General features: G+C 37.9%; 1 pseudogene; it reads right to left on the bottom strand.

Moving 5' to 3' along the window:
• Nucleotides 1-35965: 35965 nt before the first annotated feature.
• Nucleotides 35966-37956, bottom strand: LOC102914423 (GRB2-associated-binding protein 2 pseudogene; annotated as a pseudogene).
• Nucleotides 37957-72089: the final 34133 nt, after the last annotated feature.

Below are 72089 nucleotides of genomic sequence, written 5' to 3' on the forward strand. Positions count from 1 at the left end.
AAATATGACTACTGTGCAAAAATTGCATGGTGGTTATGGGGCTAAGCAGCAAGTTTCTGAGTGTATTTGAGGCTTGATTCTCTGGAAGTTAATGCTTAGTATTGTAAACCTAATGCTTAGTATTGTAAATAATTCCTCATTATACCACAGCTACCCCTACCACCAGCAATGCTCAAGTAACATAGTGTGTGAAAGAGAGAGTGGAAAGATTGTAGTTGTGTTAAGATATAGAATAATACTTTGAAATTTTGCCTTTTGTATATGACACATCTCTTGCACTTATGTATTCAAAATAACAATGTGTAGCTACACAAGAATTTCATAAGATCAATTCAGTTAGAATTCCTGCATAGATGGTAGAGAGATCTCAAAAGGCCTGTCCTAGTTAAGTAGGACATGTTAACATGGCTGATGGGAGGAGAATACATTTTTAAGGGGTGAAGCTGCTTAGGTAGGTAGGTTGGTCTTGTTCTAGTGGATGTTGCAACTCTTATGTAAATATAGTCACCACTACATGGACCCACTTCATTATAACAAGAAATTAAAAAGAAGAGGATATGAAAATGGGAAATGAATATATAAGAGAATGTGGTCAGGGAGAAGTTGAAAAATATAAATAGGGAGGGGATGTGATCAAAATATATTGCAAACATATATGAATTTTTAAGGAAATTAATATAAATATAATGTAAAAGTTACTCACATTCCTTCTAAAAATACAGCTTGTGAGGCCTCAACCTTAGACAGAAACTATGGAATCCTGAGAGTAAGAGTCTTCCCCAGGGAAGATCACAGCAATTTGTTTGCCAATACCAAATGGTTGGCTTTGAAAACATATGTAAAAGTGAAAAATATGTGAAATATTCAGGTTAAATATAAAGATAGATACATATATATTTAAGAAAAATATACACATATATGTGTATGTATATATGTACATGTAACAACAATTAAAGAAAATGAGGCCATGGGGGGGGAAAAAAAACTTCCACAAATGAGTAGTCTTTATCCCTCATCAAAGAAACTTCTCTTTGAAGAAAAGACAGTAACAGAAAAACAACAATCAGCCAAAACACAAAGTCGTGGAGCTCAGTCCCAGTGAATACATCTACAAAACTCCTCCTGCAGCTAAGGCTCAGGGAACATTGTTGAAGAGGAGGTGAACAGATTGTGAAAGCCGGAGAGAGGGTCAGGGAGTTGTTGTGAGACTGTGTCTCCTACCAACGTTAGAAGCAACACACATAAAGTCTCAGTAATATGACTGCCCAAATGTGTGTTGAACAAGGATGACACTAATGAACATGGATGGGGAAAAGCCCATGAGTTCTCAACCCTACACAAAGATTTATAGGCAACAAAGGGAATCTGGGAAAGGAATCGGTGGCCTTCCCCAAACAAGAGTGCAATGATAGATTTTCAAGTGTGAGATGGTCAGCACTGAAAACACACATTGGAGTAACATTATAAAGACTGAGCAGGTTATATTTAGCATATATAAATATACATGTATTTATGTATGTAATAACACATTTTAAAAAAAGAGGCCATGAATTTGAAGGAGAATGGTAAGGAATATGTGGGATAGGGACTTGGAGGAAGGAAAGGGAAGGTAGATATATGCAAGTATATCATAATCTCAAAAATGCAAATAAAATCAACAGCAATAAGAAAAGAAAAAATACTGACTTTTTTAAAAGAAAGTATGAGAGAAAAAACACAGGTCACCGAGCTTTAGGGGCATATTTTGATTTTGATTTTGGATGCCTGATTCCCTCTTGGGCATGAATGCTAAGAGTATCTGCAGAAACCATCATGTGAGCAATTTCAGTCTAGGAAATGTTGCTCCTGTACATTCATTTGTCCAGATGTGGCATTGTTCATGCATAGTTGTAACTTTTCATTGTGTTTATTTTATAACATTGATATTTACTTTGTTTTCTAAAAATGTCACCATTTAATATATTTTAAGGCCAAAATGAATATATTTGGAATTTCAATTATTTAATATTGTTGAATTATATGCAACATATAAGTTTCTACTCTAAGACTAAAAGTTAGAATTCAGACCTTTAAAAACAATTTGAATAATATATATTTTTGTGCATTCTGATTTGCTCTATGTTGTTCTGTTGATTTATATTACAATTGTATATCTGACATTGTAAAAGATTGGCCATGAAATAAGAAATGAAAAAATAATTAGGTTTGCATACTTTCTACAGATAACATAAAATCCCTGGGGATATTGCCAGTGTTTGTTTTATTTGCTCAATGTTTGAGTTATTTGCATAATATATCTTGAGAATATGTAGACTTGGCAACAATCAAGTAATTTTATTATTTGTATATGATACTGTGATGTATGTTTGTCCTAACTTGAGTGTTTATGTTAATAAAATATTTTTTTCTAAAAAATAAAAACTTCCCAAATAAAAAAGGAAACCATTTAGTGAATGTCTATATGTAAACAAAAGGGATCCAAACTTTCCTGAAGGCTTTGGAATTAAGCCAAATTGTTAGTTAAACAATTGAGATGAATGCTCCCTTATCTTTTGTTTTATTATTGAAACAATAATATTTATAATTTTTATAGTTCAGACTGATTGCACTCTTACTGCATGCCATTTAAAGTTCATTTCATTTCATAAGATAGGTACTGCTGCTGTATGAGGATGAAGAAACGGGTTCTAGGAAACTGAGCTCCCAAGTTACACAGAATCTAAGGGTCAGGACATGCATATCTGTGAGTTTGTCTGTTTCTCAGATTTGGAAGTTGGGTCATCCACTAATAATTCACTTCACAACCACAAATAATCTCTAAATATTAAGAATTAAGAACAGCTTCTCAGATTTTAAATAAATGATGGAATCCATCATTTTCTCTTTCACTTGCTAACAAAGGATAAAATTAAAACAGACATTAGTTCCTTTAAAAATTCTTAACTTTTTTTTTTTTGGTAAATACATAATTCCTTTCTGAACACTTCATTTGTGTATTCACTGTTAGGACGGTGACAAAAATTGACCAACATCAGTAGACACAGACAAAGGGAAGAGACTGTTATCTGTCAGGCAGTGGTTCCCATCTAGAACAGGGAAGAGAGGCACTCCAGATGAGCTCAAAGCGATTTTCCTGGTTTGTCTCCCTATCTTCCTCGGAGTTCAAAGGCTGCAGAGTGCTGTTCTCAGGTCAGATTACCTGGGAAACTGATCTTGGGTCATCCTCTAAAAGTTTACTGCTTCTACCTATTTCTGGCCTCACAGAGAACAGCAATGGCTGCTGACTGCCACAACTGTGTGAGAACTGTAAAGATTGTATGGATATGATTGCAAGCAAAAGGATGCCTCCCTGTGCATGCATCTATTCACATTCATGTACACATCTATTAGAGTTATAAGCCTGGGAGCAGAATAGGAACGTTTCTAACATGTTATGGCATAAAAATTTTGGATACAAATCCATGCAAATAAAAAAAAGTAAATTAAGGCCATTTTTATGCATTTAAAATGATCACATCTTCAGAGGAATGTGAAATTACTTTTGATTCTGATATTAATTCTTTACTTAAGTGTTTTGAGTTTTGTTATATTTCAAACAAAATTCAGAAATTTTATTAATAACATTGAAAGCAGATAAAGTCTAGTTAGAGCACTGTGTTATTCTCAGTAAGAGGGTGTTATGTATAGAAAAAAAACCTAAAAAGTATCGTTTCATTTTTTATTACACATATGTATATATGTTTATTATGTGTGTGTGTGTGTGTGTGTGTGTGTGTGTGTGTGTGTGTGTGTATGGAAGTCAGGGGACAATTGCACAATTCAAATCTCTCCTTTCACTCTATGGATTCTGAGGATGAAACTCAGGCTTCCATGAGGTGTTTTAAGCTGGAGAAATTTCTCTGCACTTCTTTTTATTATTGAGACTTGTTCTATACCTGTGTTCTCTGGAAAGACAAAGGAAGAACAGAAAAGGTATAGGGAAAGTAGGAGGAGGGTGAGGAGGACATGGGCAATAAGAGAGGAGGGAGAAGAGTAAGACCGAGAGATAAAGGTGAAGGAAAGAAAGCGTAGAAGGAAGAGAGAGAGAGAGAAGGGGCGAGAAAAAAGGAAGGGAGGGAGACAAGACGGAGGTGAAGTTTATATTAAAAAGTAGAGTTAGAAAGGAATTAGTATCAGCAATTTTTGAGATCATAATGAAACTGTTCCCGATGACATGAATGAGCAGCACAGTGTAGGTAAAAGTAATCAGGAGAGAGACACAAAAGCCTATTGCTAAGGAATTAGGTGTCACAGAGGAAATATGGTGACTAATTAATAAGTCCTTTGTGTTGTCATGAAAATGTGGAGGTAAATATTACCAGAAAGTTTCAAATAAAAAAAAATTATAAAATAGTAGTCCAGCACTTGAGTGATGAAGAATTCACAAAAGTCATAATGAAAAATAAAGACTGGGAGCTAAGTGCTAAAGTTATGAATTCATTAAAAAGTCTACCTTTTTAATTTTTTGTATTTAAAAGTATGTATTCAGGCAAATGGGGAAAATTATTAACATAATTCTTAAATTTATTTTTACTAGTAGCTATTTTTGAGCAGCACTTACATTAAAAATACCATTGAGCATTCACTCAAAAGTTATTCAATTATGATTAAATGTGTTTTAATGTAGTCTTAACACCTTTGCTAATTGCTCTTCCAATGAGCTTTTTCCTCTAGTATAATAAAACACCATATGTGGAAAAATTTAGTCCATCCATTTTTATTACCATCTTTTAATAACCTTGGGCTTTTAAAACATCACCTACATTAAAATCACTTACCGCACTGTCAATCTCTGTGTTTCCTATTAACATCCTTCCTAATTTCCTATTCTGTTAACTACACTAATCCTTACTTGGGAATACCTTTAACTGATGATGCAACTTTATGTGATGTGTGAATCATCGCTCACCAGATGCATAAAATTGTTTCTACTAAAACAGCTATTTTCAAAGCCAGGCATGCTGGCACATGCCTTTAATTCCAGCACTCTAAGGGCAGAGAAAACAGGATTTCTGTAAGTTAAAGGTCAGCAAAAGCTTTGCAGAGAGACCGTTTCAAAAATGTCATTTTCAACAAAACGTTAAAAATTATAAAATTCTTTACAAGAAGTACTGTTGCTGTTTCAGTCGAAAAACTTGACACAAAAATTTAAAATGCTTCCAAACTAAAAAATAAAGGCATTTTTTTCACTTATATTCATTCAAGTTCTTCTTAAAATTTAATAATAATCAAAATCATGAGATTACTGTTTCAAAGTATTTTGAGGATTGTGTATTTAGTCCATGTTAAAGTGTGCTAGGCAGCTACATTCCTGCCTGCAAACTAATAAATAAATTAATTAATTAGGACATGGTAAAGACCCAGTCTAGGTCATTGTGACAAGCAGGTAAGTACTCTGCAAATTACCTGGCTCTTGGACCCATAAATATATTACAATGAACTGAAAATGTAACTAACACTTATAATCTGTACATTTTCTTGAAAAGTAGCATATAAATGTGCAAATATTAGTATATAGATGTAAGTTTTTATTCTTAAATAATACAAGATGGGTTATGTTGAGGAAATTTATTTTTCTTTTTTTTTTTTTCTTTTTCTTTTTTTTCTTTTTTTTTTTTTTTTTTTTTGGTTTTTCGAGACAGGGTTTCTCTGTGTAGCTTTGCGCCTTTCCTGGGACTCACTTGGTAGTCCAGGCTGGCCTCGAACTCACAGAGATCCACCTGGCTCTGCCTCCCGAGTGCTGGGATTAAAGGCGTGCGCCACCACCGCCAGGCTTATTTTTCTTTATATGTTCAAATAACTTAAGTTACTTTATGGGAATATGAACTTTCCATTAATAGTACCAAATTTAAAACATCAATAGGATTATGGCATAGAAGAAAATTTTCCAAAATTATGGTCATCATTTTTTATAATGACATAAAATTATGAGCAAAATGGTTTCCATCTGCTAATAAACTAAACAGGATGTGTGCACTATAAATATAAAGCTTTGAAATTAATTTCCAAAATATAGGCTTATTAGCCATTCTGTCATGCAGAAACTTTTTGCCAAGTTGTGAGTACATTATGAAAATCAGCCTCTGAGGTGTAAGGAACATGCAGGGAAGAAACATTTCTTTTGTCATTGGTTTGATGGTAAGAATGTGAATGAACTTTTAGGAAAGATTAAATCCAATGAAAATACACTTTAGTTAAGCAGAGCATAAATTCTATACAAAAATATAGAAGCCATTTCAGAAAACCACAACCAATCAAAATGCAGAGTTTTAGAGCCCAACCCAATGGATACATCTATAAACACTCCTGGAAGTAAGTCTCGGAGATCATTGCAGTAGAGGAAGCAGAAAGTCTGCTGTCAGATTATATCTCCTAGTAATGTCAGTATCCACACCCAGAGGTGTCACTAATATGACTGTCTAAACATGAGCCAATCAAGGATGACAGTTTCAGATATGCCAAAATGGAAAGGGAAGTCTACATGACCTCAACCATATACAAAGAATTACAGACAAAGAAGAAATGCTTTCCCAGAAAAAAGCAGAGCAATTGATTATTCAATACCAAATATTCAGCCATAAAAACATGCATAAGAGTAACATTATACAAACTGAGCTGGTTATATTTAGGAATTTACATGTATAAATGTACATATAATGTATATATGTACATATATGCATGTAATAACAAAATGAAAAAAAGGGGACATGGTTGTGAAAGAGAGCAAGTAGCATTTTATTGGAGGGTTTCCAGGGAAGAATCAGAAGGAGGAAATGATGTAATTATAATCTCAAAATATATAAAATAATTTAAATATGCAGATACATAGAATATATGGATATATTTAGAGTTGATACAAAGAACTGAAAAGTAAAATTAAAAGGCCCTTAATAAGTACATGTATATCAACATACCAACAATAACACCTATATATTGTATTTTTGTAAATTAACATTTTCTATTACATACCATGAACCAAAATAAAGTAACTTGTATTAGGAAATCAAGTAGTTTGTAAGATATTTTTAAAATGACATGTCCATAAATTTTGAAACTTCTGGCAATTGGTTTATTACAGATTTGAATATCCTATATGGAAAAAACTTATTTTAAGTATTTTAATATCAAAACAAAATCATATAGATCAGAGAAGTAGTTGCTAGATGAATTGTCTAGGGATTGTTGTTTGGAAGATATTTTAATTATCCATGAAATTTAGCAGTGCTTTCATTTTCAATGGAGTTAGGGTACCTTAATGGTATTTTCTATTAAGATTTAATTTAAAACTAATTAGTTTTCAATGATGTATTTAGTTTCTGGAAAAGTTCCAATAGCTATGACTTTGGATTGGAAAGACTAAGAATATAAAGATTTTGAAATGTGCCTGTTAATTGCTAGGTAATGTTTTGATAATAATATTGATTTTGGAGGTATTTGAATGAACTATCCTATACTCATCTGAATTTCTGGTAGCAGTCATATAGTCTATGATATATATGATATAATGTATAGGAAATTTAAACTAGGGCATGGTTCATTAATAAGACAACAAAACAAGAAATGATTCCTTTGAAAACGTGTTTGTGTTATTTGTCTCACTGCTGTGACAGATTTCCTGACAATGAGGGAAAGGAAGGGTTTATTCTGCTTCACACTTGTTATAGTTCAGCTTTGAAAAACATTGTCATAGTTTTACAGCCATAACAACTTTAGAAAAATTTCAGCACCCAGAAAGAAATCTGTGCTCATTAGTAACTGCTACACGTTTCTGCTACATGCCTCCCTCCACTTCCTAGCGGCCACTCTTGTATTTCCTTTGTCTATGGCTTATCTTGTTCAAGTCTCTTTATTTCATATTATTTTTGAAAGTTTATCTATGCAGTATTAGGTATCAGTGAGCCATTGCTTTTGAGACAGTCTTTGTACTTATCTCATGCTTCCTTAACCTCAGTCTTCTTGTACCTCACCTTCCTAGTGCTTGAATTGCAGGCTACTTATCTCACATTTTGAAGGTACAAAACATCGTGGCTGGAAAGTCATAGTGATGGGACTTCAAAGCAGCTGCTCAAACTGCATCTATACAGTTTGTATACAGTCAGTAGGCAGAAGGGTACACGTTTTCATTCTCAACATCCTTTTCCTTTTTATGTAGTCATGTAAACTGTGTTCCTAATTTGGATGAGCAATGTAAAAACATCACTTCCAAATGGGATGGCTCACAGTACTGTATTCTTCATGAGATGTGAGAATAAAACAAGACAATGACTATGAATAGCTGGTACAGTATACATTTCAGTATATTTGTTGCTTATAATGGTGCTGATATCTCTAAAAACAGGTCAATTAGCTAGATTTTATTTATCAAGTCAGGAAAAATGAAAAGTTTTGTAGATTGAATTAAAAGCCAAGTACAGCAAGGGTTCATAGCAAAGGATCAGGATAAGGATTGGTGTTTTGCAAATGACAGAAAGAGTAAAGAAAATTCTGGCCATGAATATCAAATCAGTTATCCTTAAGACAAGCCAGAGTAAACAGACATAATATGAAGGTATGTGGGATGTGAAGAACCCAACAAACATGAAGGGGGATCAACTTTCTAGCTTAGATTATAGATTCTTTCTAGACTAACCTGCCAGAGTTCTTATCAAATCTAGACCGTACAAGAGTGGATGGCCTGAGTTGGTCAAGCAAAAGAGGCATGTTAGAGATGAGCACCATATACATGATGGCCAGTGTAGTTTTCAGACCAAGCATTTTTCTTTTTATCCTGATATTTTCTCTTGATATGAGTAGATACATGGAACTTGGCCTTAATTTTTTATTTTAAAATTCCTTTTCATAGGGAAGGTGCATTTATGAAAATTTCACCTGTCAGTAGCAGTGAGGATGTTTCTATACATAATTCCCAAAGTATGAATGAACAGGTAGCTGGTAGTCAATTCAGTTTGAGAAACTAGTTCCTCTCATTATTGTGTTACCAAGTCTAAACATGTTGGCTCTACCATAGAAAGGCAATCTAAATGAGAATCTGACAAAGGCAACTGCCAATTAAAGAAGCTCAAAGGTAGTAAGATTCTGTGTAGAGGAAGACTTCCTGGGAACCCTAGTATGGATGATGGCCTCACGCAATGATAACCTACCCCAATGCAAGACAATGAGTACAGGCATGAATGCAACAAAGGTATGGTTTTCTTTTCCTTGTTTTCTCATTTCATTTTCTAATTGGTTGTTACTTCTGAAAGTTTCCACTGAAGCAGAAACAATCCAGGCTTAATCATGTCCTCTTTCAAAAAAAAAAAAAAAAAACTGGAGCTTGCCAGGAAATTAACTGGAAAAACTTTAATTTTCAATAAAGTGATTATAGGTTTATTTCCAGTATGAAAATTGACATTTCTGTTCTTTCAATGAATGTAAAATGTATTGTCCAAGGTGCTCTGTTTAGGACAAGCCCAGTACCTAAGTACTGTAAAGTCTGTTAATGTGTTCTGGTTTTCATTCATTAAGTAACTTACTGGACGCAATGCATGATTGTGGTCTCCAAAGTTGCTCGTTACTCAAGAAAGTAATCTTTGTACATAAAAAAAAAAAAATAGTTTGACCTTGGCTTGCAGGTGAATATACTGAGGAAGGGACTTTCAGATAATAAACTGAGGCAGAATCTTTGAAGGGTGTTGCTTTAAAATTAATGTTGTTTATTTGTTTTCACCAGGGTTGGTGGTACATATCTTATTCTCAACTATGGTAGGAGGGCTGCAAATTCCAGTCATGCCTGGGAACAAAAGCCATACACTATAAACAAACAAACAGAGTGGTAGAGTGCTTACCTGTCTTGTGTAAATCCTTGGCTTATATCTTGATCTTATTAAAAAATTTTATATTTAAGAATTTGTAATTTTGAGAATTACAAAATGAGACATTGAAAAAATGTAAGAGTACAATGTAATGTAACAGTCAACTCAGAAAAGGCTGAAATTAGTCTAGAGACCATCAATCAAGGCTTAACACAGAAGGAACACACATTGAGATACTGCAATGGTAGTAACTTATGTGGGCAATTGTTTTATTTATACTGTCACAGTGAACACTTAAATAGGCAATATTCAAATCATACTATGAAACTATTCACTAATAAAATAGGTGTGGATATTTATTTGATACAAAAGACTCAACAAATTCCTGATTTGTTTGTAGTGGGTAGCCATTCCAGCTTTGATCTGGAAGTTCCAACTCCCATTGAGGCTTTGGTAACTACAAGGCAGAGCCAAGAAAGGATCCTGAAGACCAGAGATCCAGATGCACCATCTCTCTTGGTTCCTGGACCCTGGATGCTAGGGGTAGACCAAGCAGAGTTCTCCAGAGAACACCGCTGAGCTGTGCCAGACCTTTCCCAGACCCTGTTATCTATCCCTTCACTTGTAAGTTACTCCACAAAATAAACTTCCCTTTTAACTACATGGAGTGGCCTTAATAATTTCACCAATATTTGTTAGAATGCTGCTTGTAGAAGTCATAAAATGATTAAAAATTAATATATTTTCATAAAATATCTGGAACTATTATTTGCTAAATTATTAACAATAGCTTCTTTAAAGAGAAAATTTTCTTTTCCCTCTTGATTTTGAATACTTATTTGTTGTTCTTCAAGACAGGGTTTCTCTGTGTAGCCCTAGTCCTACCTCTGTAGACCAGGCTGTCCTCAAACTCAGAGATCCACCTGCCTCTGCCTCTGAAGTGCTGAGATTAAAGGCATGCACCATCACTGTTTGGCTTGAATATTTATTTTAAATGTTGATATCTTTTACATAATTAGAAAATGTAACATAATTTTTTATGAAAACTGGACCTAGTTTTTTAAAATAAAAGATTTAATTAAATTAATAAATTACTTATAATTCAAGCTCCTTCTCTATTTATTATGTAAAAGGTGTTCTTTAAATACCTTATATTCTGAAGATGGTTTTGAATGTAAAAATATTGGTCTGAATATCTATTTATCAGAGTATATCACACATGTTAATAATAAAATATTGACATTGTGTTCTATTATAAAAGATGAAAAGATCAACACATTACCTGAACATTGTCATCTTCTATTTACATAGTTAGAATTTGAGACACTTAGAAATAGTTCAGAGTTTTTATGTGATTAGGATTAAAAAGATGTTTTAAATTTTTATGTCTATAAGCTTATCTTTTATAAAATGTGTGTCAGCAGCAAAATGGATCCTAAAATTATTCATACCTTTATGAAATAGAATCATTTTTCCATGTGGATTCTTGTTGTAATGATACATTCAATTTATTCAAACCTTTGAACCACAAATGTCACAGTCTTTCCAGTGTGCCTTAAATTGAATATTTTTGAAATATTGTTTTATAATGACCCATCTTAATATGGGACTAACCTATAAATAATTCAAACAGATAATGGTTCATGTGTTCCTCAAATTCTTTTCCCAAGTATCTAAATTAATCTTTAGCAAATGTTGAATTAAAATAACTTTTTTTAAGACTCTAGAAGTTCTTGAATTGCTGATGTTCAACAGCCCTGACTTATTTATGTAATGATTTCTGTGGAGATTGTTTACTTTAAAAGATAATTCTGCTCTCATCATAGTTTCTGGTGATATTTTGTATATCCAGTCATAAATAATTAGAGAAGAAAATGTATGAATACAGAAGATGAAATGAATAAAGATATGAGGATGGACTTCCATCCTGGTTCTTTCTTTATTGGTTGCACAACTCTCAGTTTTTCCATTTATTAAATTAGTACATAGATATGCTTCTGAGTTTGTTTTAAATAATCAAAAGCAAAATGAAAACAATGTTCAGAAAAGAGAAATAACTCTACAGAACTTGTTGCTGTGATGCCTAATTTGTGATGATGAAATTATATCACCACTGTGTACATTGGCATTCATAATACTTTTTTGAGGAAGAAATGTGACCATTATGACAAAGGCTGCTATTTACTTAACTACATATTCATTCTTCTTTTATGGAGAAAATTGTGTGTGCTCAGAATGATAGGGTAATCTTAAGACTGGATTATCTTGCTTCTGTTAAGGCTAGGATAGATGTGTGACTCCAAGTACTAGGTGTGGGATATTCTCTTTCTGAGAAATAGTTTATATGTCTAGATTTCTGTTATAAAAAGATAACAAAAATAAGAACCAATGATGCAAAAACTTGTCCTAGAAAAGTGTCATTTTACAGGTATTTAAAAATATGTGGAATGCAGTTGTCATGGTTTTGGAGATGGGATCTGTCAACTTTGGAGGGGAAGCCTATTGACTTGTAAGGTATGTCAGTGAAATGTTTGGTGAAATTTTTCTGCATCCAGTGAATATCCAGTAACACAGGAAAAATATTGTGATAATGTAGAAGGAAACAGAAAAGGGGAAAAAAAGAAAAGGGGATGTAATATTGTATTCTCCTTGGTGTTTCTGAGGAACTTGCAAAAAATAAAATAGCTAGCAACATAAGGAGATGGGGCTGTGCTGAGTCTACCATACATAGCCTGTAACTAAAATTGCCAGAGTGTTCCACTATTTGGAGTTCATAGGGATAAGATATACAAACTGTGATGGCTATTATGGAAGCTTAGAAACATGAACTTAAGAGGTCGTAATTGAGTGACAGTCATTTCTAGAGCCCTTCTCTTTAAACATTAGCTGAAGAATGAACAGAATACCACGACACAGGCCCATTTCTCAACATTGCTTCATAGCCAATCATTAACCTGAAGACCAATGACTACAAAGAACTAAAACATCAGGAGAAAAGAATGGATTCTTCAAGATTTAAAATGTATGGAGACCAGATCTCAGGCTATGGGTCCTTGCAATACACCAGGGGGGAAAAAAAAGCTCTGTTTAATTGAAGGTGACAAAGGCTCAGTCTGGTGGTATTTGGCTTGTCCAGTGACAGAGGCGGAAAGAGGCCATGTTTTTTCACTGTGGTGATATTTTATTTGTATGTTAATAAATACAGTTTGCCTGGAGGTCAGAGGAAATTGCAAGCCATTTTAAGTAAACACAAAAGTCAGGCAGTGGTAGCACACGCCCTTAATTCTATCACTCAGCAGGCAGGGTCTCTGTGTGTTCAATGCCATATGAGGGAACAGAGCCAAGCGTGGTGACACACGCCTTTAATCCCAGTACCAACCACAGAGACCTGGAGGTCTGTACAGACAGGCAGTGACAAGGAAGTGACGTAGCTGGGATAAGAGCCAATGAGAGGGCAGAACAGCAAGGCAACAAAAGCCTAGGTAGACAGGAAGTAGCATTTGGGGAGCTGCAGAGCTGGTAAGGTAAGGTTGGTTGGTGGCACTATTTCCCTGATCTCTAAGGCTTTCACCTCTATATTTGGATCTGTGCTTTTTATTTAATAAGACCACTTAGAAATTTGGCTAAAATAACCATCTCTCTTTTTCTTCTCTTTGAAGAACTACTGTGCATCATAAAGTACCTGAATTTGGGGGTGCCATTATTATGGAATAGTGCTATGACTAAACACCAATGGATAGTGACCAAAAATATATATGTTTTTATAATTGTTTGATCAGAGATTTGGATGGCTTTTTCATCTACCATAACCTAGCTTAAAAATATATAAGGTTTATTTAGCCTTGATGTAGAAAGTAAAAAATATTCAGAAAGTAATGAATGACCTGCTACCTTATTTATTATACATTGGAGTTATAATTAACATTTGTAGACAGAGACTCATCATGTACCCTAGGCAGACCTTCTTGTATATCTCAGGCATTAACCATCATGCCTGATTCGTGAAATTTAATTAGTAAAATACATTTCTGTTACATAAAATGAAATAAAGATAACACTAAAGGGAAAATGGATGACTGGAAACACAGAAATAAATTAAAACTCAGGATGGTAGAGATGGTTTATGTGACAATTTGAATGTAATGGCCCCCATAATGTCAAATGGAGTGGTGCTATTAGAAGGTAAGGCTTTGTTAGAGTAAGTATGGCCTTGTTGGGGGAAGCAGGTCACTGTGGGGGTGGACTTTGAGGTTTCCTATGCTCACGATACCATACAGGGACTCAATCCACTTTCTGTTGCCTGCACACAACCTTACTCTCAGCCACCATGCTCTCTGCCACAAAGATAATGGACTAAACCTTCGAAACTTTAAGCAGCCACCTCAATCAAATGTTTTTACATTATAAGAGTTGCCATGGTCTTGGTGTCTCTTCACAGCAACAGAACCCTAGCTAAGACAGTCTTATAGCAGTTGAAAAATAGAATCTATAATAAATAAATTAACCGGATTTCCATCAGGAGTTTTTAACACTTTGAGGTTAAATTTATTTTTCAGCTAGGCTGACATATGGTGCTCAAATTCTTGGCAAAATACTAGTATAAATCAGTGTGCAAGTTTCTGCAAAGCATTTATCAGATATTAACACTTAAATAATAGAAATTTGAATGCAGTAAATTATTCTCTACAACTTAAGTGGTCTTCATTCTACAAGGAAAAGATTTTAAGAGAAAAAATTAAGGTCTGTTGAAAAGGATGGAATCATGACTGCAGACTGTCTATGCACTGAAAACTACATTGTCAATTAGTGCTATTATTTCTACTCTGTTAAAATAATAGTCCCAAACTTTATTTCTGTGGCAGAAAACACTATAGTAAGTAACTCCATATGGACAGATATCATCAGTTACTGGAATGGTATTCAACCTGAATTCCAAGAAATAGTGCTTCTAAGGCTTTTGGGTTTTCCCATTGAGTTCTCAATTGCCTGTATGTGCGTGTTTGTGTGTGTCTGTCTGCTTCCATGCTTACCTACATACCTATCTATCTCATCTACATCATCTATTTATCATCTAATATCTATCCATCTATTAATTTTCTGCCCTGGCCAGCAGGGCTTCAATGGGAACTCAACCACCCTAAGGACAGAATGATAGGGACAGGAGACATAAAGGAAATATACCAAGACAAGATTCTGATCAAGGTGCAACTTTATTTTTCTCCAGGAGGGTTTATATAGTTCCTGCAGAGTAGGAGGAGCAGGAAGCTGTTATCTGCATAGGGTTGGGCAAGCTAACAGGATCTTTATGTAGGATGTTTACAGGGTGAAAGGTCAAGGGCTCTGACTCAATGTCCTGTTGCTAGGCAACCTGACTGTAAGATGATCTAGTTCCCTGTCTTATGGGGGTCTGTATTTTTCCACTAACTAGAGATTCTGTCCTTGTCCCTGACAATTTTCCTATCTCCTATCTATCTATCTATCTATCTATCTATCTATCTATCTATCTATCTATCTATCTATTTATCTATCCATCCATCCATCATCTATCTATCTAACAATCTATCATCTATATATCCATTTGTTCCTCTTTGGTATGAGTCAAATCGAAGCACTATGAATAAATGGAATAAATATTTACCATATAGAATGAGGCTCAATTACATTATGGAGAATGATTTACTACTACATTCAACATCTTCTTATTCAAATGCTAATATTTGATAAATGCTTCACAGCAACATGCACACTGTGGTAGACTGCCATTTAGCCAAACATCTAAGCATTAGATGGAATAAATGATAATGAAGACATACATTCATGATGTCCAGAATATAGTTCATCCACAAATCAGACGGAAACATTTCACTAACTGATAGCATCTGTTTGCCATTATAGTAATTGGAAATGTATTGTAAATGGTAAAATCATATGTTTATTAGGAAGAATGGACCACTATTATGTAATTTTAACACCATTAACCACCAATTTCTTTTCCACTCCCATTTGGTGCAATTAAGATTTTCTTAATTTATTGAGGGAATTAAATGAAAGTCTGTCTAATGTGTGAAAGTGATCCAAAATCACAATGTTTGGGGAGTATAATTTGAAGCCACAATTGATGCCATGATTATGTAAACCAGTTGGCCATAAGAAAATAATTAAGCCCTAAAATTAACACAATCTCCTTTAACCTTCCAACAACCTGTTTATGTGTAATGAAGAAAAAGGAGCATTTGGAATAGAGAATATACAAAAATCTGTGAAATGGTGTGGTTGCAATATACAAGCTAGTAGGACAAAGTCTGCTGGATATCTGATTTCTGATGGCATCTGGGATGGTTGTAGAAATTTCTTTCTAAATTTGTTTATTTGTATTTTTGAGAACTTCAGAAGTGAATATTGTATTTAAATCATCTGCACTCTTCCTGCTCATCTCCCAACTCCTCCCATGTCCACAAACTCTCTCTTAAACTCATAAGGACAGCTCTCCCCATACTGTCTCCCCCCATTCATTCCCCCGTTAGTTAAATTCATTTATTTATTTTACATCCAGAGTGAAGTTTCCACTCTCTCTTCTCTTTCCATTCCTTCTCTCTGTCTCCCCATTCATTCCTCCTCTGTTTCTCATAAGAAAGGGGCAGGCCTCCCATGGGTGTCAACAAAGCACTGCACATCAAATTAAGGTAGGACTATGCTCCAAAGAGGGACACATGTATTTCCCTGGGAAGAGAAAATAGAAGAGATCTCCTGAGTAGACTGGGGGCTGGCATGGATGGGGACACAAGGGACTCGGTTGGGGGGTAGAAGGAGGTGGAGAGTAATGAAAGACATTCCTTCATCCATCATCTTTAGAGCTCTCGTTATTTAGCCTCTCTGGGGTTGTGGATTGTAGCATGATTACAATTTACTTAACAGCTAATATCCACTTATAAGTGAGTGAACAACATGTTTGTCTTTTGGGGACTGGGTTACCTCATGTAGGATGATTTTTTTCTAGTTACATCCATTTGCCTGCAAATTTCATGACATCATTTTATCACCTGAGTAATATGCTATTGTACAAATGTACCACATTTCTTTTATCCATTCTTTGGTTGAGGGATAACTGGGTTGTTTCCAGTTTTTGGCTATTATTTGTGGGGAGGGGATGTGGAAACCTAGTGCAGTAGACTCCCAGGATTCTACGAGTGACTATAGTGAGGGCCCCTAATAATGGAGGACTCAAAGCCTGAACAGGTCATCCTCTGTAACCAGGCAAGGCTTTCAGTGGTGGGACTGCGATGCTAACCTAGCTATAAAACATTCAATATACAGTCTTGCAAATGTGCTGAGGAAATGGAAGCACAGGACTTGTGGGGAAGAACAACCAATGTCTGGTCTAATTTGAGGCCCATGTCACACAAGGGAGACCATGCCCAACACTGCCTGGATGACCAGGAATTGAAGGCTGGATGGTGCAGAGACCTAGGATAGAAAAAATAATCAATTAAATGATTCTTTTTTTTCCATTCCTTTTTTCTTTATATTATTATTATTAAGAAATTCTCTATTTATTTTATATATCGACCTCAGATTTCCTCCTCTTCCCTCTCCTTTCCCCCAGCCTTCCCCCCAACCCTCCCATTCCCCCTCCTCCAAGTCAAGGCCTCCCATGGGGAGTCAGCAGAGCCTGGTACATTCAGTTGAGGCTGGTCCAAGCCCCTCCCTGCTGCACCAAGGCTGCATAAAGTGTCACACCTTAGGCACTGGACTCCAGAAAGCTTGCTCATGTACCAGGGACAGATCCTGATCCCCCTGCCTGGGGGTCCTGTAAACAGTTCAAGCTAAACAACTGTCTCAAGTATCAGGGGGCACAGTCCAGTCCCATGGTGCTCCACAGCTATTGGTCCACAGTTCATGGGTTTCCACTAGTGTGACTGGCCATCTCTGTATGTTTTCCCATCGTGATCTCAATGTCCCTTGATTATAGAATCCCTCCTGAACTGGTCTACTCTAGTAACCAGATTAGTGAATATCCTAACCGTCTTCATATAGCCTTCATCCAGTTACTGATGGAAGCAGATGCAGAGGTCCATGGCTGGGCCCCAGGCCGAGCTTCAGGAGTCCAATCAATAAAATTATTCTTAATGATAATCTTCCATAGTCATAGATTGGTGCTTAGTCCAATCTTCGTCAGAGGGGCTTTAGCTGGCAGCTGATGGGAGTAGATGCAGAGACTCATAATCAAATACTGCGTGGAAAGAGAGCCCAAATTAGAGATCTTCACCGTGTCCTTCCCATTGGAGCTCAGGGAACCTGGATGAAGAGGAGGAGGAAGGATTGTATGAGCCAGACAGGTCAAGGACAACCAGGAGAACATGGCCCACAGACATCACCTAAGCAGGGCTCATAGGGCTTCACAGAGACTGAAGTGGCAATCATGCACCCTGCATGGGTCTCTGTTAGGTCTCTGCATATGTTACTTTTTGTTATTGTGGGACTACTGACATTGGGAGTAGGGGTGCCTCTGACTATTTTGCCTGCCTTTGGGACCCTTTTCCTTCTACTGGGTTGCCTCACCCATCCTTGATATGAGGATTTGTGCCTAGTCTTATTGTATCTTGTTAAACCAAGTTAGGTTGATACCCTTGGGAAGCCTGCTCTCTCCTGGAGGGAAAAAGAGGAGGAATGGGGAATGGATCTGGGAGAGAGGAGAAACTGTGGTCTGGATGTACTGAAAGCAAATAAAATAAAATAAATAAATATATGAAATATGTAATTATAAATATATCAAGATATTACATACAGCAAAAACTCATAATGACTTGTTCCTTAATTGTTGATACTATATACACATATATTTGTGTATAACTATAATTTGCTGAGCCCACTTGTTGTTGTGTGTATGTGTATGGGTCTAGAGATGGCCACTTAGGATTGAATAGTCACTTCTCCCTTCCTCTACAATGTTCACTGAGCCTCAGGCATAGTGACTGTGTTGTAGATGTATCAATTGAGACTGTACACTCTTTGGTCAGTTGTACTCTATACTTTGACCAACTGTCCACTTTTGTAATGGCCTTTGTTTACAGAAGAAAGAAGCTTTGATATGGAACAAGAACTAAACTTAAATGTGATTATAAATATCTAAATAGTTTAATAAAGTATCAGTAGTGGGTTCTCCTTTAGACACCATGACTGCACCATCCATAGGGATTTGGCCGAATTTACTATTCCAGACATGGATTCTTCCCTACTGAGTCTCACTTAGCAAAACACTTCACCTTCCTTAAAGGCTCAGCCCAAATATCAACTCAGTGAGAAAATTTATAGACTGCCATGAATATGTAAGTGATTCACTTCTGCCTTCCCACAGCTCTTTGCTTAATATTACACATTTATAAATTGTTATACTAAGTGGGTCTATATCTGTGTTGAAAAAAATACAATAATATTGAATGGCAAAGAAAAAGCAGAATATGGGGCCTCACTGAAAGGAATAAGTGGCTTGAGTGTATGTCCTTGGGTATATTATATTGGCTTCACTCTTTGCTCTGTTTCCCTATTCATCCATTTACTGTCCTATGTGATGTGAATGCTCTACTTCTACTGTATCCTATTGGTATAATGGAGTGATACCTCTGAACCTGTGAGCCTAGACAAATAGTTCCTTTCTTTAAGTCATTCTGTGATAATTAGGGAACAATAATGTAAAGAGTAACTCCTAAAGTATTACGATAGACAAGGTACTGTGCATATATCTAGTATTCTGATTTTGCTTCCATTTCATATACACCAAGTAATGGGATAGATGGATTGCATGTTAATTTTATTGTAATTTTTGAGGAACCACCTTACCCTTTGGTTGCTGTGCTTTTTTTCATCATAATTGATTGGATTATGCCTTTAAACATAAGCCAAAAATGTTCTGTTCAGGTATTTGGCACAGTAATGAGAAAAGTAACTATTATAGACAGGTGGCACCAGGGATACTGCTGGTACCAACTGTCTAGATTACTGGTGCTAATCTAGGCTAGGTTAACCTGGTGACTGCCTGGCTCATAGGTGTTTGGAACTAGTTTATAAAAATATACAGGCTAGAGAAGTCCTAGACTACTATAAAAAGAGCCAATCAACTATTTGTAATATTGTATGAAAGATTAGAATGCTGAAATAAATACTAAATCCAGGCTCATGAGTTTTCAGAGAGAACTGTTAAGTAGTTAGGGATCAGAGTTCTGGGATGCAATCAAGGATGAACTATTCCCTCATTTTTGATTTGGACCCTACCTCTCATTCTCTAGCAGCATTAGGAAGGAAATTATAACCTTTGGCCTACCTTTAAATTTAATATATTGTGTGAAAAGCTGGAGTTATCATGGCTTCATAGAAGCTCATCAGTGGAAAGCTACCTTCTCTTGGACAAGAGTATGGAATTTGGGTTCTCCTTTGGCCTTGAGTGGAGAAATGGCATTCTGACATCTAAAGATTAGAACATTGCTTACTATTGTCTCCCTTTTAACCATTAACTCCACTAGGCCCATCAATGTCCTGGCAGGGGGACCAACCCTCACAAGTGCTGGTTTAAATGAATACATACTAAGGTGATGGGAGGGAAAATTACCCATTTAGGGAGACTTCCCCAAAGCCTCTCCTTCATATGGCTCCTTATACTGTTTCAATCATCCCAATAATAAATAACCCTGCCCACTTTTATTTTTAACACAAAAAAGCATAACTTTTCTTTTTCCTTCCTTCTGTCACAATTTTGGATACTGGCCCAAAGCCTAGGCCTCTTTTTCCTCTTACCAGTGGTTTTCTCTCTGTTTCCTGGAGACAATTACCCATCTTCCACTTCCAGCAGCTGAAAAAAAATCAATAAAATGATTCCTAGTGATATTCTGTACTCATAGATCAATGTCTTGTCCAGTAGTCATCAGAGAGGCTTCCTCTGAAAGCAGATGGGAGCAGATGCAGAGACCCTTAGCCAGACTTTATTCAAAGAGTACCTAATTGGAGGTCTCCAGTGAATGTGAGTGGAAGAATCTGAGCTGCCATTGAGATGTGTAAAATGACTGATTACACCAAAGGAGTCTTTTGGTGAGATGTAACCAACAATTAAGCTCAGGTTTCCCAGGAGTAGGGTATCCAGAAACAAAATATTGGCCTCTGTGAAACAAGAAATGCAAGTTATAATACCAAGAATTTTATGTGAGTAAATTGAAGTAGATTTCTTATAATAAAAATCAAGAATAAATCATAACATTTCTAGCATAGTTAAAGACATGTTTCAATTTGACTCTCCAAATTATTTCTTTTAGTTTATGCTTTCTATTTTATTTTTAATTTCATATGTTCATTGAATTACTTAAATTTAGGTTTTATGTCAGCCATATTCCCATTGCTGTAGCAATATAGCTAAGAAAATAGGCTTACAAAAAAGAAATTGTCAAAGTTTTACTGGCCTTAGTCCACATACTCCAGAAAGTAGCCTTATTTGGAAATGGGTCTGCAAAAGTGTAAAATGGTGTGAGACTGGGTTAAAGTGTGATCCTCATCCAGTGGCTCTGGTGTTTATTTAAAAATGGCTGATAAAGAAAAAGAGGGTAAGGGCACGTGCCGCAAGGGCAAAGTTATAGTTCTAGGTCTGCAACAAAGTCATCAAAGATTGGGGGTCAGCACCAGAAACAAGAGCCAGTGCTGGAATTTCCATGGGATTCCAAAGGTAGTTAGTTAGTATATTCATCTTAAGATGTGGGTTTCAGACCTTCAGTTTTTAGAATTGTGGGGTAGCATATTCTGTTGTGATGAGGTACACTATTGTGGTACTTTGCAATGGTTAGATATAAACATCAACACATGGACCTAGATCAAATATTTTCTCCTGACATTTAATTATTATTTTATGATGTTTAGTTAAAAATAATAATAAATAGCACTTTTTCTATAATTTTCTGATAAAAAATAATTAGGCATAATGAGTAGAGTGCTAAGCTAGTAATCAGGAAGCCAAATTTCTGTGTTAGCTACATTTGTTCCATCAGTGTTACCTGTGAAAATACACTTGACTACCGGTGAGCTGAAGGGCCTATATATTCCTGATAAAGATGATATGGACCTATTATTTAAATAAGTTGGTTTCAGTATTAAAAGAGGCTATAATAGTCAAATTATTTGGAAAGTAAAGCATGTATAATCACAACGAAATACTTTAATGCACATTCTTCTGCTCTTCTCAGACATAATAGTAATTAATTATTTTGCTTCTGTGACAGAATTCATTTAACAGTAGTCACAACAGATTTTATGCTATTTATGATCATTTATGCTTCTTCAATTGTATAAACAATAAACATATCTCACATATCACTATATCCAGTTATAATGCTTTCATTATCTCTGAAAATTTAATTTACATTTTTATGCATTTATTGCCATATCCAGTTTGGAACTTGTAAGCTTTTTCCTTTAAACCTGCATTAAACTCCACATATCACAGAAAAATCTCTTCACATATCAGATCTCAACCCCTGGCTTTAACCCTGTGCCCTCTTCTTTTTACTTCCAATGTGCACATTTCCGCCAGGCTTGTCTTATACATCTCTCGAGTAATATTCAACTACTTATCTTTTCCCTGTGATGAAAATTTTACATTGAGTCTATCATTCTTAGCAATTATATTCCTAAAACATTCAATATAGGTTTTATTCTATCTTCCACTCTCCAAACAGAGCTCTCATTTGTACACTTCCAGTTTTGCTATATTGACATATCTTATCCTTTTTACTATATTTATAGTTTCGGGATTTATTAAAAAGCATAGTAACATGCAGAACCTTCATGTGTTGATAACTGTGCACTGTACCTCTTAGGCAACATTTCAAAAGTCTTCTGTGTACTGCTAAGATGTTTTCTAATTCTATTTTTAAGGATGTTTACTAGATGATTCTATGAATATGACTTAAAAATTAGAAGAGTAATACTGTAAGTTAGATGTTTTTAGAATGCTAAAGGATCAGTGAATTGATGTCTGCTACTTATGAAGATATTTTCATCTTTATATACAACACACACACACACACACACACACACACACACACACACACACTATCACCTAGTAAATAGAGGACTGACCTTTAGATTTTTCAAGGTATATTTTATCTTATGTATGACTGCAGGGTACAGAGTGATGGAATACCTGGAGAACTTTGATCAGATATTTTATACTGTTATTCCATCCACACACAATATTCAGTTCATGCTTGGCCTTTGCACATGATCCAAACATTTCTCTTTTCTATATTGTTTAAGGCTTGAAGTATGGTTTTCATTTATAGTGATGCTTGTTATGATGATGAAAAAATCTTTCCCATATATCATTATTTCCACATTTCTTATTCTCAATGGCTTTTCTTTCTTTCAAAACTCTGTTGTTCTCAATTGATACCAGTAAATTTAGTTTAAAAACAAAAGTCTTGAGAAACACCACAAATCTTTCACAAGGCAAGCAGAGCAGAGACTGCTAGAAAAGAAAAGTGATATAGTGAGATATCAGAAATTAATATCTTACGAATTATCTAGCTGTAGGAATATCCCTTTAGAAAGGTCACTTCCTTATTAAATTGTTTGCTATTTGAAAAAAATCAACTTAGAGATTCAGGGTATGGTCTGGAAGGCAGATATCATTAGGAAGATAAATGAGTATAATCTTTTCTTCCTCCTCTTTAAATCACCAGAAAGTAGCAAGCAATGTATCAGTTTAGAAATAGAAGCAAAAACTCACTTCTGAAATTCGGTCCTTTGCATACTAGAATTGCTTACCCAGTCAAGTTACCAGCAAGATGTCTAGGCTGAAATTAAACTCAGAATTTCTTAAAGTGAGTGTGAGCGTTCTCTTTTGACATCTTACTTATTTCCTTAATTCAAACCCAACAGCCACCTAGCCCATTAAACTGATTAGTTTTTCTTGAATATACTTATGTAATTCATCTGTATAGTTTCTCATTAACTTCTGAAATAGAAATCTGATTTGTAGTTTAAGCATACTCAGTCCTGCTTTTCATATTATCATGTTTGCTTTGTAGTGCCAACTACTGTAAAATTGCACCTGCTTCTCTGTGTGAGGAAAGATTTTTCTAACTTATAAGGAATTGTTATGTGAATGGCAGGAGAGCCTGCAGAGTCCTGAAGAGGATTCCATTCCTTGCAGAAATAAAAGGTTAGCCATGTTAACTAAAAGACATAACTTTAAAAATATTATCTTTTCCTTCATACTTCTGTGTTATAGATTTACTAATAATTCACAAAATAGAAGTCCTTAAATTTTCCTCAAAAGAGCATTATTTAGATATTGTGTATGTTAGTGCACGTTTGTGTGTGTGTGTGTGTGTGTGTGTGTGTGTGTGTGTTTGGTATATGTGTATGTGTGGTGTATATAAGTTTGTACATATGCAAGTGAGTGTAAGTGTGTGTGTGTGTGTGTGTGTGTGTGTGTGTGTGTGTGTGTGTGTGTTTGGTATTTGTGTATGTGTGGTGTATATAAGTTTGTACATATGCAAGTGAGTGTAAGTGTGTGTGTGTGTGTGTGTGTGTGTGTGTGTGTGTGTGTGTGTGTGTGAATGCATGTGGAGGCCAGATCTTGACATCAAGGTTCTTGCTCAGTTATTGCTTCCTTTTTTGGAGACATGGTCTATTACTGAATTTTGAGGTCACTGATTGGATAATCTGGACAATGAGAAAGCTGTGGGATGCTGCTTGATTTGGCTTCCCCAGAGCTGGGTTGAAGGAAGGAGTAGCTATGGGAAGGTTTCTTGGTTTGTTTTGTTTTGTTTGTTTTGTTTTGTTGTTTTGAGACATGGCTTGTCTGTGTATGGTGCCTGTCCTGGATCTCATTCTATAGACCAGGCTGGCCTTGAACTCACAGAGATCTGCCTGCCTCTGTCTCTAGAGTGCTGTGATTAAAGGCGTGCACCACTGCCTCCTGGCCAGGTTTATTGTTTTTTTTTTATTTGTTTGTTTTTGTTTGTTCATCCTTTAGAAAATGTTCAAATTGACCTTAGTTCACACTTTTGTAGCAGCACTTTCTAGCTGAGCAATATCTACATTTCCAATATTTGTATTTTAATGTTTTTTAAGACTAAGCACCTCCTCTTGTATTAAGGCTGTCTAGGTGAACTAGTACGAGGAATAGGGTCCTAAAAGCCAGTAAAAGAGTCAGAGAAAGCCCCTTTTCCTGCTGCCAAGAGCCCCATAATAGGTCCAAGCTACATGACTGTAACATGTATGCAGAGTGCCAGAGTCAGTCCCACTTAGGCTCCCTGGTTGTCGATTCAGTCTCTGTAAGCCCCAGTTAGCTTAGGCTATCAGAGTGTGTGAGCCTTCCCATGTGTCTTTGGTCCCTCTGGTTCCTCCTCTCCTTTCTCTTCTTCTTCCTCCTCCTCCTTTTCCTCCTCTCCCTCCAACTCCTCCTCCTCAGGATTCCTGAACTCTGTCTAATGTTTGGCTGTGGATTTCTGCATCTGCCTCCATCAGTTTCTTTATGCTGCCTCTCTGAATACAATTAGGCCAGGCACCAATCTGCTCACAGGAGATGGCCAGTCCAGGCTATTTATTTGCTATTGCTAGAAGTCTAAGCTGGGCTCCTCCTCATAGACTTCTGGGAGATTCCCCTGGGCTAGGATCCTACCTAACCCCCGAATAAACCACCCAACAGACTGAGTAAGGCATCACACCATAGGGAAGGGGGTCTAAAATGTCAGTTCATGTACCCAGGATAAATCCTGATCCCACTGCCAGGGACCCACAAACACATCAAGCCATGCAACTTTTACTCACATTCAGAGGGCCTAGTGAGGCCCCATGCAGGCTCCCTAGCAGTCAGTCCAGAGTCTATGAGCTCCCACTAGCTTGGGTCAGATATCTCTGTGGTTTTTCTCATCATGATCCTGACCCTCCTTGCTCTTATAATCCTTCCTCCCTCTCTTCAACCAAACTCCAGAATCATGGCCAAGTGCTTGGCTGTGGGTCTCTTCTGCATCTGCTTCTATCATTCAGTAGATCTAGGTTCCATGATGACAATTAGGGTAGACACCAATCTGAGAGCAGGAGAAGACTAGTTCAAGCACCCTCTCCACCACGGCTATGAGTCTTAGCTGGAGACAATCTTGTGAGTTCCTGGGGTTTTCCTTAGCTACAGATTACTCTCCCTCCTTGTCTCTCCTCCAACTCAGTTATCTTGAACCCACATATTCCCACCTCCCATCCCACCCCTCTATTTCCCCCTCCCAATTTACCAAGGAGATATTAACCTTTTCCCCTTCCTGGGGTGATCCAATGTGTGTCCCTCTTAGTGTCATCCTCATTTCCTAGCTTCTCTGGGGTTGTGGACTGCAACCTGGTTATCCTTTATTTTGCATCTAATATTCACTTATGAGTGAGTACATACCTTATTTGTCTTTTGGGTCTAGGTTACCTCATTCAGGATGGTTTTTTTTTTTTTCTACTTTGATCCATTTGCCTGCAAATTTCATGATGACATTGTTTTTTACTGCTGCATAATACTCCATCATGCAAATGTACCACATTTTCTTTATTCACTCTTCAGTTGAAGGGCATCTAGGTTGTTATTCCAGGTTCTGGTTATTAGGAATAATGCTACTGTGAACATGGCTGAGCAAATGTTTTTGTGGTGTAATTGAGCATCTTTTGGGTATATGCCCAGGAGTGGTATTGAGGTAAGTTGATTCCTGATTTTCTGAGATAATGCCATATTGAGTTTCAAAGTGGCTATACAAAACTGCATTTTCATAAGCAATGGAGGAGTGTTCCTCTTTCTCTACATCCTCTCCAACAAAATCTGTCATCAGTGTTTTTAATTTTAGCCATTCTGACTGGTATAAGATGGTATCTCATAGTCGTTTTGATTTGCATTTCCCTGATGACTGAGGATGTTGAACATATCCTTAAATGTATTTCGGCCATTTGAGATTCATCTGTTGAGAATTCTGTTTAGGTTGGTAGTCCATTTTTAAATTGGACTATTTGATATTTTGCTATCTAGTTTCTTGAGTTCTTTATATATTTTGTAAATCAGCCCTCTATCAGATATGGGGTTGGTAAACATCTTTTCTCATTCTATAGGTTTCCTTTTTGTCGTATTGACAATGTCCTTCACCTTACAGAAGCTTTTCAGTTTCAAGAGGTCCCATTTATTAATTGTTGTTCTCAGTGTCTATCCTACTGGTGTTCTATTTAGGAAGCGGTCTCCCGTGCCAATGAATTCAAGGTTACTTCCCACTTTCTCTTCTATGAGGTTCAATGTAAATGGATTTATGTTGAGGTTTTTGATCCATTTGGACTTGGTTGTGCATGGTGGTAGATATGGATCTATTTGCATTCTTCTTCATGTAGATATCCAGTTATGCCAGAATCATTTGTTGAAGATGCCTTCTTTTTTTTCATTGTATAATGTTGGCTTCTTTGTCAAAAATCAGGTGTTTGTAGGTGTCTGGATTAATGTCAGGTTCTTCAATTTGACTCCATTGATCAATGTGTCTGCTTATATGACATTACCAAGCTGTTTTTATTATTATAGCTCTATAGTAGAGCTTGAAGTCAGGCATGGTGATGCCTCCAGATGATCCTTTATTGTATAGGATTCTTGTGGCTATCCTGGCCTTTTTGTTTTTCCATATGAAGGTGAGCATTGTTCTTTCAAGGTCTGTGAAGAATTGCATTGGGATTTTGTTTGGGATTGCATTAAATCTGTAAATTGCTTTTGCTAAGATTGTCATTTTTACTGTGTTGATCCTACCCATCCAAGAACATGGAAGATCTTTCCATTTTCTGATATCTTTTTCAAATTCTTTCTTTAAAGGCTGCTGCCCAGTCTCTGGGGCTCCAATGGTTAGAGGAGGGGCACTGAATGGAGATGGCCACTAGGGTCAAGGGGCTAGGAGATTTGGGCTGAACCTTCAGGAGATAAGAACCTTACTTGTTCCCAATCAAAGTAGTACCAAAACCAATAAAAGGTCCAGGCTTTATTGTTTTCACCCAGGGTCCATGGGAAAGTCTCACAACGAGCTGAGGATTCTAATCTGAGGGATATCAAATAAATCTAAGCACACTGAGTTCTTTAGTCCAGGGAATTTATTCTTCTAAGTCAATTCTATCTACACAGTTTCTTTTCTGTTCTCATTCTTAGCTCCTCTTGGTCCCTCCTGCTTTCAGTGCCTTCTGCTGTTCTCTCATCTCTATCTAGTTCTTTCCATCTCTGTCCTCATCTTTGTTCTTCTAAATCCATTTTCATGAGTGCTCTCAGAGAACCAGGATAGATACTCAAGAAGTAATTCTTTGACAAAGCAATTCAAGGCTTAAAGTTTTCAGGGTCACAGAGAGAGGTGATAAGGATCCACACATAAAGCAATAAATGTCAGCTTCCAATTACAACCCAAAGGGGAGTGACTAAAGGGGAGTTTTCTGGTAGGGTCAACTAAAGGCTAAGATCAATTAGAGAGTCTAGGAATAGCACCTGGCTCTGGAGGAATTAAAACTTAATTTGCACAAGAAAGAAGCTTGGCACCTATTGCCTGCCTGGCCTTGACAATCTCTTTGGGTCAGTGGGAAGTAACTACATTAACTCAGTAACTAGCAAGTGACTAAACCATCATCCCAGGAATGTGAGCAGTAAACCTCTTAAGTTAGGGTTTTGTGTAAATAACCCTGGGTGAAGGTAAGGAGTTTAGGATTTAACTGTTAGTGGTTATTCTCTCTTATCTGTAAGTGAGATGAGCTAATGTTTATCTACATGCAGTTTTGTCCTTGGAAAAAGGTTTCTTTGCTGAAATACTTTTGTCCAGAGAATGGCCCTGGCCAGATATATATTAATAAAAAAAAAATAAACACAGCTGGGGACAGTTATCTAATTACCCCAAATGTATAGGGAAAGTTGTGCCCAAGATTGAGATGCAACTGTGAGATTACATATACACATAACATGGAAATGCACGGTAAATGGGGAGAATCAGGCTGTTATTGCACAAGAAGTTTACAACAAGAGGCAGCCAGTTCATTCAAAAGGCAGTAATTCCATAACGCCTTGTGTGATGGTTTCCTCTAACAGAAACCTTAGTTCTGGTAGGTTGACCTTCTGAACTCTAGTTGTCACAGCTGTATACTCTCACAGACTTTTGCTACCAATGGCTCTCAATAGTGTAGGGTGGGTGTATAAAAAAATGATATATTTTCTATGTCATCTAAAACATTGAAAACTTCTACATCTACTGGTTAAGTGATATATGTGTGAATTAACTAATATAATTTTCTTATATAAATTTTTAACAAAATGTCTTATAGCCAAATATTGAGGAATATCATGCTTAAAATTTGGCATTTAATTAGTTACTGGGTCAATAAATGGTGCAGATAAACTGATATAGCTGCTCAGAGTGTGTGATGGTTTAGGAGAGAAATTAAAAATGTGAGTTTCTTCAGTTTGAGATACAAAAAGGACAACAGATGTTATCTGTTATCTCTTCCATCCAAGGGAGATAAGTATATTTAGAAAATACAAGGTTTTGGAATAGGATAGACTTGGTAAAAAGTACAGATAAAAAGCAAAGGAAATGAGATAAGGGAGTAGAGGCTGGTTTATTATTTCAAAAACACTCACTGAAGAAAGAAGTTTCCAAGAACACTGCATTTATCCTCTAGTCTAAGCACTACAGGATGGAGAGAGGGATGTCTCTTACTCAGGAGAATGAGAGAAAATGAAGTCTGTTCCTTGGGCTTGAATTCTAGCAGCTGGCCTCACTCAATAACACCTTCTGTCCAGAAAAGCTGTTCAGTCTTCTGTGCGGTCAATATGTATGCACTGAAGGCATGTTGACCATGTTAGCCATGTGACTAAGAGAATGACTTCTTCACATCTTCTTCAAACTTGTGCATCAGAACAGAAGATGAGATTCCACATTCAAGGGCACAGAGTAGAAAACCTAGTTTTAGACTTTGTGTTAGAGCTCGATATAAAATATATAAGGGTATTTCTGAAGAGACTGGAGTACAGATGGGCTGAATATAGAGCAGTGCTCACAAGCAGGGCCTCTAGACCAGTGGTTCTCAACCTGAGGGTTGGGACCCCTGTGGCAAACCTCTATCTCCAAAAATATTTACATTGTGAAACACAGCAGCAGCAAAATTACAGTTATGAAATAGAAATTAAGATAATTTCATTATTGGAGGTTCCCACAACATGAGGAACTGTATTAAATGGTTGCAACATTAGGGAGGTTGAGAACTACTGCTCTAGACCACCTCCAGCATCATTTAGAGAGTTGTTATCTGGAAGTACAGACTGAGATTGTCATCTTGGCTACACACCCATGTCGCATTCAGACACCAGCATGCATATTGTCATACATGGTGAAATACCCACTGTGCTCAGATGTCAGCATGGGCATTGCCATACTTGGTCACATATCTATTTACACTTGAAATGTCATAATGCACATCATCATCCTTGGGTACTTATCTACAATCTGTTGAGAAAATGTAACCCATGCAGTTGTGAGACTCAGATGTTGCCGAGCTTATAGTTTAACTTAATGACCAAGGGATTAACTCCTTTAGGTTCTTTAAAACCTCATATAGCACAACTATCACTGTACAGTACTAACAGGTAAACCTTGATGCTGGCCGTTTCACCAGACAGAGTCTTGGACCTCAATGACACAGACTGATATTTCAGCCTTGCTTCATTGTGAAATTCTGAATGGGCCTCATTGTAAATATGAAACCATGAAGCTCATTCATGCTATTAGATTCAGGCATAGATTAGCTCATCATAAATCTAGGTAGTCACAAGACTGTTTCCATGGATACTACTCCAAACCCAAATAGTATAGGATGGAGCAAGACCCCACACTCTTACAAGGAAAAGTAACAAACATGGGACTTTGATATATAACTCATTACCAGGTTAGTGAAATTTGGTAATAGGACTATCTTAAAATCTACATTCCCCTGGCCTGCTATAGAATAAGCATCTGGAGCATCCCTGGGACCAGAGGGGAAAAAAACATACAAGCTCAAGGTTTTTTTGTTTGTATTTAAGCAAATATCACCTGTGGACTAACAGTAGTAGTGGACAATGAGTCCACTATGATAATAGGCACCACATAGCAGCATTGGTATTTCCTCAGTGTGTTATATGATCTCAGATTTTGACATAGTCTGATATTGTGAGTGGCCATAGGGCTAGAATAGATGGAGCTAGCCTATCCATGATTTTTCTGTCCAGAGACAGGCAGACTCCTCCAGGGAGTGACTATAAACTGGTGACTCTAGGTATTGTTAGCCCTGGGTTTACCTTAGTCCCAGGAGGACAACTTTATGAACCTACTACTTGTCTTAGATATTGTTTCATACTGAGCAATGTCCTAACTAAAATAGGACACATCTAGACAGAGTCTGATGGATTTGAAACACCAGTTGCTATACTTTGTGCTCTTAAAAACATTATACATCAGAAACTTAATCCCTAATTTGAAAGTATTGGAATATGGAACCTAATAAAATGGTAATATTATAAAAGTATGCATTCATGGATGAATTACTATCATCAATTATTGAAGAGCAAGGCTGTTGCAAGTTCATTTTCTTCCTTCCATTCTCACTTTCTTAACCATTATGATTTGAGATGTTAAAATTATATGTGCTATATATATTATATATCACATTCATACTATATATTATATTATATAAATATATTTATATAAAATTCATATTGTTATATAACATACCATATTATATAAATTTACATAAATTATATAATTATTTAATATGTATTAAATTATATATAAAATCAAAAGTCCTTTACCAGAGGCTATTATCATATTTTTGGACTTTCCAGGCTCTAAAACCATAAGAAATAAACTTATCCTTTAAAATCTCTCTTATTAATATCCATCCTCTCATATTCTACAGCAACAACAGGAGACAGACTAAGAGTAGGCCCTATAACTCCACATGGATTTGGATTTGGGCAGTGTATTTTCTCTTTATGTAAAATAAAAACATATGGTATACATATGTATATGTATACAAGGCCAAACCTTGTATATGCATATATAGTCTTTAATATAACGTGCTCAGCCCATGTGATTTTACTTGTATGTGTGCTTGCAGAGCTAGCTAGTTTTGATTTGAAGGATATGTTGTCAGATATTCAAGTAGTTGTATATGTTTGTTTATTAGTTACATTTCATTGGAATATAATTTAGCTATCCTTTACCCTAAGATGGTGACCGTCTTTGATGGACTCTTAGTCATTTTTCTGTAGTTGTGAAGAGACACCATGAATAAAGGAAATTTTATAAAAGAAAGCATTTAACTGGGGACTTCTTTACTGTATCAGAGGGTCAGTCCACTATCATGGTGGGGAACATGGCAACATGCAGGCAGGCATGATGCTAGAAAATAGACTGAGAGCTACATCCTGATTGATAGGCAGGAACAGAGAGAGAGAGAGAGAGCTGGGGAGAGGGAGAGACAGAAAGAGACAGTAAAGGAGAGACAGAGAGAAACAGAGATACACACAGATAGAGAGAGAAAGAGAGAGAGAGAGAGAGAGAGAGAGAGAGACTGGGCCTAGCTTGGGCTTTTGAAACTTCAAATCCCACCCCCAGTGACACCTCCTCTAGCAAGGATGAAAGACCCCCGAAGGTAGTCTTCCCTCTGGAGAGACCCTCGCCCAGAGATCACACCGAGACCACAAGTCAGATGCAAACAGCAAGAGGCTTTATTCAGGAACACGGGTACCCGGGGCAACACAGTCCCTCAAGAGGCTCAAGAGACTGGCACGCCGACGGGCTGGAGTGGAGGGTTTTTATAGGGTCTGGCAGCAGGAGCACGAGGAGCATGGTTTACAGGGTTCTGATTGGACGATTCAAATGAGGCCAGGTTCAAACTCAGGACAGCTCGTGGTTTTTCCCCCGAGCTCGACACGCCTGCTGACTTGGTTACAAGTTGTTTTTCTGACCTATAGTACCCTGTTCTGGGGCCAGGTGGCCAACCGTAGATACCTCTTTTGTTCCTGTGCCCATGTCCTCTAACTGAACTTTCCCCATGTTTTTTAGGCCTTACTCGAAATGGCGTTAGGCTAAGCTAGTATGCTGGGGTCTTTCATTCCCCCATTTTCTTATCTCAGGGAATGGAATCCTCCATTCATGGGGAAGAATAGGGATGTGGCTCCATTTCCACCTGGTTGAGTCGTTGGTATTGTTGGGTCAATACCAAGGTCTGAACAATAGAAACACGTTCCCTGATAAATTGGACAAGTCTGTTTAGGATGCAGGGCCCGAGCGTCAGAAGGAGCAATAAGATCAGAAGGGGCCCTATAAGGGTGGAGATGAGGGTAGTGAGCCATGGAGACTTTTGAAACCAATTTTTAAACCAGCCTTGTTGTTCTTTAAAAAATTTCTGTCTTTGTTTCAGTCTTTCTCTAAGTTTGGCCATACTATCTCTGACTATACCTGTATGGTCTGCATAAAAACAGCATTTTTCCTTCAAGGCAGCGCATAACCCTCCCTCCTGTAAGAATAGAATGTCTAGTCCTCTTCTGTTCTGGAGCACTACTTCAGAGAGGGAGGTTAAGGATTTTTCTAAGGCGCTTACTGATTCCTCTAGAGCCTGAATGTCCTGGTTCATGGCCGCTTGGAGCTGTCTGAATTGTTGGGTCTCCACTAGGGCGGTGGTGCCAGTCCCTATTCCGGCTGTTATTTCTCCCATAGTAAGCCCCCCCAGCAATAGGGCCAGAGTGAGAGACGCCGGCTCTCTCTTATACTGATAGGGTCTTATCTCAAAGTGTGGGTAAATCTCCTCTGGTGTATGGTAAACAATCTTTGGATATAACTCAATAAGCACACAAAAATCAGAAGTAGCATTGAGGGCTGAGACTGAAACGCAGGGGGTGAGCCCAGTATTACATGCCCAATAGGTACCATTAGGGCCAGTGACATAACCAGAGGCAGAGCTTATGGTCAGGGTTTGGTTACATAGGTGAGCGTGGGAAGAGGGAACGGCTCCCATGCATAATCCCCTACCTGACACTTCTGAGAGAGTGAGCTTATGTTGGGCTGTCCCTAGACATTGGCTCGGAGGGGAACTGTGTGTGTTAGTATAATTACCCTGTATTGCTATCCCCTCGTAGTAGGGAGGTTGGGAAACCAGACATAATCAACATTTTTGCGTTCTATTTGGGTAGGTTACATTTAGGGCCAGGTAAGCCCCTTTCAGTAGGTCCAGGAGCCGATCTCCGGTTCCTGGCCGGAGTGGCTTAGTGGTGGCTGGGGTTGCCGGAGTCGCACTTGGGCGAGTAGTTAGGTTAGGTCGAGGGGTAATCCTCGGGGGTGCTGGAGCAGGTAAAGAGGGGCGCTTTTGGTCAGAGAGAACCTGGTTGGGGCCTATAGAGGCGAAGGGCTCCTCAATTTTAAGTTTAATCATAAAGGTAAATCCCTGGTCCTGTCCTGTCATGAAAAATCTAAGTCCCCATGTTTTTTTTTAATCCAATCTTGTGCCGTCCCCCTTCCTTTCTGAGTAAAGGATATGTTTAGGGGGTTGCAGGTGAAGTTTATACAGGGGCCCTCCCCCTCCCAGTATGTACTAAGCTCGCCTGGGAAACCCCAACAATGTGCTCGGGTGAGTGGGCGCCATGTGCGGCTTTTTCCTTGGGTAGTTCTATTTACCCTAATGAGGTCCCAAGTGGATGAAGGCTTCCTTGGTATCCAGGCCACCCTCCAGGGCTTGCCGCAGATGCTCCAACTCTGCCTCCAGCCCACTTGGGGCATCGGCATGGGCTGCAGCATCAGGAGCAACCACAGGAGGAGCATGTATGCCTGGGGAGCTTAGGTCCTTGGCAGAGCTGGACGAGGTAAAGGACGGAGAGGACAGCGAGGACAAGGAGGAGGTGACTGAGGACAGAGAAACCAAAGCATTAGGCATTCTGGAATATACTGGCTTGGTCATACCATATGCCCCCATCCTACCCCATCCCCTGTACTGATGTCCAAAGGAGCAGAGTCCCATCCATACTTACATTCCTCTCTGCTTTCAACTTCCACCTCAACCTCAGAATCCTTGTCTTCCTCTGGGGCAGCCACAGATGTCAGCATATCTGGGGCTCCTGGTGTTTCCATGGTCAGCTTCCGCTTCCATGGCTGGATACAAGTGGTAATAGGTTCTGGTGCCCGAGAGACCACAGTGGTGCATGGTGAACTGTTCACAACCTTTTGCTGGGTTGGTGGTGCTAGGGCCACATTGGGGGACACAGCTGTCTCAAAGCTCTTGTAGGAGTAAAAGCTGTCTCGAATCAGGGCTGGGAGGTGTGGGGAGGTCTCTTTCTCATTTGCTGACACTGCAGGGGACCAGGGCCAGAAAGCAGAAAGGCGTTGGCGAGGGTGAGCACAGCCAAGGCTCCAGGGCACCCTCTGCTTGTACTTGTTGGCATAGTCGAACTTTTCCTTCACGTCATCCAGGCAGCGGCCAAGGCGGGCCTGCTCCTCCTTGCCTGTGTAGTCCTGGCTCAGCAGGATGTAGGCCCGCCAGTTGGCTGAGTCGAAGCCCCAGTGGCAGGTCCGGTTCTCCAGGGCCTTGTGCGAGTGTACCACGAACTTGTGCGGCGGGTACATGAGGCGGCAGTCGAGGCACTGGATGCAGGCGGCGCTAGGGCTGCTGTACAGCTCGGGCACCAGCAGCCCCTTGCACTTGCCAAAGCACTCGTGGTACACGTGGACGCTGCGCTCGCTGAGCTCCAGGCCCAGCACCAGGCTGGCCGCCAGCTCCTTCTTGCAAGGCGGCGGATAGGCGCCGCCGTAGAGCAGCGCGTTGCACAGGCGCTTGGCGTCCGTCTTGGTGATGAGCCCGCACGAGGGCGCGGAGAAGGGCAGGATGCCCATGACTTTGAGGATCTCCAGCTGGTCGGCGGTGCAGCGTGAGCAATAGATGTGCAGCTCATCGCAGACCGAGTTGATCTGCTGCAGTGAGAAGTCGCGCAGCACCGAGTTGAGGATCTGTGGCAGGCACACACGCTTCTCATCTCCCACTACGAAACAAGAGATGGTCTCCCCTTCCAGCACGGTCTCACAGCGCTCGGTGGAGCGATCCGACGGCATGAAGAAGGGCCCGGGTAGTACAGGCGGCGGCTCCTTTATCACAGCTTGGCACCCTTGGAAGGTTTTGAGGACTGCCGCACATCTGTCCACTCCTGCATGGTGTTCTGCAGGGCCTGGGTCTTCTCTTTATCCACTTGGACATAGTCTACCTTCTCATCCGATGTGACAGATGATGTGGATGGCTTGCGGTGAGGGCTCGGGGAGCCTGGCTGGAAGTCCAGGGCTAGGTAATCCACACTGCCAGTACTCTTCTTTGGAGCTGGGCTGTTGGTGCCACCGGGAATAGGGGATGAGGGACGTAGTTCTCCTCGCTGTCTCCCGAGTCTGTGCTGGTGGCGGCAGTACTGGGAGGAGCTGGAGTTAGTGGTGTGGTTGACCCTGGGCCAAGACTTGGTGAAGGGGAGCTCATCGATGGCAGTGTTGTTTCTCAGGTCCAGGGGTGTTGGCTTTGCTTTCCGGTCAGGCTTGAGGTTGCGATTGACCGGGGGTGGCTGGATCTCACTTCCTCGGCTGGGACCTCTATGGATAGGAAGGGCTGTGGATGGGTAGCCAAGCGGGTCAAAGTGATGGGGCCCTGGGCTCATGGGGATGTAGACACTTTGGGAATTGTCCCCTGCTCGTTCCATAGCCAGCAGGGTAGAAGAACCTGGGTTCATGGGCACATAGTTGTCATCAGAGCTGGCACTGTCTGATCGACCCACGATAGTCTTCCCTGGAGATTCAGCAGACCAACTGGCACTCTCTCCGCCTCGAGTTGGGTACTCATAGGTCTCACAGGAAGAAGCTCGGTGGAGTCGGCTGTTGTCCATTGCGGGGAGGGTATTGCGTCTGGGGATAGTAGCAGCTACAGATCTACTATGTTCGCTGATTGGAGGTCTTTGCTGAGGGCTGCCCCACCAAGGTGTTCCTGCCTGACTTGGCTTGGGGGGGCGGGGTGGGGGAGCTATGGCTGAATCTCCAGGAGTGGCCATTGTCATGGCATTGTGGTTTGTGTCCAGTGTGAATGTTCTAGGGATCTGGTAGGCTGAGAGAGGGGTGGTTGGAACATCCATATTGTCCACTAGGAGGTCTCCAAACTCCCGGCACAGGGTGTTGCTGGGTGTCTTGAAGGTGTACACATCCTCAGTATCTGTCACGGACCCTGTGAGGCTGCCCTTGGTGTGGCCATGTGAAGCCAGGCTACGGGGGAGGTCGTAAGTACTGTCTTTGAATTCTGTATTGTGTCGGCTTGGCTTGGGAAGGCTATAGAAGCCATGGACTTGACCGCTGACTCCATTGACACAGTGTCCATTGCCCTGGGCAAGTTTTTGCATGGCTGTATCACTCTTCTGCCGGGTGCCCTGAGAGAAGCTGGCACTCCTCGCATTTTCTGTCCTTCGGCTTATGCACTGGTGCAAGTAGAGATACTCCTGAGGTGCACTGGTGGACAAGGCAGGCTGGATGTGGCCTGACACAGGGGGCTCAAACGTGAACAGAGTGGGCTGGCTAGAGTGTGAAGGGGCAGAGGACTTCCTTTCTCGGAGCAGGTGCTGAGTGGAGCCGCTGACCTCAGCTGGAGAAGAGCGGGAACCGTGACTGGCTGAAGAAAGGTTTCTCAGGGAGTCTGTGCTCTCCTCAGCCTGATTGAAGCTGCAGATCTGGCAGATGCTCTGGACCCACTTATTCATGTCGGCCTCTGTCTCAGCCACCAGGTAAAAAGTACGCTCACTGGTCTTGATATCGAACACAAAACTATCCTGCAGCTCTTTCTTGTTGAAGGTCAGGCCTGCATCCACCTGCTCACACAAGTTCAGGTTGATGATCCGCAGGGGTTTCTTGGAGTGCTCGTTCTTGTAGTATTCCAGAACATCTGGGTTGCCACTCATCCAGCCGCTCCGCAGTATAAACCAGCGTTTCTTCCAGGCATAGCACCTCAACTTCTTCTCGGGAGGCGATTTCCTCAGCCAGCCGGTGCACACCACGTCGTCGCCGCCGCCGCTCATGTCGCCGGCTGACTGGAGCCCGCCGCCGGCTCACGCGGACAAGGGCGCGGGCGCGGGCTGCTGGGTAAGCCGGCTGCCGGTGCGCAGCCCCGGCGCCGCAGCAGGGGCCGCTGCGGGCGCAGCCGCCGGGGCCGCGGCCGGCACCGCAGCAGGGGCTGCCGCAGGCGCAGCCGCCGCGCTCGGAAAACCGCGGCCTGGCGGGCGGACCCGGTGGGGAAAGACCGGCGCAGCCCCGACCCTCCACCCGCGCGGGAGACGCGGACGGCCGGGGAGAACGGGGAGCGAGGAGGGGAGGCCCCCCCCCAGTGCCGCCCCGGACACCCGCGGCCGCAGGGATGGGAGGAGGCGAGGGGCGCACCGGCGCCCGCCGCCGCCGGAGCGGCGGAACATGGGGAGAGGAAACAACACGCTGGTGGAGGGGTTAGGAGGAACGGGGAGCGGGAGAGATCCGCTGATCCGGCTTCCTATTACTGTTTCTAGGAGGAGAACGGTTAAACAGAAAATACAGAACGACAGACAAACACAAATGAGACTAACACGCGCTGCGCGGCTTCGGTTCCAGACCGAAAGCAAAAACTCAGATGGGGACACACGGAGAGTTTGAATTCTCCGTCCCCTACTAGCACCACGTATCCTTCTGATACGGGGGTGGCCCCGAAGAACCGTGCCCCAGAGGGGACTTCAGACCGTGCCCCAGAGGGGACTTCAGAGACCCGTGGAACGTCTTCCAGGATCGCAGTGGCGAAGTCCGAGCTCGTCAGCTCCTTCAGCCCCACTGACTCCAGACCGATTCAGGCGCGCAAACAGACAACATTCAACATTCAGACAAACCGACAACACTCAGACAGGACAGAGATGACATACACCAAGGCCGGCCGGCTTACCTCCTGACAGTGGGTCGGTGGTCCCGAGGCGGGGGGTCTCTGATCCCGGACGAGCCCCCAAATGAAAGACCCCCGAAGGTAGTCTTCCCTCTGGAGAGACCCTCGCCCAGAGATCACACCGAGACCACAAGTCAGATGCAAACAGCAAGAGGCTTTATTCAGGAACACGGGTACCCGGGGCAACACAGTCCCTCAAGAGGCTCAAGAGACTGGCGCACCAACGGGCTGGAGTGGAGGGTTTTTATAGGGTCGGGCAGCAGGAGCACGAGGAGCATGGTTTACAGGGTTCTGATTGGACGATTCAAATGAGGCCAGGTTCAAACTCAGGACAGCTCGTGGTTTTTCCCCGAGCTTGACACGCCTGCTGACTTGGTGACAAGTTGTTTTTCTGACCTATAGTACCCTGTTCTGGGGCCAGGTGGCCGACCGTAGATACCTCTTTTGTTCCTGTGCCCATGTCCTCTAACTGAACTTTCCCCATGTTTTTTAGGCCTTACTCGAAATGGCATTAGGCTAAGCTAGTATGCTGGGGTCTTTCAAGGACACACCTTCTCCAAGACCACAGGTTCTAATTTTTCCAAATAGTCCATCAACTGGAGACTAAAAATGATATATATGAGCCTATGGGTTCCATTTTTATTCAAACCACCATATATGGTGAGTTTCACTTTTGTACACAAAAATGATGGATAATATTTTTGACACTGTTGTAATAAGTTTTATTGAAAAATATGTATTAATTATTGTCACTGTTGTTTTGTGCATTTTTCTTATACATCTTTGGATTGACTCTTCTGGAATTGTTTATTCTTTGTCCAACCCTGGGTGTGGTTATCATTCTCTTCAGGTTAAAATATTTCTTCCAATCCTATGTAGGAGTGGATTACTAGTCATTAATTCCTTTATTCTGGACTTAATCATAGAAACTTTTTCTTTCTTTCTAATTATGACTGATTCTTTTGATGCTTATAGTAGTCTGGGCTGGCGTTTGTGGTCTTTCATAATTTGTAGCACATTGATCCAAGCCATCTGACTTTTAAAATCACCACTGAAAATTCAATTGCTGTTTATAAGGGCCTGCCCTTCTATGTGACTAGACTTCCTCTCATTCAGCTTTAGGTATCCTTTGCCCTATATATTTAGCATTTTGACTGTTATTTGATATAAGGGGCTTCTTTTCTGGTCTTTTCTATTTGCTGTCCTATATGTCTCTTTACTTTGATAGACATCTGTTTTCTTAGCTCTCAAAATTTTTACTGTATGGGTTTGTTGAGAATCTTTTCTTTCCTTTTTTGATAGTACATTTCCTAAAACCAAGAAAAAATAACTATAGTTACATAAAAAGCAAACAAACAACAACAGCAGCAAAACCAGTAAACTAACCAAATAAAAGTACACACAAAAAGTCTGTAGAGTCCAATTTTATGTTAGTCAACTACTTCTGAACATTGCCTAGGCCTGTCCTGGAGAGGTTGAAAAACCTGGTGTCACTCTATTGGAGAAAACTGATTTCCATCTCCCAGCAGGTATATATGACAACTTAGTTGTTAACCCTTACACTATTGGCTAGGTTTTCATCCATTCACTTTTTAAAAGATAACAAAATAAATATATTAAGATAAAATAAAAATTATCACATGGAAGTTGGGGAAGACAATCCAGCAGAAAGAAAAGAGCCCAAGTGAAAGCACAAGAATCTGAGACCCACTCACGTGCACACTTAGGGATTCCATGAAAACACTAAACTAGAAGCCAGAAGACCCGGTAGAGACATTATGAATGCTGCTTCAGTCTCTGTGAGTTCATACATGGCTTCCTCATTTAGATTCAAGGGACCATGTTTTCTTCGTGTCCTCCACCCTCTCTAGCGCTTACTTTATTTCCACTCCCTCTTTTGTGGGTTTCCCTGAGCTCTGAGGGCAGGGTGGCTGTGGGTCTTTACATTTGTCTTGTTTGCTGAAGGAGGAAGCTTCTCTGATGTTAGTTTAACAAGACACTCATGTATGAATATAGCACAATACCATTAGGAGTCATTTTATCAATACATTTTTTTCTCTTTTTAATACAATGATATTTGGTTTTAACCTGGGTCTCTGGGCTATCCAGTCTCAGGTTCTTGATCATCCAAGCAGTGCTGGGTATTGGCCCATCTCATGGAGTGGGCCTTAAGTTAAATCAGTTATTGGTTTGTTACTCCCACAAACTTTGTACCACCATTGGCCTAATGTATCTTGAAAGTAGCACAGCATTGTCAATAAAGGGTTTGTGGTAGGATTGGTGGTTAGGTTTCTCTTTAGAGAACATGGAGTCTACCTTCATGTACCAAAGATGCTGAAACGTAGGGGTGAAGACGCTATAGGTACCAACTTGTTATGGCCATATTTAATGAGTTGTATAAGCATTATCTTCAAAATGGGACCTGCTGTCAGTTTGGAGAGAACAACCTATAATCTGGGCAATAGCCTAGGTTGTTTGTTGATTCCAGAATGGCTTCTTTGGCAAAAAACTCAGTTATATATAAACCAATCCCAATACCGGAAGCTTCATTTGTTGACAAGAGATGTCCATTTGGGGTTCTGTCTACCCATTATTTGGTGATTCCATTTAGATACTTTACATATATGTATCTATTTTAGGAAGTTTTAGCTGTATTAGGGTTCCATACCACCCCTTAAATGCCCCTTAATTTTGGCTGTCTCTTCCTACATTCCCTTCTATAACCCCTCTCCCTTCACTCCTTGATCCTCTCATTTCCATCACCTGCTTCCATGCATAGCGATCCATTCTATTTTCTGTTCTTAACAAGATCTACTTGTTCCCTTTAGTTCCTTACTCTATACCTACCCTCTATTTCTAAGGATTGTAGCTTGGTTGTTTCCAAGCTATTTCCAATTTCTGGCTATTATGAACAAAGCAACAGTTGCCCCTGGTCCCCTGGGTGTCCACACCCCAGAGGGGGTTACAGGTACCCCTTTCTAGCCTGCACTAGGGGGACCTGCTACCTTGTGGCCTGCTTCTATACCTGGACCAGACACCAAGAGAGACAATTACTGGTTGAGAGACTGTGGGACCACAAGGGGAAGGGAGGCAGTCCAGGGAGGGGAGGGGGCTGAACATGGGAGAGGGTGGCAGTTCGATGTACCTCATGGAACTTTCTCCAAAATTGATCACATACTAGGACAAAAGCAAGTCTGCACAAATATATGGAAACTGAAATGTCTGCCTGCATTCTATCTGGCCAGCATGGATTAAGGCTGGATATTAACAACAACAAAAGCAACAGAAAGCAAATGAGCACATAGAAGCTGAACAACATTCTACTGAATGAAAAATGGGTCAAGATAGAAACAAAGAAATTAAAGATTTTCTATAATTCAATGAAACTGAATACACAGCATACTGAAACTTATGGGACTTTATGAAAGCAGTTTTAAAAGGCAAGTTCATAGGACCTAGTATCTACACAGGAAAAAACAAACAATAACAACAACAAAAAAAACCAACCAAGCAAACAAACAAAAAACCTAGAGAGATATGCTACCAGCTTATCAGCACACCTGAAAATTCTAGAACAAAAAGAAGAAATAACATCCCAAAGGAGTAGATGGCAGGAAATAATCAAACTCAGAAATGAAATCATTAAAAAAAGAAACAAAGAGAACAATATAAAGAATCAATGAAACAGAAGTTCAGTCTTTGAGAAAAATCAATAAGACTGACAAACTTTATCTAAATTTGCTAAAAGACAGAGAAAGATTATCGAAATTAACATAATTAGTAATGAAAACGGGACATAGCAACACACACTGAGGCACATGCTTTAAAAACCATTACTCCAAAAAATTGGAGAATATAAAGATATGGATAATTTTCTCTATACATACTGCTTACCAAAGTTAAACCAAGATCAGATAAGTGATTTAAACAGACCTAGTGAAATAGAACCCATCACTAAATTCTCACAATGAAAAAAATACAAAAGAGAAAGAAAGAGAGAAAAGAAAGAAAAAGAAAACATCCTGGAGCCAGCTGGTTTTAGTGCAGAGGGCATTTTCTATTCCTTTGGCCCAGTTTTTTTTACCTTCCATATCTATGATCTATCTTTTTAACTTTTTAATAGTGTCCCAGAGTTCTTGTATGTTAAGTTCATTTTCAACACCATTTCCTTTGACTGAGTGATCTAATTTTCCATATTATGGTAAAGTTCTGAAATTCTTTTTTCTACTTGATATATTCTGTTGGGAGGGATTTCCATTGAGGGTTGCTTTTCTGAGTCATTCAATTAAAATTTTATTTTGTTTGGCCATTTTTTTCATAAATTCTATCTCTTTATTCTATTTTGACTCTTTTGATATCTTGAATTATTTTATTTGTTTTATGCAATTATTTTTATTGTTGCTGTCTTCATTCCAACATTTATTCATATATTTTTTCAATTTCTTGAACATATTTATGATTGCTCTTTTGAAACCATTGTCTTGTGCATCATCCAATTTGACTCTGTTAGGGAACATTGCTATGAAAATGCTAATTTTTAGAGGAGATACGTTGTTTCAATTATTCATGTTGGTTAGGTTTTTGTAATGATAACTTGGCATCTGGAAATAGCTCATTGGCAATGTTTCACAGTATGGATATCTGTCCCACCTTTGTTAAGTTGGCATTTGACTCTGTTTGATATTTCTCTAATTTGTCATATTATGAACCAATTGTGGTAGGAGTTCTGTCTTGGGCCCATTCCGCACTGATATGGGAATGGAGTAACAGAACTAGTCCCAGTTGAACTAAACCTAGGTGCAGCTTCTGAAGCCAGGATCAAAAGTTCTGTCAAATTAGAAGCTACTTCATACAGATCCTTGATAATCTGTGGAAGTCTGCCTGGGTTATTTGGGTAGTCCTCAGAGGGCAGAGCCTACGCCACAAATATGGTTGAGTAATGATACCTATGGAGATGGTACAAAGGAATCAGTCTTCTGTTTGTGAGGAGTGGTCACAGAGATGGTAGAAGACTCTACCCAAAGAAGTCTAGAACAGAAGGTCTTCAGGTGAGAAGAGGGTAAAGTCATTGCAGGGGTAGAGTTCATAGCTGGCAGAAGTGCAAATATGAAGGCTTCCAAGGATGTGAGTGTAGGACCCTTACCTGGAGGTGGTATGCATGTCATAGAGTCATCTAATGGTATGGAGAAAAATACAACCTGGGGTGGGAGGGTAGCTCAGGTCAAGTGATCCACAGGTGACAGAAGTGGGTCACAGTGGTGTAGGAGGTAAGCTATGTAGAGAGCAAGGTCTTCAGGAGGTGTAAATGTAGATGCATGTTTCCGTGGTGCCTTAATGTGTATGCTAGCTAATATTTGTCAACTAGACACAAACTAAAGATACCTGGAAAAAGTGAATCACAACTGAGAATTCAACTCTGTCAGACTGTCCTGTGGTCATGTCTGTGGGGGCAATTTTTAAATTGATAATTGATGCAAGTGGGCTCAGACAACTGAGAGTAATGTAATCCCTGGGTAGCTAGGCTAAGACTGTATAAGAACAGTAGCTGAGCAAGCCCAGCAGTAGCGATCCAGTAAGCAGGGTTCCTCTAAAGCCTCTGCTTCATTTCTTCTTCCAGGTTCCTACTACAATTTCTGTTCTGAATTTCCTCAGCAATGGACTGTAACTCAGGAGTCGTAAGGTGAAATGAGCCCTTTCTTCTCCTCATCATACTGACTAACCCCCCGAATGTTAGAATTACAGGCATGAATTACATGAATTACAGGCATACTTGACTCAAATAGACTCCTGATAATAAGGATTGGCATAAGTGTAGAATTTTCCAATGAAGTAAGGTGTGGAATTTTGTTGTTGATAGCCATCCTGACTAGGGTGCGGATGGTGTCTCAAAGTAGCTTTAAAATTCAACTGTCTGATCACTAGGGATATTGAACATTTTTCCAAAACAGGAATCAGCCATCAGTTTTTTTTATTATTATCAATTCTGAGTCACTCACTTGTTGATTGATAGTTTTATTTAATAGTATTTAATTTATCTGATTTTTAACTTTTCGATATTTGTTCCACATCTGAAGCATAGCATTGTGAACTGTCTGTTTGCTCTCTGATTCTTATTTATATTTCATTTGCAAAATATATATTTGATGAAGGCTTTATCATCTAAGAAAAAGGAAATAAAAAGTAAAATATTCAAATACATGCTTAATAAAAATATGCTCATGGAATAGTGAATACAATGAACTATCAAGAACATAAGAATTAAAAATTATGCAAGGAACACTATATACAAATTGGAAAGACAAAAATTTAAAAAAACATCACAATTAGTTACAGATGTAGAGATAACAATGAAATTATGATGATTCATAAAATCAGTGCTCTTCTGATTCTGTTCTTTGCTGTACAGAAACCTTATTTTCACCATGCCTATACGTTTCTTGAGGTTAGTTCCTTGGATATTGTTCTATTGAAAATGTTCTTGTCTATTCCAATATTTGGAAGGGCATCCCCCATGTTTTCTTTTAGAGTTTTCAGTGTTTCCGTTTTAAATTATGATCTTTGATCCAACTTGAATTGATTTTTATACAAGGTGAAAGATCATTCTTCAGTATCTTGAAGTTCTTATTGCAGAGGTCTTTTACTTCTTTGGTTAGCTATATTGCTTAATACTAATTGTTTTTTTAATAATTTTTACTGGAATACTTTTCCTATTTTCTTTCTTTGAGAAAACAATGTTAGTATAAATAAAAGTTACTGCTTTAAAAATAATTCTGTATCCTGCAAATTTACTGTTTATTGGGTCCAAGATTTTCTAATAGAATCAATAGGATCTTTTATGTAAAGAGCCATGTTGTGTTATCTACAGATATTTTGATTAATCCCCTACCTATTTTTATTCCTTCAACAAATATGAGAACAAATGTTAGAGAGGTTGTAGAGAGAAAGAAACACGTATTCACAGTTGGTGGGGATCCAAAATAATATAGACATTGAACAAATACATTTAGAAATTTCTCAAAAACTTAAGGATAGAACTACCACATGATCCATTTATTTTACTCCTGGGCATACATTCAGAGAATCCTATATCCTACCATAGAGATATTTGCATGTCCACGTTTTTGATGATTTATTGACTATAGCAAAGAATTGAAATCAGTTTACTTGTCCATCAACAGATGGATTATAAAATTCTTATATTTATATAAAAATGAATGGGCTTCAGCTCTAAAGAAACTGTAATCACAAAATTTGCAAAAGTTGAATGGACTTTAAATATATAATTTTATAAAATGAGGTCACACTATGTCTGAAAGAAAAACATAAACTACTCAAATTTTCTGTATCTAACAATATACCTGTATATATAAAGAAATTTACATGAGTACAGTGTGACATGTAGGAAAGAAAACAAGGAAAGCTAATGATTAGGAGATGTGGAAGGACTGAACATAGGTAATAGATACGAGTTATGAAAGATCTAAAGTTAATTGTTTTTCTAGTTCTACTCTATCATGGAGTTTTCAGTTGTAATGGTAGATAGAAATATATTTGATAGTGAAATGTGAATTGAAGGTGAAGCTCCACAGCTATAGAACTGTGTATAACTGTGCTGGTGTTCTTTGAGATGAACAGGGATTAGTCTGGTTAATTTCAGTACATGTTTTCTTTTTTTTTTTTTTTTTTTTGGTTTTTCAGTACATGTTTTCTATTTACAACACTTTTAAAAAATTTTCTTGTTTTTACATCCTAACCAAAGCTTCACCTCTCTACCATCTTCCCAGCAGCCACCCCCAACCTCCCCTCTCGCCAACCTCATCCACTCCTCTTCTGCTGGTTCGCTTCTTCTTCTTCTTCTTCTTCTTCTTCTTCTTCTTCTTCTTCTTCTTCTTCTTCTTCTTCTTCTTCTTCCTCTTCTTCTTCTTTTTGATACAGGTTGGCATCCCATAAATATCAGTCAGCCATGTTATATCAAGCTGCAATAAGACTAGGCACCCTCCTCCACTAAAGGTAGATGAGGCAATCCAGGGGGAAGGAACGGGTCCCAAGAGCAGGCAACAGAGTCAGAGATATCAGCTGCTCTCACTGTTAGGATTCCCACATGAAGACCAAGTTACACAACTGTATATGCAGAGGACCTAGGTTAGTCCTGTGAAGGCTCACTGCTTATTAATTCAGTCTCCATGAGCCCCCATGAGCTGAGGTTAATTGGTTCTGTGGGGTGTTTTTTGTGGTACCTTTGACACCACTGGGTCCTACAATCCTTCCTCCCCTCTGCCACAGGATTCTCAGAGCTCCACCTAATATTTGGCTGTGAATCTCTGCATGTGTTTCCATCAGGTGCTGAATCAAGTCTCTCTGATGACAATTGGGCTAGGTACTAAGTTATGAGTATAACAGAATATCATTAGGAATCATTTCACTGACTTCTGTGGTTTTCATTTGTGTTTGGTTCTATCCCAGGTCTCTGATGGTATCACACTTCTGGGTCCTGGCCCTAAGGGAAGAATACCCTTTCAGGGTATGGGTCTCCAACTGGGCTGGTCATTAGTTGGTCACTCCCAGAATTTCTGTGCCTTCTTTACTCCAGCACATCTTTTAGGCATCTTTTAGGGCAAATTATAGGTTGAAATGTTTGTGTCTGGGTTGGTGTCCCAGGTCCTCCATTGCATGTCTTGGCTTGTTACAATAGATGGCTGGTTCAGGCTCCGTGTCCCCTATTTCTAGGACTCTTAGCTAGGGTCATCCTCATATGTTCCTGGTAGTTTCCATTGCTCTACTTTTCTAGCTCATCCCAGGGATGCTCCCAGATTCCAGTTGTTTCTCCCAGCACTCTTTCCCTCTATCTTTCACTCACCTGATCCCTCCTGACCTACTCCTGTTCCCCTTCCAATTCCCTTCTGCCATCCAATGATAATATCCATTCTATTCACCCTTTATGGTGAGAGGAATGCACCCTACCTCCTTGAGCTTTCCTTGTTACTTAGCTTCTCTGGGTGTATGGTAAAATCTCAGTGTCATTTTGACTTTATTTCCTGATGACTAAGGATGTTGAACTTAAATATTTACTCACGGAAAGTACTGTCCAACCTTGGCACAGAGCAAGCGCACAGTAGCTGTGTGCTAAGTGAATTTGCATGCCAACAATTGTGTTGTTACCTGTATTGTACTTTATGCTTTTTATAGAGACAAAGAAATATATGAGTCCCAATTGTTACCTTTCATTGTGTCCTATGCTAAACCATCAATTTGGTAAATAATTTTATTTGCCAAGCAAGGTAACTTTAAGAAGGAAACATAAATTAGACTTTGAAAAAAAGTAGAGAAAATATCTCCAAAAGGCAAAATACAGACAGGTCAAGAAGGTGTGATAGAAATAGATCCACTAACGATAAAAATTGATTAGGGAAGATTTAATTAGGGATTTTTTAAAATGTGGCAAATTGACAGAACATCAGCAAGGTTCAAACTCAAAGATGGAGAAAAGGAAAATCTTCTTAAACAGGCTCAATGTTGACACAATAAAAGCTCTAGAAATTCAAATGCAGCATTTCTAGATATGAGATTACTCAATCTGGACATCTCTATTCAATATAAAATTAATTCAATTGAAAACAATGGTAAGTCATTATGTAGCATGATTTCTGATAACATCTGGAAACCTTTGTATGTGCATGCCACTATTTTCATATTTTTTATTCATAAGGAGTAAAAAAAATCTAGCAGGAAAGAGTTCACAACAGAGCTAAATTAAACATTATTTGATTGGTGATATACATATGTAAACATAAGTATTTTTAAATAATAAAATGATATTTTTCTTATTTTTTCTTTATTCTTGTATATTCACACTTATACAATGAAATATGACTATATATACCTTCAGCCAAGGTGTGAGGTGTTTTAAGCAACAGAGTTTTACATGTCATTATTCTGTATAACTAAGGGTTAGAGAAATAGCCTGTTCTGTTTGGAAGGCCTCTATACATCCCACCCCAGCTCCCTGAACAATAGCTCAGAAAGACGTATGTCATATCTCGTTACTTACACTGTGACTTTCATTGTATTCTGGATCAAAACTGTCCACCGATTTGGGTTAATTTTCTTAAAGCTTTCTTTTTTTTTTTTTAACTTTCATTCTGAGACTAGCTTACTTCACAGTGGGTTCCCTTTCCCTTCACACATCCCTTCACATACAGCCAACATTCTAGTTTCCTGGCTTTCAATTGTGCTCCAAGTTAAACACACAGAAACAAAAATTTGAAGCTAGAACCCATATGAGAAAGAATATATAGTGTTTGTTCTTTTACACCAGAGTTAAATCACTGTGTTTTTTTTTTTTTTTTTTAGGTTCCATCCATTGACCTAAACAGTTCACTCTTTGTTAACTTGAGTGAAATAACGTAGTTTACATGCACCACATTTTTCTTATGCTTTCATCTGCTGAAGAAAATCTAAGTTGATTCAACTTCCTAGCTTTTGTAAATAGAGGGAAAAAATGAATGGCTGTGGAAGTCTCTTTCTTACGGGGCACACAATTCTCTGGGTATGTGTCCACAAGTGGCATAGCGGTAATATTTGGCATTTGATATGATTTCCACAATGATTTCCAGAAATGACTGCTGTTGAGAGACTGGCTGATCCAGGGCTTTCCCATGGTCCTCATGTATGGAGATGGGATGTAGTTTCTTTTCTGAAGCCAGGTATATACTTGGACTGTATTGGCCCTTAAAGAGTGGAGGGCCTTAGAGGAACTGTGGCTTAGCATCCTCTGTACTTTTCTCTCATAAAGGACCTTGGTTATAAGTCCCAAGGTTGCCTGAGTGCTCTACCTGCTCCCTTGTGCAACATTGCTTGTTTAGCTCCTTATTGAACTTACTCCATTTTACGATAGTTTTTTTTCTGACTTTTCTCCATTTATATAACCCTGAAAACCATATGCAAGATGTTGTAGTTCTTAGCAAACTTGCTTGATATAATATGGTGCTTGAACAAGATTTCCTGATCCCGGCTTTTCTATCTTCTTTATCTTCTCATTTATCTGGTCCTGACCCTTAGACTCCTGTCACTGTTGAACTAGCTGCCGGTCTACATTAACTGCACTGGTTACAATCCCACCAAGAGACTACAAGAGTTTCTTTTTCACTGAATCCATGCCAAAATTTGCTGTCCTTTTTAGTTCTGATGATGGCCATTATAACTGGGTGAAATGGAATTCTAAAGCAGTTTGAATCTGCATTTCCTGCTGGCTAATTGCTGAACTATTTCTAAAATGTTTTCTACTAGTCATTGTATTTCTTCTCCTAAGGATATATATTTCTTTAAATTCTACAGTATTTTTAAATTGGATAATTAATTTTCTTAATATTTATTGGGATTTTGGGCATAGGTGGTTGTTTATTGTTACTTTTTTTCATTTTATGTTGTTGTTCCTTGGATATTCTAGGCACTAAGCCTCTGCTGAATGAGTAGATGGCCAAGATTCTTTTCCTCATTGTGGAGACTGCTTTTTCACTCATGTCACAGTTTCTGGTTCTATAGAGGGTTTTAATTTTATGAGATATGACTTGTAGATTGCTCCCCTTATTTCCTGTACTGTTGAGCCTTATTTTAGAAGTCCTCACCAGTGCCTGTGAGTTAAAGCACATCCTTCACTCTTTTCTCCAGTGGCTTCAGAGTATCGGAGCCTAAGTTTGAACAGTCCAACGCAGCTGGAGCACAGGAAAATGACTTTTAAACCAACTTTATGAAGATGAGAGGCTCTTCACGAGGAAATGAAAAAAATCCCTTTAAGAAATTGAGGAAAAGACAAAAAATTGGAAGAAATGAATAAATACCTTGAAGAATGCCAAGAAAGGCAGGAAAAACAAACACAGGTGAAGGAAGCTATTTAAGATCTGAAAATGAAAATAGAAGCAATAAAGAAAACACAAATGTAGGGTATTCTGCATATGGAAAATCTGGCAAACTGCATAAAGATCTGAGTCAGAATGGATTGTTTTTCTACAGCACAACTAGGTAATTCACAGCTCTCAAACAAAGGTAATTGCTTCATAAAAGTTATGGTTTAAAAACTATGTGTCCAATAACAAAGACCGGTTTAGGAGCAATATAAGTCATTTCATAGTTATTTATGTGTTATAGGTTTTTTTTGTTGTTGTAAGTTGAAAATAGCAAATGTTGTTATTTACATGCTTTTCTGTTTTCATCTCCTCTGCATTCATGAGTGTATTCAACATTTCTAAAAAATAATTACCTTGGTTTGGTTTTAGAAGAAGACTTTATTTGAATTTGAAATTAAGAAACAATAAATATATGAGTTTGAATGAACTATATTCGAGAGCTAAATTCTGTATGCTATTTCAGAATACTTATAAAACAAAATTACTCTTTCCCGTAGGGCATATAAATAAATATTCGTTTTACCTATATTAGACATACAATCTTTTTTTAAAAAAAAAAAAACTTTTTTCTTCTCATTCACTGAGAAAATTTATTTTGAAGGAATAAAATGCTTTTTCATATTTCAATTACTAAAATGAATTTTATATTTAAATGAATATGTTAGGTAGCATCTAAGAACATATTTTTCTTCTTGTTTTCAAGAAGTAATCTTTTTAGGGAAATAAACTTTACTAAAAATTCTATCTTAGTTTTTACAGTGATATTACTGGTTTTAAGTTAATCATTTTATATTTAGGTACTAAAGAAAATACATAAATTTAAAAATTTTAAATAATTACTACACAATCTCAAATGGCTTCATAAAGTTTTGTTTGAGATGTCATTTACTTATATTTTATGAAAATGAGAATTTATATTAGTCAGAGTTCTCTAGAAGAACAGAATATGTAGAATGAAAGTATATATTCATGTATATATGAAATTTATTAGACTGGCTTATAGGCTGTGGTCCAGCTACTCCAACAATACCTCTCTACCAAAGGAAGATCCAAGAGTCTAGTAGTTCTGTCTATAAGTCTGTATGTTTCAGTCATTCTTCAGTATATGACAGAATTCCAAAGAAATATGCTCCAATGCCAGTTTAGGAATGGACTTGCTAGTATGTCATCATATTGTCCAGAAGAGCCATGAAATTGACATAATGAGATAAACCTATATGCCTATAGTAATGGCTTAAGTTCACAACATTGATGACATCAGTTCTGACAAGAATTCTGAGCAATCGGAAATCTCACTTTGATGGTGGAAATGCAAAATAGTACATTCATTTTAGAGGACCTAGAACAATTCTTAGAAAACTAATCATATTTTCACTGTACAGTGCAGGAGTCACATTTTATGATACCTACTGGTGGATTAGAAACAAAACAGAACAAAACCTCTCATCTACCTAAGAACCTGTTCATGCGCACAAAAACTTTATTCATCATTTCCAATTTGGGAGCATTCTAAATGTCATTAAGCTCACATATTTAAACAACTAAATATTGTGCTAATAGTAAATGAGCTATGGGCACACAAGTGGAACTCAGCAGTTCTTTCCTTTGGCTTTGTGTGTCTTGGGGATTGAACTCAAGTTGTAAAGCCTGAAGTCAGGTTTCTTATCTGCTGAACCATCTCACCAACACATCTGGAGCCTTCCTGAGAAAATACCACTGCACTGTGCTACTGTAATAGTGAGAACTAGTAATTATAGTTTTGTCTGAACTCACAGAATGTAAAGCACCTGGAGTTAACCAGTGTCGATCAGAGATGGTAGGCAATAATGATGCATCAGATGGTTTCACCACTTGTAACAAATTGTTTCTGTGGTCAGGAGATTAACAATAGGGGCATGCTTAACAAATGCGCAGAGATACACATTATATGGAAAAGCTTATGCTTCCTTTCATTTTTTTTATGAACATAAACTTCTTTTAAAGTATAGTGTACTCAATCAGCAGTGCAAATGAATTTATTTTCTTATAAAGCAGGTCTTAATACTTTTGGGGTTTTTTTTGCTTTTTTAAATATTTATAGCTATAATTTCAGAAAGTGTATTACAAAGGAATCAACATAAAGTTGAGTTTGATAATACTTCAAATTAATCATATTTATTGAACTAAATTAAATTAAATACAGAAATCTCAGAAAGAAGAGGTGTTTGTTTCCTGTTTTTCTATGACTAACTTATTATTTTACTCTATCCCCTAATAGAACTGAGGAAGCAAATCCATGTCCATCTACGTCAAGTATTTCAAATAAGTATTTGAGGATGAATTTCTTTTCCAAAATTTGGTCTCATGTCATTCAAACTGAAGAGATATTGGATACTAGTGAGATCATTTTTAGGAGATCATTAGTGGAAATATTACATCTTCAGTTTCCAAAGACAAGGTCCATTGCATTTTGCTTTACAAGGGCACCAGTCTATCACAAAATGATCGTTTGTGTTATGAATACTGATTGAAATACCCTTTCCTCCTGGCCTCATATATCTATCCACTGAAAGTCAGGTCATAAATACTTTTGGTTATTCTATAGAAAAAAGCTGAAATACCTATACACTAGAGTATTTGACTTTCATAAGATGATTTTTTTTTACTTTCTGAAAATAAACTATGAACATCTTCATGAAGTTAAGGATTGGTTCCAGTTAGATTCTTTAGTGTTTGAAAATGTAAATTATTCTCAAATTCTTATCTATTGCTATCATTAGAATAGATAATAATTCCTTGTGTGCAATTCATCAATTTATATAAACTGTCCTGCCTCATTTTGGAGTCTTACTTTCTCAAATATTTGCACCGGAAATCTTAATTCATTTTACATATGTAGACATTCTTTTAATTCTGCCATGAATCCCTCATGAAAGCTGGCCAACTCATTCTGCCTTCTCTGGATTATTTCTAATTTGAATATCTATAAAAAAAGTACTATTAGGAGATGGTATGGTCCTTTTACAAGTGAGATTTTGTGTTGATCACAACCTCAAAATTAAAAATAAAATAGACTACGTTGCTTCTCTAGTCCTTGGTAATTCTGCTTCTTCTTCTCTCTGCTTCCTAGACCCAGATAATCACCAAATTTTGGAAAAGAAATTCATCCTCAAGTACCTATTTGAAATACTTGACCTGGATGGATGATTTGCTTCTTTGGTTCTATTAGGACGATAGAGTATCATAATAAGTTAGTCATAGAGAGACAGTAAACAAACACCTTTGGTTTCTGAGATTTCTGTATTTAATTTAATTTAATTTAATTCAATAAATATGGTTAATTTGAAGTATTAGCAAACTCTCAGGAGAGTTACTACCATCTTTGTCAAGTCTTTTGCTATGCCTTCATGCCTTCATGATAAAGGTCCTAGAGAATGTAGAACTAAAGGAAACATACTTCAACAAAATTAACTCTATACGTGAAAAACCTGTTGCTGGAGGGCTTCTCTCCAGGTTCCCCAAGCCCCGCAGTCCCACAATCTACATATAAAATAATCACTCAGACGCTTATATCACTTATAAACTGTATGGCCGTGGCAGTCTTCTTGTTAACTGTTCTTTTATCTTAAATTAACCCATTTTTATAAATCTATACCTTGCCACGTGGCTGGTGGCTTACCAGTCTTTACATGTTGTTTGTCCTGGCGGTGGCTGCAGTGTCTCCCCCCTCAGCCTTCTGCTTCCCAGAATTCTCCTCTCTCCTTGTCCCACCTACTTCCTGCCTGGCCACCTATTTCCTGCCTGGTCACTGGCCATCAGTGTTTTATTTATATAGAACGATATCCACAGCACTTCCCCTTTTCTTCTTTTTTTAAAAAGGAAGGTTTTAATTTTAACATGGTAAAATTACATATAACAAAACAATTATCGAGCAAGAATTGCAGTTACAATATTAAAGAAGATGTCCTATCTATCTTATATTTGTGAGTTTAAGGTTTTATATCTAACTTATCTTTTATCATAATTGAGGAAATTACAACTATATAGTCTTCAACCATATCAAAGACCTGAGAAGGAACATAATGGTACCTGAGAAATGGTAGATGGATGCAAGCAACTTTCGGGAATCTTGCAAAGGTAGACCAAGATAGCTGGCAGCCTGGACAGTCACCTAATGTTTCTCAGCATTGTTGGTGCATTTAAATTGGCTACAGGCCTAGAGTATCTGACAGACCATTTTTAGAAGCAGGAATTCTGAGAGACCATCTTACCCTGTCTTGGTAGAGTACAGTGGTTGCTTTCCTTGTGTCCCGCTTGTCCAGAAAGGACAGCATTATATTTGTACTGTCAGCCGGCAAGGCAAGGGCAGTTCTTTGCCCAGTAGGCCATTTTGTGCCAAAAAGACAAACTTCCAAATGGAAATGTCTTAGAAGCCCAACATTCTCTCGGGATCAATTGGTGCAGCCAGGAGCAATTGTGTCTCACGTCAACAGAATTTTAAGTTATTTAAATGCCATATTCTCTAGGTCTATGAAGTGTTTGAAGATTACCTATCTATCTGAAATATATCTATGTATACCTAGAAGACTTAACTAACATAGCTACAGATATGATTATCATAGATGACTAATTATTAATCTATTTTTTAATCATTCATTACAATTTTAAATGAGTTACATAAACATAATACCTCAAACAAGAATAGAAATATATATATATATATATATATATATATATTACAGTATAACAAAATTAACTTCAAGTTTGTATCAATAAACTAAAATTTATACCAATGTAAAACATTTTAAACAAGTTGTTCTTTAAAAGTAGGTTCATTAATTTACCCTTTTATCTTATCATCTCTATATCCTCCTATATATCTATATCATATCCCCTTTTCTTTTTTATTCAGAGAAACCTACAGTGAGAATTATCCTAAATGAAGCAAACCTTGCAGCAATCTCACTGAAGTCAGGAATGAGACAGAACTATCCACTATCCCACCCTCACTTCATTTTGATATTGTCCTCTATGCACTAGCTGGGTAATAAGGCCAGTGAGTGAAATTAAAGAGATACAAATGGAAAAAGAGGAAATAAAACTAGCCCTACTTGCAAGTAGTACAGTATTATTTATACATAAAAATATCCCAGAATCCTATTAAAAAACATATGGAAGTGATCATTAATTTCAGAAATTACAAAGATACAGACTCAAATTGCACATATGAATAGCATTTCTATGAACCATCTAAAAGTTGGTTGAGATCATGAGAAATACAGAGAAAGAGATCATGACTGTACTTCCATTTTTTGTAACCTCAAAGAAAATTAAAAATCCAGGAATAAGCCTGACTGAGGAAATGAAATACCTGTGCAATGAAAACTTATAATTCTCTGAAGAAAGAGCTAGAGAAAAGCACTAGAGTTTTGAGAAACATCCCATGCTCATGGATTGGGAGAATTGGTAGCAAAAAAAACATTTTCCAAAAGTTAGTTACAGATTCAATGGAATCACAATGAAAATCTCCATCTCCTCCTTAAAATAAATAGAACAAAATACTACAACTTGTATGTAACTATAAATAACCAAAATTACTAAAGAAACCCTCTTCAGGAAGAATAATTCTAGAGAAATTACGATTCCAAACCTCAAGATAAATTACAGAGCCATAGTAATAGAAACAGTGTCATACTGGAGCAAAATACAGACATGTAGACCAATGGAACAAAATCAAAGACCCAAACATGAGTATGGATTAATACATTCATCTAATATTGGACAAATATGCCAATATATATGTGCCTGAAAAACAAAAGCACAAAAAAGTTTATCAAGTGGTGTTGGGAAAATTGGACATCCATGAGCAAAACAATGAAATTAGGCACTTATCTATTACCTTATCCAAAAACTAGAAATGGATCAAGGACCTGAACCACTGAAAGTGTCAGGAGAAAATGTAGGCAGTATCCATTATAAGTATAGGAAAGGACTTTTACAATTGGGACCACATTTGCCCAGGAATTGCGGTTAACAACTGACAATTTTTACCTCCCAAAACTAAAGAGTTTCTGCAAAGATGAAGAAATACTCGCTGGGCGGTGTTGGCGCACGCCTTTAATCCCAGCACTCAGGAGGCAGAGGCAGGCGGATCTCTGTGAGTTCGAGGCCAGCCTGGGCTACCAAGTGAGTTCCAGGAAAGGCGCAAAGCTACACAGAGAAACCCTGTCTTGAAAAACCAAAAAAAAAAAAAAAAAAAAAAAAAAGAAAAAGAAAAAAGAAAAAGAAGAAATACTCAAGCAATTGAAGAGAAAGCACACAGATTAGGAGAGAATCTTTGCCAATTGTACATTTGACAAATGATTACTATCTAGAATAGGTTACAAAACTCAAAATGGAAGACTAAAGACAACAGCAAACAAAAAAATGACCAATTCAAATAGGAGAGTTGAGATCTGAAAAAGAAAAATGTTCTCAATAAAGAGATTAAACAGGATAAGAAATTTCTAAAAGAACAACAACAAAAAAGGTCATTGTCCCTAGAAACTAGGAAAATACAAATTCAAACCACTTTGAGATTTTTATCTCAATACTGTCAGAATGACAAAGATCCGCAGAACAACTGGTAACCAGTGCTGGAGAAGACATGAGTAAAAAGGAGCCTTTCTTCAGTGTTGGTGGCATTATGAACTGGTACAGCCACTTCTGAAATCAGTGTGGAGAACAATCCAAATGCTAAAAATAACCATTATATGACCCAGCTTGACCAATCCTTGGCACATGTCCAAAGGACTTGACACCCCCAGATACTTGCCGTGGCCACCTCTTCACAGTAGCTGGGGAATAGAAACAGCATAAGAATCCTTCACCTGGGGAGTAGATAATGTAAATTTCATACATAGACACTATATCATATGACTCAGCTGTAAAGGAAATTGAAATTGTAAACTTTGCAGGTAAATGGATGGATGTGGAAAAAATCATATTGTGTGACATAACCCAGAGACAGAAGGACAAACATAGCATGTTTTCTGTCACCTTGGTTTCTGGCTCCATTTTTCAGATGTGAATGTATAACATGGAGTAATAGAAGAACCAGGGAAATAAAGGTAGAGCATAGGCAGAAGGAGTGATAGAGAAATACAGAGTATATATGGCTTGAAGGCAGAGTGTTACCAAATAAAAAGAGGAAAGGTACATAAACACAGAAAGAGGGAGGAGAAAAAAATCTCAGTAATGGGGTTCTTAAATATCCACAAGAAATCATATTATTATCTGTCTACCCACAACAACATACTATACTTATAAGTTTTGTATATCTATACCTTGGTATACACACCTTGGTGAAAATTGTCCCAGTTAGGGTTACTATAGTATGATGAAACACCATGACCAAAATCAAATTGGAGAGAAAAGGGTTTATTTGGCTTACACTTCTACATCAGATAGAACCCAGGACCACTAGTACAGGAGTAGCACCACCCACAATGGGCTGGACCCTCCCCCATCAATCAATAATTAAGAAAATGCCCTACAGACTTACCTACAGCCCCATTATGGAAGCATTTTCTTAATTGTGGCTCCCTCCTCTAAAATGACTTTGGCTTCTTCCTTGTTGACTTTAAAATTTGCCAGCACAAAAATCAACAGCCAATTGTATTTAACAACAAGAGGGAAAACATGCATTGTAATGGAAATCTAGACAACTCCCTGGGGCTAGTGAGTAGTGAATGGGTCTTTGAGCAGAGCCTACAGCTTGCCCTTCACTAAACCAGCCTGATTCCTAACTGAATTCTCGCTATTTGTCCTTACGCCCACAGACAAGCGTATATTCCCGCAAAAGAATCTCCTCTTTTCAACAGAAAGAATTACAAAAAAACTACAACAAATCAAAATACAGAGAGCCTTTGTGTGCCTAGTCCCAGCTGACTCATCTAAAACCCAATTCTAGTACCTCAATCTCAGGAATCCTTGTGAATGAGAAGGAAAGAAAATTCTAAGGGCAAGAGAAGCAGGAAAGTTGTTGTGAGATGGATCACCTATAAATGTAAGAGAGACTAGACCATGAAGTCTCTTCAACATGTCTGTCTAAAAATGTCCTGAAGAGCAGATACACCAATGGATAACGTAACATGACGGTAGTGGAGCCTCAATCCTAGACAGTACTATTGGCAATTGGAGAATGTTGAGAACAAGAGAAACTCTCTTCTCCAGGAAGGAGGACCTCTAACTTGTTATCCAATACCAAATGTTCAGCTCTGAGATAATATACATATAGGTAACATTTTATGGACCAAGCCAATAACAATACATATCAATAACTAAAGAAAATGGGTCATATATTTGAGAGAAAGCAAGGGGTGCATATGTGGGTTGGAAGGAAGAAAGAGACAGGAAATGATGCAATCATGTTATAATTTTAGAAATAAAAAATATTTTGATGTCTTTCACTTCTTGTACCACTAAACTTACTTTAATAAGCACCTACTGTTTTAGGAACTGTATCTTTTATTTGGTTTTATAATTTTCTTTATATCTAATTTATTCAATAAGAATCTCATATATCGTGTTCCTCCATGTAATAATATGGCACAAAAGGAGGGCTTGGTGGGTTTGGACCAAGATCCCCTGCAGCGGGCGAGGCACACCATGCAGACACACCAGGCATGACTATGTGGAAAGTTACTCACACCATGTGGACACAGAATCCACATGGAGAGTTTATTATGAGACAGAGAGGGAGAGGGAGAGGGAAAGGGAGAGAGGGAGGGAGGGAGGGAAGGAGAGGGAGGGAGAAGGAAAGGGAAAGCAGAGGTGCGCATAACTAATGGTGGGAAAGGGAGGAATGAAAAGAGCAATAAAAAGGGAGGGGTTTTTCCTTAAAGGAGGCTTTTATGTAAAATGACATCAGGATGCTGGGAGGTCCCAAGGGGTGGTTCAGAATGCTAACACTCCATATGTACTTCTATAAAAATTTATGTTCACAATACCATGGGTTTTATAAAAACTAAGCTAGTGAGGTCTACCTTAAACCAAGAACCATGGTTCTTTTCATCTGTTTTCACCACCATAAATTAGCTCAGTGTTGTAATATTACTAATGCTCTTAACTTTACTTTTGAATGCAGTTAATTATGAATAAAAAGTGATTCATAATATATCTACTTTCCATAAACAAAAGAGAGAACTGATTGAATATTTTTTGTTTTACATTTCCTGAATAAATATACAAGCATTATTAAGATTTTAACAAATAGATAACTCCAACAGCAAGCATATAAGCTTTAATAGTAGTTTGTTATCATTAAATAGTTCTTTGTGGCACTGAACACAACATATAAAAAAATTCATGCAGGGATGAGTTTCATGCTCATTAAAAATTTTTTTCAATTTAGTGGACGTAAGTGACCACTTGAATATTTTCCTAGGTAAACAACTACTATTTTACTTAAATAAATAATTTAAGTTTAGTTTAGAATGCTAAAATGAAATGGAATACAAACATAGTATACTCAGAATTTCAGAATGTCTTCTAAAACTATAAAAGTTGTAATTGCAATTGCAAAATGTACTTGTTAGAGAAGATAAAAATAATCTGTCAAATTATAGAGGAAAAACCTATGCATTGCCAAATGTACATGTTTCCAACAACAAAATATATCAAGATAATGAGCTGTGGACATCACTTTTTAAGGCAGGACTCCCAACTTATTTCAGAATGTAATTGTCTTTCTTGAATAATGTATACTATATTCCTGGAATAGTAATGCCAAGCTACAAAGTTGTGAGAATTTTAAATCACAAGCAAACTGGCACTGCTGTGAATCGTGAAACAGATTGAAAACTACCTCTCTTGAAATGATGATATTGCTTTGAAAAAAACAAATAATAATACATTTGTATTGGGCTACTTTAAAATATTTCTTAACCACGTAAAATATGCAAAAGTAATCTGAGTTCAACTATTGTTATCAGAATTAAAAATACATATTTTGTAATTTTTATTTTATAATATAGGAAAACACTAAAACTATATAATCAAAAGCAATTACCATGGATGCAAAAAGACTTTAGGGTTACCAGATGTATTTTTCATAATTCTATTCTGAAGTATTGAGATACTTCATTGGAGATTTTGCTTGTAATTCGGGTACAATGTACTTTGTGACTTTAAATAAAATTAAACGCTTATTTTCACTTTGAGGTAGTACACTCAAAAAGGGGGACAAAAAAAGAACTTGCTTCTATAAAATACGTGGAAAATTTTCTCACTGACTTAAGAAAGAATATGTTTAAGTTAATCACTAGTTTATAAATGCAAACTTCATAAGCAAAGTTGAAAAAGCAACAATGAGCAAAAGGTTTTGGTGGATTCTGACAACCTTGAAAATATAATGGCATTTTTTTATGACAAAGGTTATTAGCAATGCAAGAAAACCATTCATTATCCTATTATGACAAAGTTCTGTATTCTGTTTTTTTTTTTTTTTTATAAATGACAAATTTCAACAATGTGTCTTTAACATTAACAAAGGAAACTTTGGATTTCATCTCTAGATTAATAAATGTGTAAATGGTTACTTCATGGGCACTTGTCATGATGAAGCTTACTACTTCACAAGGAAGTCTGTTGTTACCTAGACAATAAATTGCAATAGTTACTTTTAAAAGAAATAAAAAGATCCACATCCATAATTTCACAAGCTAAAGCAAATTATGTGACAATTATGACTACTACAGGAGCTAAGACCATGAGCTAAGAAAATAGCAGGTGAAAACACAGATTTTTTAAAAATTTATTGAAAAGTTTGGTTTAATTTCAGTTATGAAATATGAATATTTTTACATTTTGTGTATATTTTAAATTTAAATAGTCCTTTACAGTGATATGAAGTTAAAATCTAATGCAAAACACATTTAACCATAATGGTGTAAACACAGTTTATATTAAAGAAATTAGGATATACATGTACTGAATTAAAAGTAATTACAGATCATGTATGCTGTGCTTAGCTTTCACACTGAGACAGTAAGTAAAATTCAGAGGTTCTATGATCACTCTCAACTGAGCAGATGAAGTCTTCTTAAACAACTTAGAAAATAATGGAATCTGACTAAAAACCAACTCTTTTTTAAATTTGTAAATGTGTTTGAACCAAAATTATCCTTTTCACAGCTATCACTTGGTGGGCGTCTATTGGGCCTTAGATGTATGAAGTCACTGAATGATACAGTAATTTTTTTTTATCTGTATCTAAAGAGAATATTTGGGGATAGAGATTTCAGTTTGAACTGTTGCTGTTAGGTTTTAATTCAAACTTCAGTTTCCATTAACAGCAATCCTATCTTCCATAGTTTTAATATACTCAGGACTTTTATAAATCCTGAGCTGTCAAGTTGAAAAGAAATAAATTTAATTTCCATGTCTACTAAGTAGTCAAGGTTCAAGATCATAAGAGTTATGAGTTTGGGAAATATCAAGATGAGGTAAGATAACATACGTCATTGCCCCTAAGCAGAAGTATACTGAAATGGAAGTAACACAAAGGTGTGCTCTGCATGCTACAACTTGCCATGTCTTTCAGAAATTGGAAGCCTAAGAACACATCGAGGTAACATGTTTTCAGTAAAATTATTTCTACAGAATAATACTTTAATTAAAATACATTGAGGAGATAAATGAAAAATTGGATATCTATGCATTATGAAACTTACTAGGTTAATAAATGATCTATTGTGATTCATGTACATTACTAAATAATGTCTCAAAATTTCTGTTATTAACAATAAATTTCAATAGAGACTATTGGTTTAAATATTAAGGCAACTCCACATAGTTAAAAGGAAGGTTTATTTTGTGGGGTAACTTACAAGTGAAGGATTAGGTTACAGGGTCTGGGAAAGGTGTATCACAGTCCAGCGGTGTTCTCTGGAGAACTCTGCTTGGTCTAACTCCAGCATCCAGGATCCAGGAACCAAGAGAGCTTCCCCATCCGGATCTCGATTCTTATATACCCTGTAGACATGACAGTTACCAAAGTCTCAAAGTGGGTGGTATTTCCAGGTCAAAGCTGGAATAGCTACCCATTACAGAGTACTTTAGTAATGATGAAGATCAAAACATATTAACTTAACACTAATATTATTGTATATGTTTTCATTGTATTTATTTCTCAATTTATTCAGGAATATAAAGACATGAATATTTCTATATACTAGTATGGTGTATGGTGATGTTTTATTTGTACTGAAATTTGATTTTATTTGTATGTTAATAAATAAAGTGCCTGGAGGTCAGAGCTAATAGCAAGCCATAGCAGAAGTTTGGCAGTGGTGGCACACGCCCTTAATCACATGACAGGCAGATCTCTGTGTGTTCAAGGACATAGCCAGCATGGAGACACACACCTTTAATCTTAATACCAACCATAGAAGACCTGGAGTTCTGTATAGACAGGCAGTGATGAGGAGGTCATGTGGTTGGGTTTACAACTAATGAGAAGGTAGAACAGAAAGTCAATAAAAGACAGATACACAGGAAGTAGGTCTCTTTCTCAGGGGAAGGACTGCAGCAGCATTGAGGAGTAAGAAGGTGGTTTTAGTATCAGCTCTTAGCTACTGCTCTGACCTCTTGGGCTTTTAACTCTGCGTTTGGCTCTGTGTTTCTTATTTAATAAGACCATTATATCTACAATGGTGATATTTTATTTGTATATTAATGAATAAAGTTTGCTGGAGATCAGAGGAAATAGCAAGCCATTTTAAGTAAACACAAAAGTCAGGCAGTGGTAGCACACACCCTTAATTCTATCACGTAGTAGGCAGGGTCTCTGTGTATTCACAACCACACTAGGGAACAGAGCCAAGTGTGATGACACACGTCTTTAATCCCAGTACCAACAATAGAGACCTGGAGGTTTGTGCAGACAGGCAGAAAGTGACAGAGCTGCATAGGAAGAGGAAGTGGGTTAAGATAGCCAATGAGAGGGCAGAGCAGCAAGGCAATAAAAGCCTGGGGTAGACAGGAAGTCATGGTATTTGGAAGCTGCAGAGCTGGTGAGGTAAGGTTGGCTGGTAGCTATAACGATTTCCCTGATCTCTAAGGCTTTCAGCTCTATATTTGGCTCTGTGATTTTTATTTAATAAGACCATTTCAAAATTTGTCTACGTACTAGCTACCTACACAAATAAGGAAATAATAAGTAAAGTAATGTTTAATAAACATGAATGGCTAGTTCTTTGCATAAAAGTACATTACTAGACTTTGTAAGTCTGGACCATTAAATGGATCTACAAGTTATCATGGACAACTCTTTGATCTATGTTGCTGCCTAAAGTGTACAGGATTCAAGGTTTTTCTATGAAAACTATCTGATTTTCTAAGTGGTTGCTGAGTATCATCCTAATAGCTGCTCCAACAGCCCCTAAGCAGAAGTTGGGAAGGTGGAGATAGGAAAACTTCTCAGCCATAGAAGATCTTTTTCTCAGAATCTCCACAAAACAATTTTTCATAACCCAAACTTTAAACAGAAATTGTTATTTTAACAACAAATAACTGCAAGTCATGCAAGAGAATTAAATGTATTTTTTTTAATTGTTCATATTGCCACAGATCAAGCTAAGAGAAAAAGGAAACACAAAATTTAGGATGGCAATACTATGACACCTCTCTTCTCTTTATCCTTTCTACTGTCTCCTTCCATTTTTATTCTCTTTCTTCCATCCCCCTGCTTTCCATATTTTCAACAAATGAAGAAATAGACATTTAATTTGCAAGAGAATGCCTCAAATTAACACAATTCTGTAGCAGGAATCTTAAAAGTTCTTATTAATAAAATCAAACCTGAGGCCAGTTATTGGGGTCAATGCTGGTAGATCAGAGAGCCAGAACAAGCCACAGCTATCTCACCTTGCCAATTTCTCAGCTGGTCCTGTTTCCTCAGACTGGAAGCTTCTGTGTCCTCATCCCAATGGCTCTCAGCTGAACTGCTGCTTAAAAGCCTAAATGCTTAACCAGCCAAATGCTTAACCAGCCAAATGCTGCTAGTTTCTGATCCTCACGCCTTATATATCTTTCTGCTTTCTACCACCACTCTCTGGGATTAAAGGCTGGCTTTCTGGGATTAAAGGTGTGTGTCACCATGCTTGGCTGTTTCCAATGTGGCCTTGAACTCACAGAGATCCAGAGGGATTTCTGTCTCTGGAATGCTAGGATTAAAGGCATGTGCTATCACTGCCTAACTAGTGGCTTTTCTGTTCTCTGACCCCAGATAAGTTTATTAAGGTACACAATATTTTGGGGAACACAATACCACCACATCTCCTCTCTTTTTATCTAAAATTAAAGAAAACTTATAACTAATATAAGAAAAACTAATAAGTATATACAATATATACAGACAAAAATTACATTAATGATGTCTAGTCCATTAACATTTGACAGATTCAGATAAAAACTCCATTATATATATTAACAATGTCCAGTCCAGTAACATCTGATAAACTCAGACCAAAATATTTTCATTACTTATCTTATTTAAAACAAGTAGTTCCGTTTTAAAAGTAGATTCCATAATCTCCCTTTTTATCTTATCATATCCATATTCTCTTTTTTCTTTTCATAATATATTCAGTAGTCTACCTTTTGTCATTTTTATATCTTCCCCTTTTTCTTCAGTGTAGATTCAATGACCAACCTATTTATCCTACTATTTCTTTATCTTTTTTCTCAGAGTAGATTCAATGATCTATCTCATATCTTATTCTCTTTTTCTTTTTGCTTTCTAGGTGTGAAGATATCTTTAGGGAATCTTGAAAAGAAAATTTTTGGGTTAATCATCAAGTCCTGTATCATTTGTCCAGTCTCTGCATAATAGGAAAGTTCAGGGCTTGTCACAAGTCCTTGCTCAAGTAGTCTGTCAGGCTTAATCATCTCAGCTAGTCATCTCGAAATTGTCCTGACCAGTTTGTAGTCCAAAGTCCATTTTTCCATGGTGTTAATTGGCTTAGTGGCTTTATTATAGTCCATGTGGAATCATCATTGAAGGATCCTGTAATCTTTTTGAAGATTTCAAAGTCACTGTTAGGTGTGGTCATGGTTTCCTGCAGAATTTTTTTTTTCCTCCTCTGTGGTTTGGAGCAATCACAGTCTGATAAATGTCTGTCTCTTGGAACCATGAACATTCTTCCCTAGAACAGAAAATCTTTATAACAATTTCTCCCCACCATTTGTCTTGCCAAACTTTTCCAAACTGACCTTTGCCGATGCTTTCTTGTAACATGATGGTCCTGGCAATTCTTCTCTGAACCAGCAGCAGTAAACCCTTCGTCCCAGGTAGCAGCATCACCGCAGTCACCAACACGATGAGAAGGAGCTGGCAATGTGGAGCAGTAGCCACTGCTTCCATGGTCCCACCACTGTTTGTGGCTCAGTCCAGGCCAAATCTTCTCCCAAGCCTCCTAGGCCGGCCTCAAACTCGGGATCCTACTGCCTCTGTCTCCTTCAGCAAATCCTACTGGCTGGGGCTCACAAGGCCACAGGCAAACAGCTTTTTCATGAATTCGTAACACGAACGTTGGGTGCCAGATGTTGATGTAACCAACCGTCTTATTAAATAAGAAACACAGAAGCAATGTAAAAGAGAAAGCCAAGAGGTCAGAGCTCATAGCTAAAATCTCACCCTTCCTCCTGCTGTGTCCCAGCTTCCCGAAAGAAAAGCTATTTCCTGTGTGTAAGCATTTCATAGTCATTCTGCCTTCTCATTGGTTGTAAACCCAAACACGTGACTGCCTCATCACTGTCTGAATGTACAGCCCCCTAGGTCTTAAAGGCATATGTCTCAAATGCTGGCTGTATCCCTGAATACACAGAGATGTATGGGATTAAAGGCATGTGCCACCACCGCCACACTCTGTCTATAGCTCTAATAGCTCTGACCCCCAGGCAACTTTATTTATTAACATACAATCAAAATCACATTTCAGTACAATTAGAATACCACCACACAATTCTTAACTCTAAATTCTGTCCTTTTATATTTTAAAGATTTATTGATTTTGTTTTTTATATATATTCATTTTGCTTGTGTGTGTGTGTGTGTGTGTGTGTGTGTGTGTGTGTGTGTGTGTGTGTGTGTTTATGAACCATGTGTGTTCTTGGTGGCCCTGGAGACCTGAAGAAGACATCAGGTCCCATGGAACTGGAGTCACACATTATTGTTGAGACACTATATGGGTACTGAGAGCTGAAACCAAATCCTGCTAGAGTAGCCAGTGCTCTTAACTACTAAGTCATCTCTCTAGTCACCCACACACCTTTAAAAAATTTTTATATTTACATTTTGTTTTTAAATTTTGTGTTATTTTATTTAAGATAAAACGTAAAATAATGGAGGTTAAAATTTTCAATGTAGTTTAAAAATTTATATTTTTGAGCATATACATTTTAAAATGTTTATATGACAACCCTAAGCTGCGACTTCAGAAGTAACATGGATTGAGGGCAACGGTCAAGCCGATACCATATAAAGATGTATTCAAACATTTGAGATAGTTTGAATGTTAGGAAGGTGAGAAGATTGTAGAGAAAATGTGAGTCATGAATTCTCAGTATTGGCTTCCTTGATGATTCTGGCCATTATGCAGGTTAATCAGGAAAAAGACCAAATCAAAAGGTAGAGTAAGCAGAAACACAGGTAGAAGTGGAGAGGTAGAAACTATGGGCATAGAGTTTAGCTGACATTGAACCCATCAAAACCACCCTGTGCAGGAAATATGAAAAGGTAGTTCAAACGGGAGCTGTTTTAGGCACAATAGAATAACTACTGACATTTTTGTAGATGCCCAAGTGATCCTTGGATCCTAAATTGTCAGTTCATCCTGTATAGGAGACACAGTTGTGTTTGGAAAGGCATGTTATATGTAATAATAGCAGGATGCTAAAACTTTTGCCTTGATCGAATGCTAAAAGTTTCATTTACAGCACTTTGCTTTCTAAGAATATTTTGCTAAGACAAACTGGTGTTCTTTGAAGTAATAGTCACCTCACCTGAAATTTTAAATCAATTGAACAAAAAAATGTTGTTTCTATTTGAAATATCATATCCTTCTATACCCACTGTTATCTTAGCTTATAGCAACTTTTACATTCTTTTAAAATTCTCTGGACTAAATACTTGACTTTTATAATTTGCATAAGCTTTCTGCAATATCATATCTAGAAAGCTGACTAGAATTTACTCCTAAGCAGGAAGGAACATGCATGCTTAGAAGATAGTCTCCATATTTTATAATTTAAAAGGTGTCTTCATAGTAAAACTAAATTCTGAAGTAAAAATTCTCCTAGTTGGTTTGAGGATGTACTTTCAGAACAGAGTAACTGTTGATCATTTACCTTGACTTGAGTTTCATCCCTAGTTTTGAAAATAGTATGAACTGATAAAGTATGATCCTTCTTGGTGAAATAAATAATTACATTATTGAATGGCATGTGTATACATTTAGCCCTATTGTACTTTTATGAGCAATATATGAAACTTTATTCACTTCTGATAGCAACTACATGTGTCAAGGTCTGTGGCTGGAGTTATCTCCAGTTCTGCTTGGGCCAGCAGCCACTCAGACTCAATTAAACACACAGATGTTTATATTATTTAAACTGTTTGGCCTAAGGGCTCAGGCTTCTTGCTATCTAGTTCTTATATCTTAAATTAACCCATTTCTATTAATCTATAAGTTGCCAGTGGCTCATGGCTTACTGGTGCTTTACATCTGACTTCTCATGGTCGCGGATGGCAGCATCTCCTGACTCAGCTTTCCACTTCTCAGAATTCTCCTCTTTCCTTATCCTGCCTACACTATACTTCCTGTCTTGCTACTGGCCAAACAGTGTTTTAACTATTAATCAATCAGACTAACACATTCACAGCATCCCCAGCACTTTCCCTTTTCTTTTTTTTTTTTTTTCAAAAGGGAAGGTTTTAACTTCAACATAGTAAAATTACAATAACAGAACAATTATCAAGTAAGAATTATAGTTACAATATCTAGTCTATTTATAATATCTAGTCTATTTGTATTTAGCAAAATTAAAGAAGCTATCCTATCTATCCTATATTTGTGAGTCTAAGGTTTCATATCTAACTTGCCTTTTATCATGACTAAGGAAATTATTACTATCTAGTCTTTAACTACATCAATGACCTCAGAAGGATATAATTTTACCTGAGAAATGGGAGAAGGATGCAAGCAACTTTTGGAAGTCCTACAAGAGTAGACAGAGACAGCTAGCAGCCTGCATAGTCATCCAAAGTTCCTCTGTAAAGCTGGAGCATCTGTCTTCAGCCCACAGGTCTAGAATCTCTCAGTCACTTCTCTCTGTGTCCTGTACAATGTCTGGAAGTTTCCTCTGTGAAGCAGGAACCTGAAGGACCATTTTGCCAAGCAAAGTTTAGTGGTCACCTTCCTATGGGTCCTGCATGTCCAGTCAATGCAAGAACAGTTTCTTGCCCAAATGGCTATTTTTGCCAAGAAGAAGATAAATTCCATACAGAGTGCCTTCGATGCCCATCCTCCTCTCTGAAGTAAATCAGTGCTGCCAGGAACAGACATGTCTCACTGTCTAGAAAGCCTAAATTTTTAAAACATTTTAAATGCCATATTCTGTAGGTCTCTGAAGTGTTTGAAGATTACCTATCTATCTGAAATATATCTATGTATACCTAAAAACCGTAACTAACATAACTACAAGTTTGACTATCATAGAAGACTAATTATTAATCTGTATTTCTTAATTATCCATTACAATTTAAATGAGTTACAAAAACATAATACCTTAAACAAGGGTAGAACTATACATACAGTATAAAAAAACTTTAAATTTTTATCAATAAATAAAATCTATACCAATGTAAAACATTTTAAACAAGTTGTTCTTTAAAAGTAAATTCATTAATCTACCCCTTTATCCTATTATATCTATATCATATCCCACTTTTCTCTTTGAAAAGAGATCACATTTATAATCAACCTGCTTCAAATAAAAATATTGGTTTTTCTCTGTCCCACACCAAAGGGATCTTTTGATATGGGACAGAAAAATCCAGCAATATGTTTGGGTTTAGAGAAGGAGTGAGCCAATTCCATCTCCAAAGCCAGCTTGCCATATGTGTGAATTTGGGCATAGCTTTTCATACTATTTCCTGTTGGATGAGGGCACTGTATTCTTATGGGGACACAAAGAAAATTTTAGAATTATGGGGTAGTCCGTGAGGCTATATTGTCTGAGCCAGTTGAATTGAAACGATTCTGGATGTTGGATCACATGGGCCATGGTATCATTCGAGATCTTTCAGGGGGTCTTGGCTGGTCAAACCTGATGTATCTTAATCTGCAACAAATCCATAGCCTCTTGCTTTCTGTGGAAACAAAAGCAGAGCCTTTTTTCCAAAGCAACATATCCTTAAATCCAAATTTTGCAGTCAAAATACCTTTAAATTATACTTATTGGTTTAACTCATCTGCCTTTACAATCAAATGTCTCTCTGTAGTTAAAAATATTAAAGACAACACAACACAGATTCTCTGTGTAATATCCATCTTTATGTGGCTTATTTTTTTATATTACCTTTACTTTGTCTTTAAGGACTTTATTTTTTTAAATTTTCTATTTATTTAACTGTCTATATTCCTTTTCTTTTCTCTTGCAAGCCTGCATACATTTTTACACACATTGTAAACCATTTAAAGTCTTGTTCCATCTGAATCTGTCTTACTGTGTAACTATTGCTTTAAACTGCAGCATTACTAGGGCTAAAACAGCAGCCTTTGCTGGTGGCTCCGCCCACCTTAGCTTCCCAACATGGAGATGGTACATTTACCCCCAGCTTTGGAGGAACCATGCTCACCACTGGAGGCAGTGGGTCTATGCCTCTATCAAAGCAGTGTGTAGTCCAGAAGCCTTTTTTTTTTTTTTTTTTTTTTTTTGTACTAGCATAGACTAAATCCATCACAGCATAATGGGCCCTTTGCAGATGCCTCATTCCCACCATACTGCAGGTCAAGCACACATGCCAGGAACCCACCATACAGTAGTTCAAGCCCACAGGCTGTGGCTAACTTCAGACGGACAACTAGGAAACTGTTTTTAGCTCCATTTTAAAATCTTCTTTTTAAGGTTTTAGGTGGAAATTCTTGCCCTACGTTCTGGCACCATTTGCTGCTGGGGTTATCTCCTGGTCCAGCCTGGCCCACGGTCAGGACAAATCTCTCTTACCTGTCAATCCTGGAGCTGCTCAGTCCCAGTTAAACACACAGACACTTATATTATTTAAACTGTTTGGCCTTATGGCTCAGGCTTCTTGCTATCTAGTTCTTATATCTTTTTTTTTTTTTTTTTTTGGTTTTTCGAGACAGGGTTTCTCTGTGTAGCTTTGAGCCTTTCCTGGAACTCACTTGGTAGCCCCGGCTGGCCTCGAACTCACAAAGATCCACCTGCCTCTGCTTCCCGAGTGCTGGGATTAAAGGCGTGCGCCACCACAGCCCGGCTAGTTCTTATATCTTAACCCATTTCTATTAATTTATAAGTTGCCACATGGCTCATGGCTTACTGATACTTTACATCTCACTTCTCATGGCCACAGATGGCAGCATCTCCTGACTCAGCCATCCACTTCCCAGAATTCTTTTCTTTCCTTATCCTGTCTACACTATATTTCCTACCTGGCTACTGGCCAATTAGTGTTTTATTTATCAATCAATCAGAGCAACACATTCATAGCATCCCCAGCAAGGGTCCCCATGAACATCTTCAATTTTTAATTCACAGGATGACTCACAGGACTCCTTGGAAATGATTACACACACAGTTCCTGCATATTTCAGTTAAAAGACAAGGATTAAATTAAATAAAATCAAAAGATGTGTAAGAAACATTATTTCTCAATCATTCCTTTGCTGGTTGCTACATTTTTGTGGTTGTGGGAAGAGGGCTCACATTTCTGACTATGAAATATGGAAGTATTTGCTAAGTTTTTGGTGTCTTGGTGTTTGGAAATTTGTTGAATATAGATATACCTGACTATCTACATAACTGACCTTTAGGCTCAGTCACTTACAAGCATATCAGAAACTCCAAGAACCAGGATTTTGACATGATATACTGTTATACTATGACATAATCCAGGGATTCCAAAAAGACAAAGATACCTTGATTACAAAAGGTCATCCCTAGAAGTCAAAATCATTTTACAGTCTGGGGGGAGAAGAAAAGACCTCTGTTTGGATATTGTTAATTCATTCACAACACACACACACACACACACACACACACACACACACACACACACAGTCCTTCAGCCCTTAAACAATAGAGT

Source organism: Peromyscus maniculatus, chromosome 15, assembly GCF_049852395.1.
Source record: "Peromyscus maniculatus bairdii isolate BWxNUB_F1_BW_parent chromosome 15, HU_Pman_BW_mat_3.1, whole genome shotgun sequence".
Taxonomy (NCBI): Eukaryota; Metazoa; Chordata; class Mammalia; order Rodentia; family Cricetidae; genus Peromyscus; species Peromyscus maniculatus.